General features: G+C 32.3%; 2 protein-coding genes across 2 annotated transcripts; both read right to left on the bottom strand.

The window, feature by feature from the left end:
• Window positions 1–1,819: 1,819 nt before the first annotated feature.
• On the bottom strand, window positions 1,820–20,089 carry LOC143080737 (uncharacterized). The gene is made up of 15 exons (XM_076256735.1): window positions 18,196–20,089; window positions 17,583–17,691; window positions 16,375–16,607; window positions 15,801–15,920; window positions 15,049–15,216; window positions 13,164–13,300; window positions 12,627–12,741; window positions 10,532–10,615; window positions 9,786–9,966; window positions 8,878–8,967; window positions 7,708–7,785; window positions 7,115–7,172; window positions 6,657–6,704; window positions 5,803–5,990; window positions 1,820–5,321 (listed from the first exon to the last, which is right to left on the bottom strand). The coding sequence occupies exons 1-15, from the start codon at window positions 18,367–18,369 to the stop codon at window positions 4,585–4,587; spliced, it is 2,520 nt and encodes an 839-aa protein (XP_076112850.1). The 5' UTR covers window positions 18,370–20,089; the 3' UTR covers window positions 1,820–4,584.
• Window positions 20,090–51,625: 31,536 nt separating this feature from the next.
• Window positions 51,626–63,062, bottom strand: LOC143080734 (alpha-protein kinase vwkA-like). Its single transcript, XM_076256733.1, has 4 exons — window positions 62,742–63,062; window positions 61,126–61,222; window positions 57,710–57,744; window positions 51,626–53,367 (listed from the first exon to the last, which is right to left on the bottom strand). The coding sequence occupies exons 1-4, from the start codon at window positions 62,776–62,778 to the stop codon at window positions 52,448–52,450; spliced, it is 1,089 nt and encodes a 362-aa protein (XP_076112848.1). The 5' UTR covers window positions 62,779–63,062; the 3' UTR covers window positions 51,626–52,447.
• Between the last annotated feature and the right edge of the window lie 9,027 nt (window positions 63,063–72,089).

Raw genomic sequence — 72,089 nt, 5'->3', positions numbered from 1 at the left:
GATCGCGGATTTCATTAATTATATGTTATCTAGCCTTCAACAATGAATAATACTTACAATAAGATAACTCTATTTCATCAATTATATATCATTTTGCCTTCAACAATAAATAAAACTAACAAGAAGACAACTTTCCACCAGAGATCGTAGATTTCATCAATTTTACGTTATCTGGCCTTCAACAATGAATAATCATTACAGTAAGATAACTTTCAACAAGAGATCGCGGATTTCATTAATTATATGTTATCTAGCCTTCAATAATGAATAAAACTAATAAGACAACTCTCCACCAGAGATGATGGATTTCATTAACTATACGTTATCTGGCCTTTAAACAATGAGTAATACTAACAAGAAGACCACTTTCCACCAGAGATCGTAGATTACATCAATTATGTTATCTGGCCTTCAACAATGAATAATCATTACAATAAGATACCTCTCCACCAGAGATTATGGATTTCATTAATTATACGTTATCTGGCCTTCAGCACTGAATGATCCTTACAATAAGACAACTCTCCACAAGATGATGGATTTCATCAATTATATATTATCTGGCCTTCAACAATGAATAATCCATACAATAAGACAACTCTGCAGAGATCATAGATTTCATCAATTATACGTTATCTGGCCTTCAACAATGAATAACACTAACAATAAGACAACTCTCAAGACATCGTGAATTTCATCAAATATATGTTATCTGGCCTCATTGGTGCATGAACGATATATTCGGCATATATATCCACCAAATAACTTTGTCTCATTGATGTATGAACGTCATATAGGCCCTATATGTATTGAATAACTCGTTGGTTCGTGCTTGCTATATAGAGCCTTTAGCCATATACCCATTGAATAATAGTCTTATTGGAGTATGAATGTTATAATTATAGGCTTTTACCAACCGAATATGTCTGTCTTATTGTTGTATGAACGTTATAAAGTTCCTTTACCCATCGAATAGCTGCGCCTTATTGGTGCATGCACGATATATACGGCATATACCAATCAAATAGCTTTCTCATTGGTGTATGAACGTTTAGAGAGCCTATAACCACTGAATAACCTCTATCTCATGGGTGTATGCATGTTATATAGACCCACTGAATATCTCGGTCTCATTTGTGTTTGAACGTTATGTAGGGCCTATACTCATCTAATATCTCTAATGGGTTTATAGTCTCATCGAAATCTTGTCAGTCAGTGGTGTAAAAAGTGCTTAACCCTATAGCTATAGTCTCGCTTGTTTATGAATGTTTTATAGGGCCTATACACATTAATTATCTCTGCCTTATTAATGATTGGGTATTATATATGGCCTATACCCAAGGAATATCTGTCTCATTGATGTATGCACGTTATATAGTTATACCTATTGAATAATTGCGTCTCATTCAATTTGATGTACGCATGTTATATAGAGCCTATACCCACCGAATATCTCTGCCTCATTGATGTATGCATGTTATATAGAGTTATACCTATTGAATAATTGCGTCTCATTCAATTTGATGTATGCATGTTATATAGAGCCTTGACCCACCAAATATCTCTGCCTCATTGATGTATGCATGTTATATAGGGCCTTTACTCATCTCTTCTACACTAGTATCATAATTTTGACCATTGAAAAACTTTAAAGTCAAATAAATCAAAACAAATACACAACGAACATTTATGATATATGTTATCAGTTATCAAATGACATATATATTCATATAAAAATATCATAACAAGGTTTGATTTGCAGCAGGTCAAGTTTACGAGCTTATTCCATCTACGCCAGTGACTTACAACCTTACGACATTTCACAGTAGTCAGAGGGTTGCATCCTGTTCTGCAGATCACATTTTGTATGTATAAAGATTTCATTTCACCAAAAGTTAAATATTTTATTTCAAGAGCTACAGAAGTGTTTCTTTTAAAAGTTTCCTAAAATATATGTCATTTGAAAACAGATTATTTTATTAAATATTGCTTCAAAATTTATATAAACAGTCTGACAGATCAGATTTCAAAAATCACAATAAATAACTTTATTTACATAACAATGCTTCAATAAACAGAAATACATAATTTCTATATACTGCACAATTAATAAAAAGATCCTATACATCTTATTTTAAAATTTGTAAAAATATCATAAACAAGGTTTGATTTGCAGCAGGTCAAGTTTACGAGCTTATTCCATCTACGCCAGTGACTTACAACCTTACGACTTTTCACAGTACGCCAGAGGGTTGCATCCTGTTCTGCAGATCACATTTTGTATGTATAAAGATTTCATTTCACCAAAAGTTAAATATTTTATTTCAAGAGCTACAGAAGTGTTTCTTTTAAAAGTTTCCTAAAATATATGTCATTTGAAAACAGATTATTTTATTAAATATTGCTTCAAAATTTATATGAACAGTCTGACAGATCAAATTTCAAAAATCACAATAAATAACTTTATTTACATAACAATGCTTCAATAAACAGAAATACATAATTTCTATATACTGCACAATTAACAAAAGGATCCTATACAACTTTTTTTTAAATTTGTAAATTGCTTGTAAAATTTACATTTTTTTTTTAGGCATTAATCATGAATTTGATTGTCGTGAAATGAGTTAATTGGAGACCTATTGGTTTCTTATTATGAACAAAACACACCAATAAATTAGAGTAAAAAATATTGGTAGTTCAAGTTCAATAGTTTAACAATGACCTGCTTATGCCTGGAAGTCGATTAATTTTTAGCATTTTCTAATTTTTAATTATTATTGGCCTTCAATAGAAAAAAAAAGACTCTTTCACAATGCAAGCTCTTTTACTGGACTACCTTGTACTATTTAAAGGATTTTTTATTAGTCATTTGGTTTCAATTCTCTATATAAAATTTCATCAAATTATTTATAATTTATGTGTTATTATAAAATTATAGTCAATATGATTTTCATTCCGAAGAGAACCCAAATTTCTGACCATTGCTATGTTCACCCATTTCAAAAAAAAAAATTACAAGTGTTTATTTCACAGTCAAGGTATAATTTGTAACTCTTTTATAAATAAGAAAACTTTTAATTTAAAGACCATCACAGTGCACCAGAGGGTTTCATTCTGTTTGGCAAGTCATTTTTTGACAATCATTATAATTTCCTTTAACCAAAAGTTAAAGATACTAAAATAGCAAACTCTCAAATTTCTATTGCTAATTTCACCCATTTCTATCCATTCAAAGAAAACGAAAGTTTTGATTGAACTGTCAAGTTATAATTTGCAACACTTTTCTAAATTTGGCTGCTTTGTTTCAATGTAAAGACCTTCTTTGACAATGCATGCTCTTTTACCATCTCTTGTATGATTAAATGCATATTAAGATTGAATGTTGCATAAAATGCCAGTCAAGAGTAGACTTCATCTCCAGCCTTACAGACTTTTATCCTCTTTTGATTAGTAATTTTGCATTGACATCTTGTTCTTTAATTTCAGTAGGAATTTCAACACTGTTTTGAAGATTAATCATCCCCAAACAATAACCTTATCATAATTTTTAACCATGAAAAACTACAAAAAATCATGACTTTGATGTAGGAAATTTATTTTTGTTAGCACTATCAATTAAGGATTTTATTGCCTTCCATTGAATACCCCTAATATGAGTTTTGATTTCCCTGTCCTGTCAAGGTAAAATTTGCAACACTTTTCTAAATTTGGCTACTTTGTTTCAATGTAAAGACCTTCTTTGACAATGCATGCTCTTTTACCATCTCTTGTATGATTGAATGCATCTAATAGGATTGAATGTTGCATAAAATGCCAGTCAAGAGTAGACTTCATCTCCAGCCTTAAAAGACTTTTCTCCTCTTTTGATCGTTCAATCAGTGATTTTGCATTGACAGCTCTTTGTTTAATTTCAGCAGGAATTTCCCCCGAATCTTGAAGATCAATTGTCTTCCAAGTATCCCCATTGCGATCTTTTATATCATTGAATAGTATATTCAATGGCAGGGTTGTTGTTGGACCTCCTATGTTATTGTATTCCTTAATTGTATGGTGTATTTTGTTGCCAGTCTTCTTTAATTGATCCCTTAGCAATAGCCTTATCATAAATTTTAACAAAAAAAAAATTCAAAAGTAGAAAAATCAGGACTTTGATATAGGCATATGATTTTTTCACACATAAAACATTTATGATGTACCTTATCAAATGACATATGATTTAATAACAACCAAAATACCATTGGCAAGATTTGATTGTAACAAGTCAAGTTCAAGATTTTTCTATTTACGCCAGTGACTTGCAACCTAATGACTTTTCAGTACGCCAGAGGGTTTCATACTGTTCTGGAAATCACATTTTGAATGCATAAGGATTTCATTTCACCAAAAGTTAAAGACAACAAAATATATTTTTTTCAGAGGTACATAAATGTTGATTTGAAAAATTTCCTAAAACATATGCCATTTTAAAAGATACAATTTCTTCAAATATTGTTTCATGATACACATGTACAAATAGTCATTGAATCAATTAATTAAAGTGTCTCTGCCAACTCCCTCTGATTCATCAACATCATCTTTGTCCTAGTAATCATCGTAATTCTCATCCTCATCATCATTGTCATCATCCTCAACATCATCATCATTGTCATCCTCAACATCATCATCATTGTCATCATCCTCAACATCATCCTCAACATCATCATCATTGTCATCATCTTCAACATCATCATCATTGTCATCATCCTCAACATCATCATCTTCACAAAAATTGAAATTGTCCATATTATTTCGATCTCTAAGCAAACTCTCAAATTCCTGACCATTGCTATTTTCACCCATTTCTATCATTTCAAAGAAAACATTAGGAGTTTTGATTTCACTGTCTAGGTATAATCTGAAACAATTTTCTAAATGTGACAACTTTGTTTCAATGTAAAGACCTTCTTTGACAATGCATGCTCTTTTACCATCTCTTGTATGATTGAATGCATCTAATAGGATTGAATGTTGCATAAAATGCCAGTCAAGAGTAGACTTCATCTCCAGCCTTAAAAGACTTTTCTCCTCTTTTGATCGTTCAATCAGTGATTTTGCATTGACAGCTCTTTGTTTAATTTCAGCAGGAATTTCCCCCGAATCTTGAAGATCAATTGTCTTCCAAATATCCCCATTGCGATCTTTTATATCATTGAATAGTATATTCAATGGCAGGGTTGTTGTTGGACCTCCTATGTTATTGTATTCCTTAATTGTATGGTGTATTTTGTTGCCAGTCTTCTTTAATTGTCTGCACAGTCTGATGGCAATGCTTTGTCCCCCTGAAATAACGTCAACAAGAACGTAAGATTTTTAAAATCAATAAGTTTTTAAATTTTAAATACACTTGTATAAAAAAAAGAGAAGCATGATAGTATTAGTATAATAGTATTATCAATAACTGGGTGGATATTTTTTCTCTTGAGTGTGTGTTTCCATGAATTATCAATGATATTGTCCTTATTTAAATTTACTGTTTAAAAACCATTTTAGCACAACTATGTTTCTTTTTTTATAAGAAACAATCAATTATATTTGATGTTCCATTTAGTCATACTGAAAATGCACTTAAACCAAAACCTCCAAGTCTTCTGAGTGCGAAATTAAGATTAATTTAACTGTGTTATACAGTGTTAATTTCCCTATCCATGTATAAAGAATACAATGGAACATACAGATAAGCAAACGTTAATCAAAATGCACACTCATTGAAAATAATTAAAATATACTGAATCTAAAGAGAATTAAAAAAATTATACAAACTGGCATATTTCTTCACTAACTCCAGCAGAAAATGTCTCTCTGAAACTAAGCCTCCCAATTTAACCAAGACAACATTCCTGCTTTTCTCCTTGGCTGCAGCCAAATTTGTTTCATATACATCATGATCAGCAGTAATGTCCCATTTTTCTTTCAATTTCCGCTGCAACTTTTGTATAGTTGAAGTCAACCTGAAAAAAAGCATCATCATTTACTGTTATTCAACACAAATTAATAATAACAGTTCTATATAAACTGCCTGCCTATAAACACTTTTCTTTATTTGTACATTAATAAGGCCGTTAGTTTTATCGCTTGAATTGTTTTACAATTGTCATTTCTGGGCATTTTATAGCTGACTATGCGGTATGGGGTTGGCTCATTGTTGAAGGCCATACAGTGACCTATAGTTGTTAATTTCTGTGTCATTTGGTCTCTTGTGAAGAGTTGTCTCATTGGCAAATCTTCTTTTTTATAGTTATAGTTTGACAATTTATTATGTTTTCAAGCCAAAAACAGCATTTATCCCCTTTGTTCTATCTTTAACAATGGTGGACATGTTTACCATAGACTCAATTAGGAACATTCAATTAAAGTTTAGAAGCTTTTGGTACAGTTGTTCAACAGTATGAATATTTTCTTGTTTCACAAATTAGATTTTTTTTAATAGTTTACATATTCAGTTTTTTTTTAATAGTTTACATATTCAGTTATACAATGACAGGAAAATGGATTAATTACTGAAAACTTGCACTTTCAACAAGACATTATACTATATGTGACTACTTGAGATAAAAGTATAATATGAACTTAAAGACCCAAACTTTATATATGAGTGATAATAAATAATAACTTACTTCTTATATGTTTGATCTTCTTCCAGTTTGGCAGGGGGAACTCTTTTTCTGAAATTAAAGTCAACTTTTTTTATTTCACTATAAAGCATTATTCAAGCATACAAATTAACATGGCAATATCAAACATTCTACTTACGAAAAACATGCAATGTCAAACAGTCTAAAGTACACTTTTTCCCATTATATAGGTATGTGATCGAGTTACATTAAAATTTTAAGGTGCAGCTCATTTTGTTTACATACAAATTCATTAACAAAAGACAGAAAAACCTTATTCACATATTGTTTAACTACAGAATAATATGCTATACATGTTTATGCCTTTATAATTTTTTCCCTTTTTTAATTTACCTAACAAAACTTAAATTCATTGACAGATCTATAAACCAAAAAATTAAAATTCCACGCCCTTTGTAATAATATCAGTTTTTGTCCTAAATTACAATAACAAAATATACCTCAAATCATCCATCTTTTCTAGTTCCAAAGAGTACTGTTCCTGGGTTGTTAAGGTTACTGGAATAAATAAACAGATTGTTATAATATTAAGTAATTGATTGAACAAATTATTTATTGTGATCAACTATAAAAAATCTAATTGGAAAATATTCACCAGTACTGGTTTAAGGGCTGTTCCAGCAAATACGATGCCCCCCCCCCCCAGGAAGGCCCTTTTTTTTAATCCCCACCACCCACAGAAATAAAAATAAATTAGAACAACACTTCCTTTGCATTTTGGTATTTCAAAAACAAGCACCCACATAAAATTAAAAAAAATGCCTTCCCTGGGGGTGACATAGTATTTTCTGGAACAGCCCTTATTTCTATAATCATCACATCACTGAAATAAATGACTGTAAGATTCTACTAATCTTTTTCTAGAATGTTACAGTGATATTTATGGATAACTAATGAACTTGCATTCAGATATCATTAATTTACTTATTTCAGTTCATATGTGACATATATGATTATCATGTTAAAATATTATGATATTAAGATGGCAATACAGCAAGCCCACTTATTTAAAAATTAAATACAATACACTTACATGTTGGTTCGTTCTGAGATGAGGTAACCATAACTTTTTCATCTTCAATCCAACTCAAGACCACCTCCTCTGTAATACCTACAAATCAATTCTCTTCATGAAATTTTGATGATTTTAATAGATGCTCAATATACATTTATAATTAAAAAGGCAATCATTTCAGCAATTAACTATCATTAAGCATATGAATATCTACCTTTCAGTTATTAAATTTAGACATTTATCAGCATTCATGGAAATAAATCATCATTAAACCAAACTAAAACTAACAGTTTTATTTATAGGTTAAATTGCCAAAAATACTAGCACCAATCTGAAGAGTTGAGCCCTTTTTAGCTGATTTTAGGATGAGGGTTGGCATGCCCTTAAACACATTTTACCCATTACGTCATGTATGTGCCTTTTCCAAATCAGGAGTTTGCAATTTAGTGTTTTTTATGTTGATTTAGATTTTTTTTTCTTTCTTTTTTTTAATTTGAAGCAAAAGAGAATCATATTTCTCTAATTTTGATGCAATTTTCATGTTTCTAGACCAGTGTGAGAAATATATTTCTTGTCTCTAGTGAAAAATTTGTTCTTGGCAAATGATTGGTTATACAAAAATCGTAACCCGTCTTAAAAAACGTCTTAGTTTGGTGTAGTACAAAAACAATTTTGTTTGGTCTAGAAAATGTCATTTAAAGAAACAAAATGTCTTTAAAAGTCTGCAAAAAAAGGTGTTTCTTCTAATATGAATCAATTATAAACACGTTTGGATTAAATTGGATTGGAAAACATGTTATCAAAAGGTCATGATCAGACATGGGCTGTTATTTTTGGCCAAGTGATGTACATTTCAGCATGCATTTTTAAACTATCGCACGACGTAGTAAAAGCATAGTTGGGAGAATTTACTCTCTATTGAAATTAAATTAGGGTTTTTTGGACATTAGAGAAACAGATTCTTACATTGTTGGCAGTGGATTATCGTGTATCTTCTATCTTGATAAACTAATTATGGAATTTGAAATCTTCGCCAAGACTCGACTTTAAAATTCCATAATTTAACAATCTCGATTGGAAAAACAGGATAATCCACTGCTCACGATGTAAGAATCTATATGTCTCCACTATTTTAACAAACTAGAACATATCATAAATGAATAATGTGATAAATGTACTAGTAGTTACTTGTAAATGGCTTTAGAAGTTCTTCCAATTCCTCAATGCTTGATTTTTCTAATCTGATGGCTTTCTCTATCTTTGCAACAAGACTATGGCCTGAATAACATGTAAAATTAGAAAGTTAATTATGTTCACTTATAAACCTTTTATGGTAATAAAAGTTGTACTACTAAGATATAAATTTTCAATTTTATGGTAATATTATGCTCACATACAACTACTAGCTGAGCAGAGCATAACAACCATTGGCAACTGAGGAGATCATGTGAAGATGGTGCTCTTTATAGCTTGCTGTTCAGTATGAGCTAATGCTCCATGTTGAAGGCCCTACTTAAACCTATAATTGTTAACTTTACATTGTGACTTGGATGATGAGTTGTTTCATTGGCACTCATACCACACATATTATAAAATTTGAATCTGGAAATCAGAAGAATGTAAATTGTATCTAATACTGTTTTTGTAAATACCTTTTATAATTTTATGTGAGGGCTATTCCATTTAAACATACATCAACCCCCAGGAAGGCACTATGACAATAGGGCAGCCACCCAGAGAAGCATTTTTACAAATTTTGAAGGATTGTCCTCATCAAAACTTTGAAAAGGGCACCCACCACTAGAAGTGGTTTCAAAATGCCTTCCTGGGGGTTGATCTATGTTTAAATGGAATAGCCCTGATATTGTATAGATATAACATAATTTTAAAAACATTTTTCATGTTATCAATTATGAGGCACTCAGATTCAACTAAATTGGAATGATTTCTTATTTATGTTTTTTTTAATGTATATTGATATTTTTGTTCTTCTTTCAGATTAGCAAACATAAGGTCAACTTGTCCAATAAATGCACCACAACTGTGTTTCAATGTGATTGATACTCAATGCAGTAATCACTATAATGGTTACTTACCTAATTTTTCTCTGATTTTCTGTCCATAATGAATTAAACCATCAGTAAGCAGATCAATACGGTTTTCCGGGGTCATCTCTTTGGTAATTTTAGAGAACTTCCCTAAATATGACCAAAGTCTTTCAAGGCTTTCACCATCTGTCAGTCCTATGCCATTTTTTTTCCTTGGGTTATACAGAACCTGAAAGTATTTGTAAATTTTAAATTTCTCCATCTTTATAAGAAGATGTGGTATGAGTGCCAATGAGAAAACTCTCCATCCAAGTCACAATGTATAAAAAGTTAAAAATTATAGGTCAAAGTACAGCCTTCAACTAAGCTATAAAGGGCCCAAAATAACTAGTGTTACACAATTCTTACATTTTCCAACAAGACAATTTTGTGAGAAGAGTTGCTGAGTGATTTTATAAGGTTGCAATGTCTGAATTTGAAAAAAAGGTAAATAACAATCCAAATTGTTTTGTTTTTTTATCAATTAAGAAAAAAAAATCAAAATCATAATCATTATATAATACCAAAACCCTTACTTCATGTAAATACAACTTATTTGATATAGTTTATAGCTTAAAAGATGCAGAATAAAACTGGAAAGTTTACTCTTGTGATGGACAGACAAGGTAACCAACAGTATGTCAATATCATGAGACAAAATAAAATCCAATTAGTGACCATATAAAGTTATGTTAAAAGAAACAGTCAAGCAAAATAATGATGAACATTAAGAAATATAGTGTAGGATATTTTACCTGACATGCCATTTTATGGCCATAACAATGGAATATGGGAATTGCAAACTGTACTTTATCTAGTATGGACTGATCATTTTGTTTCTGAAAAAAAAGAAAGAATATCAAATCAAATTATTTACTTATTCAAATTAAAGACAAGGATGAAAGTTGCTTATTCATATCAGTTTAAAATGATTGATGACATTTTGATAAGGTTGTATTTTATTGTGGCTTTTAAGGTGTAATATATCACCAAAACCATGGACCCCACTTCCAGGAAATTCATGTAATCAAGAGGCTAGAAAATAATCCCCTAGGTTTGACAATTGTGAGGAGTTAAACCCTGCATTTCACTGCAGATCTTTTTTTCTGAGGCAGTAATGTTTATATTAGGATCATAATGGCAGCAGGTTTTTTTAATTGATGATTCTGTAAAATATCTGTGCAATATTAGGTGACGTCATGGTTTATGATTGTAAACATGAAAATTAAAGTAAACAAATGGAAATGTGACATCCAGTGAATTTTTTTTTCTTATATGCAATGAAAGCTTGTGTGATTTTTTCACAGTTGCATTGGACAGGAATAAACTTGATTCAGGACAAATATGAATTTTTTTGAAACAAAGATCAATCCTGCACAAATTTTTGAAAACCTTTAATTTAACAAAGACTGTTAGGGAAAATACTCAGGTGGTATGACACTGCAATGTCTTCTTAATAAGTGGTATGCAGTCAATTTGAATAAAAAAATGTCAGGGCTAAACTTAATAAATAAACCTTGTTTAAGAAACTTAAAATTTAATGTGCCAAAATTCACTACATATTGCATAATTCTGTAAGGGCTATTTCATTAAAATGTGTGTGGGAGGGTAGGTCAATAGAAGTTGAACTATTGAATGTGGGTGATGCGAGCGTGACCAGAGAAATAGTTCGACTCATTTACCAGAAGATTGGCAGATCAAGGAACACAACTCTTACTTGGCTTTGTAAGGCTAAAATAAGTCTCAATAGATATTGGATGGAGATTGAAATAGTCTATTTGCCAATTAACGACTTCGATTCCGTGCTTTAAAATTTCCACTCTAAGTGAAGTAATTCAATCAAAAATTAGATAACGTGACAACGGATAAGACGTCTGATTTACTGAACAAACCCTTATAAAATCGGCATCTTGTAATGTAAAATCTATTTATATTTTAAACAAAACAAATTTAAAGATAAAATGTCCCTATTATTTCAACCAGTTACACCAAAGATGAAGTTTTGAAACCGTACAGGTCAAGAGAAAATGATTTTTACATTTGGTTAGTTAACGTTGGAAATCGCCGAGCTTGTCCGGGGCTAGAGTAACTCCCCTTTGCATGAAGTGTAAAATTCAAAGTCAAATTCGGGAATTCCGTGCTAATTGGCAAGTGGGCTATTGAGGATTAAGATGGATGTATCATAATCTATTCTTTTATCATATTAATTAAGTTATATGCTTTTTGTATCTTGGTTATTTTTTAGTATAGTTTAATACAATTGTTTTTTGGTTTAAACTTAGTTGTCAGTCCACATCATAATTTTTTAACTTGTTTCAAGTATAAATGTTGTACAATGTATGTGTTTCCACACTTTTATTCCTGATGTTGTGACCTTTTTAATTTGAACTCCTTCATTGAGATCTTAGCGTGATTTAAAGTTGAAAGGGTTGACATATACAAGTGCATGATCACAGCTAATAGATAAAAAAATAATTTTAATAAATTCCATATAATCTATAACAATGAATTGCTAATTAATTATATGAAGGTGAATAAAGAGAATCTTCTATAAAACATATAAGGGAAAAGAATGTCAAAAATCAATACAGTGGTCAATGATCAGAAATTAAATTACATTTGTCAGATTAACTGGGCAAGCCATTTAAATCCTGAGATCATGATTGACGTGTGTATTTAATAAAGATAAAAAACGCGATTTCAATGTGTTTTTTGAACTGGGGACTATAATTTTAGTTTGAGTAACATGATGTTTCGACTCATGAAATACATATATTTATATGGAGCAAAGTTTGGTAGTATGAAAACTTTCGACTTGAGCGAGTTCAAGACAACGAGTGTAAACTGTACCTTGAGATGACTTTCTAGACTGCAAGCAATGTCATACATTATATACAAGGGATCCTTGTCATCACTATTTTCTTCTTCCAATAACTTTCGCAATAAGTAAACTGCATATCCAAGTCTAAAAGGTTAAAAGTACAAATCAATTTTGTATTGGTATAATAAAGCCACAATTCAATTCAAATTTCATATATGCTTCAATTAAAAAAATTTCAACGAGGGTTCTACAGTGATCAAAAATGCTTTCATTTGGTTCTAAAATAACCGAACTACTTTATTCATTGACAAAGCTACAGCAGTGTAGCAATTATGAACTATTTTTTAAAATATGTACCACTTATTGTATGTTCTCTCATTGAATAGAACAGAAATAAATAAAAACTGCTGTCTTTTTGGTTTATATATGTATGGTGATTTGTCTGGTGAACTGCTATTATTTTACCAAAAATAGACACAATATCCAAGCTTGATACAGGTCTGAATTTGGATTGTGATTAATATATTTTTTTGCAGTTGTATAAAACTGAAATAATTGTTAATTACCTTTCACCATGTTTCAGACTGAAGAAATACTTTGGGAATTCATGTCTACATGTAGACCCAAATACAGCTGTTTCTGCTAGCTTCTTATTCTTATTCTTAGACCGGAGATGGTTTCCGGCTTGAAAGTCATTACACTCCTATGAAATAAAAATTAATAATCCTTAAATTCTGTAAAACAAGAATGTGTCCATAGTACACAAATGCCCCCCTCGCACTATCATTTTCTATGTTCAGTGGACCGTGAAATTAGGATTGGACTTTATAAAAAACTACCTTGACCAAAAACTTTAACCTGTGAGATGGACGAACAGACCAGAAAACATAATGCCCCTCTACTATCCTATTTAAGATTATTTCTCCAATATTGTCTAACTTTATTGATGATTCCAAAAGTCAGTTTTATGAGATTTAGATTTATCTTTTTCAAAGTTACCCATACTATTTGATTTTAACGCAGGGCTCGACATTAACGCTTGTCCGATTGTCCGGGACAAGTGGACACAGGTGTCGGGCAAGTAGATTCACCATACTACTTGTCCGATGGGACAAGTGAAAAATCAAGGTCAGATAAAAATAGATCAAATTCAAGATTTATACATTCCCAAAAATATGAATGATTGTTTTATTGATCGTACTTAATGAAATAATTATTCATTGATTGAACCAGAGACATATAAAACTTGTATAATATGTCTCTGATTTGGAGTATTGAACATGCTGGCAGCCATTGACCAGGGGGATATAAGTAAGGGGAAAGAAACCAATGTTAATGTATCTTCTTAGTATAAGCTGCCTTGAATTAGGAGCACCTCCATATGGAGTTTTACCTAAACTTTAAAATATTAAATTAAAGTATGTTTCATTTGATTTTGCTTTTATGCATAACAATACAATAAAAGAGGTTTTATTTGATAAGATCTATGACATGTGATATAAAAGTTTAAGATGAAAAAAAAAAAATCTAAAAAGGCAGATTTTTTAGTGAAATGTGTATGTACTCCATGATCATATATCAATGTATATACAAATCAAAATAAATTGTAAAAGCTTGTTTTGACATCATCAATAAATTAAAAAGGTTTACTCATATACATGTTCAAGGTGGCCAGGTGTATTTACATCCTTGGTTTAACCCATACCACTACTAAAAAATGAATAGGTCCATAGGGGAACGTAGTGGTTTGGGAAGAAATGATGATTTAATGATTGACAAATGATAGTAAAATTGAGTCAGAGAACACAGTCTTGCAAAAAAACTTTCATTCTGAAATATTAAATGAAATGTATTTTGATGCGGTATTCATATAACATTACAAAATGATCCTTTTATTAGGCACAAGCAAAGCCCAAGTGTTATTATTGCATAAATCATCAATATGTTAGATTTTCAATTATGAATTCGGACAAGTGAGTTAAGAGTTCGGACAAGCTGATTTTCTTGCCACTTGTCCGAAGGGACAAGTTAGAAAAAATGTTAATGTAGAGGCCTGTAACGCTTAATCCACAGTAACAAATAAATCAATTTACTTGTGGGTTTTAAAAAAATGTTATAAATATAGATTCTACCAATGCATCAAGTGTGATACGATATTTATCCACTCGAGACAGTTTAATTTTCAAATTTAAAACTTGAGGCTTGCCGAGTGTTTAAAATATTTAAAATTTAGACGAAATTTAGTCAAAATTGTGACGTCATCAGGCATGGTCGCCTTTTTTCATGACGTCACAATAGAAAAATTCTAGAGAAAGCAAGAAAATGTGACGTCATAATGGAAATTCGACCAATGAAGTATTGAGATCAAATGAACCACACGTTGATTAAATTTTGATAATCAATGGGTTGAGAAAGGGATAAATTGCCGAAGAATTAGAGAAAACTATTTACCACATCAGGCTTTCCCCTGTCTTCGTAATAATTGCCCATAAAGGCATCTACTGAAGCCTGGTCCAAGAAAAATTTATTGCTGTGTTTTGGTTCTGCCCACTGCTTGCCAGATGATGCCTTCCTAACTAGCTGGAAATCAGCATCAAAACTGTATATCTTTGGCAATGTCTGAAATATATTCAATTCATCATCATAATGTTTAGCTGAATTTGAATTCATCAATACATATATGCACAAAAAAAAACATTCATTACACAAACAAGGTTAACCTATTTTTAAATAAAAATCTGATATTTTCCCAGGTGTTTTCATACTATTATTCCTATATTATGGATATTACTTAGTTGCTGACACTTGTAAATGAAAAAGTATAAGATGTACCAAGTCCCTAGCCATTATGTGGGAATTTCAGTCTTAAAAGAGAACTGGTCACCACTGGTTCACCAAAGCACATTGTGTATGATTTGGAAAATTGGCTTGATCTTCTGATTGTATTAAATTCCATTGTGATAATTGATTTTCAACTCCAGTTCGAATATTCCAAACACAAACTATATCGTTTTTGTTGCTTTTTGGTTAATCCAAAAAATATATAGAATGTTTTTGTTCAGCACTGAAAATTAGTTTTTCTTTATACATATACCTTTCTTTTTTTTCTACAAGGATGCAAAAGACAAGTAAAATCATTTAATCATATATAATAAATCATAAATCTAAATAATGTAGTGAAATAAAAATTAAAAGAAACTTACTGAAAAACAAGCTGGACATTCAGTTCCATTATCTAACTTGTCTGGAAATTCAGTTCTTTGGAAGAAGTTCCTGAATTCTGCAAAAGTCTCTGTCATAAGAGACTTGTAGATGTCTAACACCTAAAAATTACACCAGATTAAAGTTCTTATCTTCTTCTCGCAATCGTCAATATTAAAAAAAGTTCATATAACTAAACAAGCCTGTTTTTATTAATTTGTTTAACATACAAGATTTGTGTTTTTTTACTTTTAACTTCTGACATATTAAGACAAGGATCATTTGACATCATACTTACCAAGGATAAATTTTATCTTAAATATTTATTCATGGCTTTCTTTTGGTGTTGTACCCTTTATTCTTGCAATAGCATATATGTATATTGATAATTATTGGTTTTTATAATCTAAATTTTAATCCATAATTGTTCAATATATATAAATGGCACCAAATCACATGGTATTCAAAACTGTACAGAAAAAAAATCTATTTGTCAGGAAATAGAACATTGTTTAGAATCAGTTCATTCACAGTATCATAGAGTAACAAACAATGTGAATATGTTCATAAACAAACCTGAAAGTTGACATAATTTCTCTGGTATTTAGAACTTCTAAATTTCAACGCCTCACAAAATCCTTTGCAGGAGACATGACACTCTATGAGTAGTCCATATAACCACTTGAGTAGTTCCATGTCAAATGCTAGTTTAGGAAACTTAGTGGTTGAAGGCCACAGTCTGTATTTCACCAATGTAACAGCTTCTGGTTCACATTTGCAAAACTGAATGTTGCGTTTATGCTGTCTTCCTAAAAAGGTAAACAAATATTTTTCACTATTTCAAAAACATAAATAAGTTGATAAAACTTGTATAAATGCTAAATTTTGCTGCTGCTAAATTATTTTATATAAATATACATATTAACCAAGACAATGTGTCCCCAGTACATATTCTGGAACCCATTCATCATTTGTTCTTCATGTGAACACTATTTTATATTGTTTATGTAAAGGAACTATGAACATTTAACCGTTAAATACAATACTAAGTCACACTTTCTTTTTCAATGTAAACTCGTGTTCAGAACAATAAAAATGTTTTTATTAGAAACATTATACTTTCGGTTTTTCTTTGTTTCAAAGTGAAGAGTGATTTCCTTTTTTTTTTAACTTAGTATACATTAGGATCTTGGGGCCTGCTCAAGACCTCCTCTGGGTGTGTGATTTCCCACATGTTGAAGACCCATTGGTGGCCTTAAGTTGTATATACATTTTGTTGTACCTTTGACATATTCCAAGTTTCCTCAATGCTCATAAACTTTGTTATTTGGCCTTTCAATTATTTTGATTCAAATGTCACTGATAAGTCTTTTATAGACAAATCATCATCATCATCATGTCTGTTGTAATATAAATTGTAAGCCTGGCACCTTTGATATGTATTTCCATTATTATTCAATATGTGCCGGTCCCTAGTCAGTGGTTGTCGTTTGTTGCTGTGTTACATATTTGTTTTTCCTTCATTGTTTTGTACATTTATTAGGCTGTTAGTTTTCTCGTTTGAGTTGTTTTACATTTGTCATTTTGGGGCCTTTTATAGCTGACAATATGGTATGGGCTTTGCTCATTGTTGAAGGCTTTATGGTGACCTATATTTGTTAATTTCTGTGTAATTTGGTCTCCTGTGGAGAGTTGTCTCATTGGCAATCACGCCACATCTTCTTTTTTACACATACATGTGTACTATACTGTAACTTGATAAGCAATACATTAATTTAACATACCTTTCACATCTATAATTACAATACTCTTAAAATAATTGGAATCACAATCACTGTGTGATGACAAGATCCATGAAGGTGTTTTTAAGACAGCCCCAACAAATGCTTCATTCTGTAATAATCATAAAAAAACAATGTATTCAAAAAAATACATGAAAACAAGAAAATATTAAAAATTAAAAAAATGTTTTTTTTTCAAAAAGTTAAGCTATAAATGCTGCTTAAGTGCATGAAGGGTAGAATCTTCATATATATAAAAACTAACCTTTTTTGATACTATAATTTTAAATATGAAAAACAGTCAATTAGATTATGTGTTTATATATAATCAAATGTGCTCTTTTCTTAACTGACAATACTAAAATATTCACCAGACCAACAAAAAATCAGGCTAGTGGATCCATTCACCAATAATAAGAATAAATATGTTAATCAATGTTTTTACATTTGGCAATGTTACATGACCATGACAATAATACACTCATTTCAAGTTTAAGAATAATAAATAAAAATGGGGACATCTTCATGTCCAATAAAACAATATGTTCCATATTTCTTTGAATTGTACAAACATGATTTCATAAAAAAAAAAATTCAAACAGTAAGTATTGCTAACCCTCCATGCTTCAAACATATGCAAATGTGGATACTGGTGTCTCCTGTATAAGCAGTCTTCACAGACCATTTCCCATGGTGTGCAATCAATGCACTTGAAAAGTTGGGCCTCTTTGTTGCACTCATGGCAGGAAACAGTTGATGGTGCTTCTGTACTGATAAAGGCCTCATACATATCATCCCTAATGGTACTCCAATCATGCAAGCGTTGTTCCTTTAGAGATAAATATGTACGCTTCCCTGTAGAAAAAAATAAACATATAAACACCAGAACCAAGTGTTAATACCATTGGTAATGCATACGATACATTTTACACATACAAGTAGGTGGTTCAATGGCCTTTATCTACAAAAATAGTCTACAAAACTACAAAGCCATAATTTTCAAAAATCAAATCAACAAAGCTAGCAGAAAGGAATATAAACTTAAATTTGTACTGCAAGCATTATTTCATTCCACCATGTTTTTACACTAGAGAATAATGTTTGTAAATAGTGTGAAAACGTCATTCTTGATATATGTCGTTGTTTTGTTTATGTTAGACTGGTTAATTATGTACATAACTCAATGTTATGGATTTGAATAGTCCCGTTATTTCACGCTTCATACAAAATGTAGTTCAGTCAACGCTTTTAAACCCCAATAAATTTACAAAATGAAGCATTCAATTCTTAAATAACATAACTCCTTGTAGACAACTCACAATACCAAAATTCAGCTCAATATCTAAAAGCACTTATAAAAGTAAATGAAAAACATTATTTTCACCAAATTTTCAGATTAAAAGCATTTTAATTTTTAATGGCATAATTTCAGCATAATCAGTGGAACAGAAAGGATGAGGGGGGTCAAACACATCAAGTTCATTAATAAATAAAAAAAAGATGCAATTCTAACCATACAGTACAATACAGCAAAGCCAATACAGTAACAATACAACTTATCTTCTATTCCACAGGGGACAATGACAATGATACAATCATAATTAAGTCATTTAACAATATTTCACAAACAATACAATTTGATGAAAAAAACAGTGAATCATACTAGCATATATATATCAAAATTAAACAGACACCTTTAAAATAAGCGGGTTTTGTGCAGCACGATACTCAGGGGAAGTGAAAAAAAAGGGGGGTACAAAATGTTGGTTTTATTGATTGATTTCCCTGCTAGGGGAGACACCTAGGGACAGTGCTAAAGATTAAAACAAGTAAAAATCTTCCCGTTACCAAATATCTCACTACAAATAATTTAAAGCATTTAATGATCAAACCAAAAAAGAAAAAAGGGGTCAAATCTCCGCAATTAAATCATGATTACGAATCCTTTTTACATAACTGTTTCAGCATCAGGTTGAATTTCATTCATCATTTCTTCTATTGCTGAAGAACCTGGCATGGCTACAGAGAGTACAGATGATAAAGATGTGGAAGTTTCACCAAATGACTTTGCATGATGCTGTAGGTCAGAAACTTCTCCCTCATCAGCTTTCACACCACGAAAGTGTTTAGAGAAAACGACCTTTTTTGAACTTTTCCCAGAATGAAATCTTGCAGACAAGAACGCTTTTCTTTTCCGAATCACAACCATCTTAGAAGAAGTAGTAGTGAAAGTAGTAGATAGCGTGTAAAAAGTTGAAACGGCGGCTGAAAATGGCGGTTCAGGGCTTCCAACGTTAAACCACGGGCGTTGAACCACGTGTGTGCGTAAGTTTTGACCCGGTAGACGGAGGGTTTCATCTCCGGATATGGTATCCTGTCTTTTGTTAGCGCTAACAGCAGTTATATCTGTACTGTACAGTATGAAAGTCGGCCGTTGTTAGTGGTACTACCACACTAACATCACTAATAGATTCCTGATAGTAGCAGCTAATATAATAGAATTGGGTGCAATATTTCATAACAGGTAAAAGTCCAGTGAAAAATATATCTTGGTAATAAGTCATCAACGTGGAAATGTTGGGATCGAGACTTAGATTTATGAAACATGTTAAGAGGTATAATATTAAAACAAAACGTGATGTAGGTCATATATGCTCGTTTCAGATAACATAAAATAATTCAGTAGAAAGACAAGAGTTTCGAATAAACAATAAAATTGAGAATGGAAATGGGGAATGTGTCAAAGAGACAACAACCCGCCCAAATAAAAAACAACAGCAGAGGGTCACCAACAGGTCTTCAATGTAGCGAGAAATTCCCGCACCCGGAGGCGTCCTTCAGCTGGCCCCTAAACAAATATATACTAGTCCAGTGATAATGAACGCCATACTAATTTCCAAATTGTACACAAGAAACTAAAATTAAAATAATACAAGACTAACAAAGGCCAGAGGCTCCTGACTTGGGACAGGCGCAAAAATGCGGCGGGGTTAAACATGTTTGTGAGATCTCAACCCTCCCCCTATACCTCTAACCAATGTAGTAAAGTAAACGCATAACAATACGCATTAAAATTCAGTTCAAGAGAAATCTGATGTCAGAAGATGTAACCAAAGAAAATAAACAAAATGACAATAATACATAAATAACAACAGACTACTAGCAGTTAACTGACATGCCAGCTCCAGACTTCAACTAAACTGACTGAAAGATTATGATTTCATCATATGAACATCAGGCACAATCCTTCCCGTTAGGGGTTTAGTATCATACCATCATAACATATATGAGAAGAACATAACCCGTGTCATGCCAACAACTGTTTTTAGAATAAATGTGTTTAGTTCCGATGCAAAGACCTTATCAGTGACTCAATATTATAAGACTATCAATGTCGCTAGAATAATCAAGACGGTTAGCATGACAAATCAAATAAAGGATTATGTACATTTTAGGATAGAAAAAGCATCATGCTAAGAATGATTCTGAAATTTAAATATAAAGATAACGGCAGTAGCTTTTGATTAATAGTATATCGCTTCCCTATTGTTCAAACTTGTATTGCTACACAAGAGGATGTCAGAGTGACAGCAAACCTGATTTTCTTTCATGGAAATGATATTTGCAAACCTAGACCCCCTATAAACAAGATCAGGTAAAAAACATAAATGAATGTTTATAGGGTTCAGAATTGAAAAAGCCAAAATATTTTCCCTACATAAAGATGTACAACAAAACAACAATAAAATTTAAAGCTAAAATCGGCGAATTTAGTCACAGGAAACAGCATATCTAAATTTGACCAGATTTTGTTAAACGTTTTCATGTTAATGAAAGGACACTATATTTGCACTATTTACATTTTTGTCAATGTGCTTCGTCTTTATGTCTTTTCATGATTCTTTGAGGCATATATGACGTGGCTTTGTACTATACATTCCTTCATTGTGTTATTGTTCTATGGTAAATTTGTGTAATCTTTTCTTTAATGTTTACTAATATGCTTGGTCTTTATGTCATTTAATGCTTCTTTGTTACATATTTGTTTGTTTTATAGTGATTAAGATTATAACACAAAGTTGACTGCTGTATCCCTATTATTGACATGTTTACCAAGTATGTCTGTTTGTTTTGTTCATACATCGTTGTCAATATTTGAAATTTGATGCGACTGTTATACAAGTGAGAGGTTTAGCTAGCTATAAAACCAGGTTTAATCCACCATTTTCTACATAAAAAATGCCTGTTCCAAGTCAGGAATATGACAAGTGTTATCCATTCGTTTGATTTGTTTGAGCTTTTGATTTTGCCATTTGATTACAGCCTTTCCTATTTGAATTTTCCTTGTAGTTCAGTATTTTTGTGATTTTACTTTTTACATTCACGATAACAGACATAGCAATATATAATTACAGAATTTTGTTAGCGCAGAGATATGTGTTGGGTATATTTGTTAAAGTGAAGGAAAATTTACTTCTCGTTGATATATTAACATAAAAAATATGTTTGTTTACTTTTCCTATAAATTAGCATGGAAAATGTTGTATTTATTAGGCTTTAAAATATATTTTCACAATTTTGTTAGTTTTCATATTCGAGGCTGTTATACAATTATCTTTTTTTTTTAAATTTAGGACCATATAATCTAAATGCTTTTAACGACTTTTAAACATTGGTGAACTACTGGTTTTTAACATTCAACAACTGCGTTTTTTAACAAATATTTTGCTTTTGTGGTCAAATATCCGTTTATTTTCCCAGGGTTCATTCCGATGTAGCAATTTGTCTTGTCTTCTGCTGTACACCATTTCAGTCAATTTATCCCAGTCTTTCACCTCTAATGCATGGTAACAGCGAAGGATCAATAACATTTCATCTTTTGTTACTTTCTTTATTAGGGTCCCGCCAAAGGCGGTCCCCTATAGTTATCAGTCTGTCCGTCCGTCCGTCCGTCCGTCTGTCCGTCCGTCCGTAACACTTTGTGTCCGCTCCATATCTAGAGAACCATTATGATTTCATACTTTATACTTTACGTTTATTAAACACCACCAGAGGGCGTGTCATGATGTATGTACAACTTCCTAGGTCAAGGTCAAGGTCAAAAAACTTTGGTTTCAGTTGACAACCCTGTGTCCTGTGGTGAAGATCGTGTCCGCTTTATATCTTGAGAACAGTTAGGATTTCAAAGTTTATACTTGACATGTATATGAACCAACACCAGAGGGTGTGTCATAATTTATGAACGACTGCCTAGGGCATAGTTCAAGGTCAAAAACTTTGGTTTCAGTTGACAACCCCATGTCCTATGGTAAAGATTGTGTCCGCTCTATATCTTGAGAACCGTTATCATTTCAAAGTTTATACTTGACATGTATATAAACCAACACCAAAGGGTGTGTCATAATTTATGTGCAACTTCCTAGTTCAAAGGTCAAGGCCAAAAACTTTGGTTTCAGTTGACAACCCCATGTCCTATGGTAAAGATCGTGTCCGCTCTATATCTTGAGAACCTTTATCATTTCAAAGTTTATACTTGACATGTTTATAAACCAACACCAAAGGGTGTGTCATAATTTATTTACAACTTCATAGGTCAAAGGTCAAGGTCAAAAACTTTGATTTCAGTTGACAAACCCATGTCCTATGGTAAAGATACAATTTTTTAATGCACATTATTCACAGCGGGGCCCACAGAGATGGCTCCCATCTCAATGATATCTAGTTTGGTTTTTTTTACTTGTTTTTGTGTTTGTTTTAGGTGGAGTTCCTTCAGTTGATGGTCCCGCTTTTAGAATCTTCACTGGTGTAGATGATTCAATAATTTTGGCTCAAAACGGGGCAGATTTGTCAAAGTCCTTATCTGGTTTTACATCCCCACCAAATGACACATCCACCTTCCTTCTTTATTTACAAATGCATCTTCGAATTCAAATTCATACAAATTTCCACATAATAAATTAAAAGTACAAATTGAACTTCATATGAGGGATCGGATGGGGTCCTTCACTTCTGTATATTTATTTTTTTTATACCAATTTTCTCAATTCTTTATATTTATAACCCATTATTCTCTATTTTTGTTATGTTTTAACAACCCATTATTCTCTATTATTATTTTGGACCATTTTTGTTTATTCTTTATATTGTTTGCTCATTATTCTCTATTTTGTAAAACTCCATTCAGAAGACCCTCTCATATGTGTATACACATCGCATGGTTTTTTTTTTTGTTTAGTTTCAACACGATGCAAACTTAAACTATTTAGATATGTGCACAAAACTGAAATGACATGCATACTATTGTAAAAGTTTGGAATTTTTCAGGTTTAAAACGTTGCTGTTTTATGTGTTTGTGTTTCTTTCTTGTGTTTTTTTTTTTTTTTTTTTAGGGGGGGTAAGTTTTAATTGTAATGTAACACCCAACGCCTTCATTAGATTCAATGTATATAAAGAAAATAATTGTCATTTCATCATCTTGCTTAGAATTTATTGTATTCTGTTTGCCAATAAAAAAAAACCAGCAAAATTTATCGAAATCGAAATGATAAAATCAAACCAAATAATTGCATTAAATGTATGTTTCATTATAATACGTTATTCTGATTGGCTAACTGCAATCTCTCGTTATTCCTTAATCAACTTCATTTTAAAATGAATTGTAACATTCATGTTGACACGTCAGTGCTTCTACAATAAAGTGCACAGGTAAATAAAAGAAAATAAACTTCATAGTAAAGATTATAGCAAAAAAATGTTGTTATAAACATTGAATGCTTCTTTTAGTAATTTCGTAAGGTTGTAAAAGCGTTGACAGTGCGCACATTTTAAGAATGAAGCGCAGAACAAAATGTACTTCGGTCAACGCTTTTACTCCCCAATGAATTTACAAAAAGAAGCATTTAATTCTTAAATGAATGATAACAATAATACTTACTTTGACATGCACTCTGTTTGTCCTTACTGACAGGCGAAGAACCCAGGCCTCTTTCAAGACTTGTGTAATAACTTTTCCTTTCCAAGTAATAAAGGAGTCCCGGATGCCAAGTTATTAATTGACTTTTTTAATAATTTCTTTGTCAAAGGAAAGTGAATATATGACTATTTTCTTTTTTAACAGCATTGTCATTTTTGCACAACAGCATCTCCAATGTGTTCTGCGATCTTCTTAATAAAAATGTTCCATTCTTCATTTGTAAAATATGCATCATAAATTTGATTCTGGAATACTAGACAATGTATAACAAGTTACAATGGTTATAACGATATTATTATATAAGATTATTATTTATTTAACAACAATAAAAACAAAATAAATGTTCATTTCACCAAGTAGGTCAAATTTTCGTAATTTTCCATTCAGGTAGAACATTTGACCGTTGCAGACGATTCAATTTTTTCCATTGCAGTTACCACCACCCCCACCACCCCCCCCCCCCTAAATTTAAGAACCGACTAAGTTCGATGGAGTATTTATACTTAATCATTATATCTCCATCTGGGAATTTATATTAAAAAACATGATTTAAAAAATAAGGTTTCTCTCCACTTCCGTGAATATATCATTTGATTTAATATTATATGACATTTGTACTTTTCTGAATACCCCTTTACCATCGATTCGCCGAGTCTGCATATTATATATTCTGGCCGACTGAAAGTGTTAGAGGTCACACTGTGTAAAAAGTAAAATCAGAAAAATACTGAACTCAGAGGAAAATCAAATCAGAAAGTCCCTAATCACATGGCAAAATCAAATGACAAAACACATCAAAAACGAATGGACAAGAACATATTCCTGACTTGGTACAGGCATTTTCAAATGTAGAAAATGGTGGATTAAACCTGGTTTTATAGCGCTAAACCTCTCACTTTGTTGACAGTCTCATCAAATTCCGTTATATTTACAATGATGCGTCAACTAAAGAGATATAAAAAATAAAATAGTCAAAATATGGGCACAGCAGTCATCATCGTGTAACAATTTTAAAAGGAACAATTTAACAGAACACAAAAACATCTATCTACAAACACATTCATTGATTCGCGTGTCTGACGTCAGAAATTTTTTAAACGTCACATATTTTTGTCGTTCAATGTTTATACAAACAATTTTAAAATTTCAAATGGGCAATGTTAGCATACAGGGTTAAAAAATCAAAAATATGTAAGAAATAATTTCAGAAATAGACCGAGATTTATAAATAGAATTTATAAGAATCCACAAATAGTTCATTCCACTTAGTGAATAATTTTGACGTTTGTGGTTCAACGTATTTTCTAATTCATAATAGAAATATACCATAATTACATATTATAGAACAATAACATACTGACAGGATCTTTTAAAGTACAGAGTCACGTTATAAGAACCAAAGAAACACAAAAAGTCGCATATACAAAACACACCAGCAAAAATGAAAGATAATACTTTGAACACATTGAAGGGATGTTTAAGTACCGAGCCACGGTAAATGGAAATAACATAAAACAATCCAACAGTAAAAGGAATATTAATAATAGAACAAAGACAAATGAAAAACAATATAACACGTTGTTAAGATGATAAACAACATCAGTACGCAGAATCTATACATCAAGACCATCATGTATTATTTGTGAAGTTGATACGGAATATTTATCAACAAGGTCTTTGTACCTTCCGATGAACTTTTTTAGAAAAAGGACTAGACGGTCTTTGACATACCCCTGGCTCATGAACTTTCTGCTCAGACACTGATTACGTTTTACAACGTCTGAGTAGGAGCTGCAAGCAAGCTCTTGAATATCGAATAAGTTGGGAAATGTATATCTCATATGCAGGTGCTGTTGGTATATTGCTACTAAGGTGGGGGAAATTTATGATTTCAAAATTAAAATCGTCTCGTTTGTCATAGATTCTGGTACTGAGATGACTGTGTAAGTCAAATTCGAGATACATTTATAAGTAAAAAAAAAATGGGTCGGAGGAAGCCGTTTCTGTTCTTTTATTTCTAGTTCTGGGGGATATATTAATTGAACCCAATCAGAGAAGTTCGGATTGTTTATGGAAAGAACATCATCAATATATCTGAAAGTGAAATTAAACAATCTGGGTTCATAAATAAAGCAATACGAAATGCATATGCCAATGGGACAGGATACTCGCTGAACAAGGTGGGTTTACATACATAATCCTTTCTTTTTTATATTTTTTACCATTTATGTTCATTAGTCTACACAACTGTTACTGTTAGCTGTGATAGTGGTTATCATTAAATTATGGTCATCATACGGCTTGTTATTGAGAAAAATATTTTTTTGGCGATTCTTATAATTTAAAAGTTGTGTATTTATGTCTCTGATTTGATACAGTTAGGATACAGACATTTCCACATATATATTTAGCATACCAGTCAATTTCTAACTCGGTTAACATCCGGGTGCCCTAGTGTCAGCTCCATTTTGGATACCACACTGCTAGCTGATTTGCTCTGACACGGAAAGGACCTTCCAGGATAGAAAAATTTATAAATTCATATTACTATGCATACTGTTTTGGTTTGTAATATGTAAATATATAAAAAAAAAATATATATATTTGTAAACCTAATATCAGTCACAATTGCATTATGTTTTATAAAAAGCTTGAGCTGCTTCAAAATATTTCCTGAAGAAAGTTCATATTACTAGGTTTTATTGAATGATGATTGCTATCCGTTTTTCTCAATAGTCATGTCTAATGCTTATGCCTCGGGGTCTTAGTTGGAAGAATATTCTTCTTCTATAGTGGGACGGTTGTATCTTGCTGAAATTGAAAAAAAAGTTTAAGGTTTCAAAAATGTATCTTTAATGTTTTCACATATATAAGCGGAATTGATAAGATGGTCAGGGGTAGACTCTAACATTTGTTAGTAACAAGGAACTGTGGCAGACTTCCGCATAATTTATTTCAAAGTTGTTTTAAAATCAAAATGAGATGATAGCTAGTTAATTTAAAATCCATACAGTTTAATTGTTATTCGACAATACTTCGTTTCAAAAGGCAACTTTAACACAAGTTTGTAAAATGTACATGCTTTTGTCAAATTAAACGTCTAAGAACACACGTAAGCAAACTGTATACATTTTATTGAAATATTGAAAGACCGTGTGTTCGGACATAACCATATAGATTAAATAAAATCCTAGTGAAACCACGCCCATTTTTTATTATAGCTATATTTTTATTTTTTTGTCGTTTTTTTTTTATATATATATATATATATAACCTCCCTTTATAAAGATGGGAGTATGCTCTGCTCAGCCCTTTAGTTTCGACCTATATTGTTTTATTGTATTATAATTATATTATTATTACCCAAAAAATGTCTTAATTAAGCATTACTAACTTAGTCACATAATATTTCCCTAGTTCAGTCAGACGTCGTCCGTCCAGTCTTCAACAAGCATGCGCATCCTCTACTGTCGCGTTACAATGCAGTCGACGTCAGCGTGCAGCAACAGCGAGCATTTCGGGATCGCGCAAAGCTTGTTACATGAGATTTACGACGTGAACACTGAAGCATAAACAATGGGAGTTACTTGTGGAAAGAAATGTCATTCAGACAGGAAGCAACACAGAAAAGAAATTGCTTTGATAAGGTTTGTTCAGAGACTTAGAAACATATTTAATAAGAACAGAGTCGCACCTTTTAACAAGCCAGAATCACGTTCTGTATCAAGTGTTATAAGTAACACGACAGTAATATTCCAAAAGAATAAGAATAAGAGCAGACGTCTCTCCACGGAAGAAAGAAAGTGTCAAACGGCATTGAACAAGCCCTATATAGATCTAAATCCAACACCGCTTCTTGATAATGTTGAGTTCAACAACGATGACCTACCTTCCCCTAGAGATCAATCGAATAGTTTACGTGACATTCGGAGAAAAGGAGAAGAAAAAACGAGGCCAACGAAATGCAGTCAATCAGCGGTATAAATACATGTTATGCAAAATTGGAAAAAGACGTTGATGAACTGTTGTCTCGTACAAATGATACACTGAACAGAAGTCGGAGACCTAAAGCAGCGAAGGGTGTGAGAACAAGTATGACTATAATGTTGGCAGCCAACTCAAACATGGATGTTAGGTTACCGGGAGAAGTTATACCTTCCTCAAACACATCAAATGTCTGTTGCAGGATAAATGAAAGTGTGTTTTATTTCTAAAACAATTCATGAAGCAGAGGTATTTCCATTAAAATATACTGTGATAGCTAGGCGGATACAAATATTGTTAATGGTGTACTTCTGACTGACCATGCCACTACATTTGTTTGTTTTATTCATCGGTAATGCATGGCTTACAAAAGCAATGCCTGCATTCTACTTGGTACGAGTCTTTTCTATATTCATTTTTTCATTAGCAAAGTACATTTCCTTATAAAGTATACTCTTTGTGTTTGTCTATTAGGTTTTTTTCTACAGTTCCTTGTGAAGTTGTGTCTTTGTTTTATCGTTCATTTCAAATGTACTCGAGACATACTTTAATCTTATGATTCAACGCGAGATGTCAATATTTTATTTGATGGCAGTCTTAATCATTCTATTTTCATCAATAAACTCCATTTATTTTTGTTAATTTTTGGGGAACCCCTGTTTCCATTTCCTACTTAGTTCCAGTTATTACGTCAGTCTTTTTAAAGACATCATTATCTTGTTTTACATAACTCAGTACCTAGGGGTAACCGAAAACCTTCATCTTATACTACTTATTTCTTTTTTATTAAAGAAATAATTTACAGCCAACCTCATCTTCAATAATTTATTTTCATCATCTCAGCAATACAATACATATATAATTACACATTACAAGGGAAGCCCTATTCACAAGAAGTACAGAAATACAAATATCATAGTAATTCTCACATTGTATACGTAGTCGCTTTGGCAGGATTGGACAAATATTTAATATCATAAATATACCTATATAATTAACATCACAGAGACCATATTGTGCATCTGGAACTTGTTAAATTGCTTCAGTGAATAAGGGAAGCCCTGTTCACTTCCGAAAAAAACCATGACATTAATACAACAAAATACCCAAATATCGCAGCATATTGATGAAACTCAAGATGGGGAAACAGCAGAATCCAAACAACTCCAAGCAAATAAAAACTAAGGATAAAAGATGTTGTGAACTAAACATTAAGAAGTCATTAGAAAAAAAACTCAGTGCTGCAAAAAGAGTGAAAAACCTGAAATATAAATATACAGGAGGAGGTATTGTTGCAGAAGCTTATGCAGCAACCTATGTACTTCTGAAAATAGCTGCAATTCCATACTATAAAGACTATTCAAAACTAAATGAAATAGCCCATATAACTGATGTTACAGATAACTCTGGTAAATCCATTGTACACAATACCATCCGTGTTTGTGAGCAGTCGGGGAAGAAATCTTATACTATATTTTTTCTCATACTACATCTAGAATGCTTGTAAATGGCAAACACATTCAGAAATTTATCAATGAAGACCTAATTTTTATTCATAAAACTATCAATGAATCATTACACAATCACAAGAATAGTGACATTAAAACCTTAAATGAACTGCTGTCAGCACAAATAGAAAATTTACTAGAAAAACTGAGAAGTGAGTCTGATGCAAATAAAACAAAAGTAGAAATGCCAAGTATAGACAAAGTAGGTATCAACTGCATACAATGCAATAGACCATGCAGAAAGAGAGCATCATTTTGTAATACAGGATCACATTGGATACACTACAAATGTGAAAAACTTAATCCCTCAGAAAATGAAAGGATATTGAAAATGACACAAGCTCCGATTACCAGTGCAAAATTTGCTTTAAAGAACAAGACACTATCAGAGATTATACATTTATATCAACTGACAATATTAATTTAGCTATAGCTTTAATAGACGAAGAATTAAAAAGCCACCTCCAATCGTGGAAATACTCTAGATGCCTGCAGTCTGTGTGGTATTGTTATTGACCAACAAAATTTAGAATATAAAATGATGTGCCAACCTGTTTTAGTTGTATAGGGATTGAAGATCAGGAAAAAGAACAAAGTTAACAAATCAAAGTATGAAGTATTACAAGTACAGTTACTCAACTACCAGATTAAGCCGTAATTAGACAAAATTTGCCGGATGGATTAGTTAAAGAAAGCATTCCTACTCCAGTAACTGTAGCAGATGAGTATCAGTCAATCCAATACAAACAAGGATATTATAACAACAACTGTTATAATATTACAGACTGAAAAGAAGCAACAAACAACCCCCACAGAGACTATACCAATAACCAACATCAAAATGGGTGAACTTCGTCAAAAAGAAATTAAGATGAGAAAATGGGAAGATTTGAAAAAACGAGAAGAAAGCTTGCTCGATAGTAATGAGAGATACATACGTCTGGAAACATATATAAAAAAGACTAGAAAGTGTGAAGGAAGAATACGAAAACACAATCAGAACACTGAAAAGAAAGATTTTATATATGGAAAACACACACTCTTATCCCATAAGCAACAATAATGTACAAGACCAGGGCAGATCAACCAACGTTCCAGAATACTGTAGCGGGCAAGAGCTATATGGCAAATAAAGTTGTCAGCAAACTCCCAAACAATGAACGTACACAAGACCTTGACCAAAGACTAAATCTCAAAATCAGAACCAACTGAGGTGACACAATAAACCAGATATAATGACTGGAAAAGCAAACTCTTATGTCTCGCTAGATTTGTTAAAATCTAAAGTAAAGGGAAATACGTTTTCAAGTTCAATACTTTATTATTGGCATGATGTTATGGTCACTTTCAATATATATAATAGACTATTAAAGGACTACAGTTAACCAATAAAAATATGAATAACAATAGTGTGTTTATTATTTGAATAGGGTTTTCTTCAGATACACTGACACTGGTATATAACAATGAGACCAGTAGCAAATATTACATATAACAAAGAGACAAGTGTACTAGAGACTTTACTAGTAGCGTATGTCTAATATTAACAAGGTATATCTGAGGTATATATATATCACTTAAAGGTTTAACTGAGTACCTAACTTCTGAGTTTAAATTGGTAACGTTACATAGACAATAAGAATATTCAACAGTTTAATACACAAGAAAGTGTGCTGGCTGACCCTGTGCTAGAGCGTTATCAAGTGTACAAAATTTAGAGGCAAGTGTGCTAGCTGACCCTGTGCTAGAGCGTATGCCTATGTTCTAAAAGGTTTTTAATGTATTAAATTCTTTATTATAAACGTTATAACTTTACTACACAAGAAAGTGTGCTAGCTGATCCTGTGCTAGAGCGTTATCAGGTGTACAAAATTTAGAGGCAAGTGTGCTAGCTGATCCTGTGCTAGAGCGTATGCCTTAGATCTAAAGGTTTTTTAGTATTTACTTGTAAATGAATGTACAAATAGATTTATGAAGAGAAAATCAATTAATCTCAGTTTATACAAATTTAAGCTATTATGACAATTGTGCTAGAGACTTTACTAGCAGCATATGCCATCTAATTTATCTCAAAGTTTACTCAAAATAGTGTTTATCTGTAACTTGGTTTTCTTATTTACTTCAAGACAATTGCTAGAGACTTTACTATCAGTGTAGTCCTGAGACCCTTATCCTTATCTTAATTACTTTAACAGGACAAATATACTAGAGACTTTACTAGTAGTGTATGTCTTTTGACTAATCTCCCTATTTATACAGTAACTGTTATTTAAACAGGACAAATGTACTAGAAACTTTACTAGTAGCGTAAGCCCTTTATCCTTATTCCAATTATTTTAATCAAGACAAAATACTAGAGACTTTACTAGCTAGTAGAGTATGTCTTTTAACTAATCTCCCTATTTATAGTTATTTAAACAAAACAAGTGTACTAGAGACTTTACTAATAGCGTATGTTTTGTGTCCCTATTACCTTATCTAATATATTTAATTTGCGTAAATGTAGACAAGTGTACTAGAGACTTTACTAGTAGCGTATGTCTTGTAAAATAGAGGACAATAAAAGTGTAACAAAGAACTCTCAGATATACCTTTAAAATCCTATAACACAGTCTATAATTTAAACGCAAAAATAGTTTAATTGGATTTGGAATCTTAAATAGAAAAATCTAACTTTCCGGTAAAATGTACTTAAACAAAAAAAAATGTACTTAAACAAAACTTTACAATTCCAAAACAATGAAATTTTGAACCATAAATTCGTAAAACAGCCTTTAAAAGTTACTTTTGAAATGAAAATAAACTTCTAGAAATTATCATTAAAATCTCTGTAAAATTACGTTTTTCAAATAAGAAAATTTAGTTAAATAAATAAGTTTCTAAACGTAAAAATTGGCCTTACTTTCTAATAAAATTTTGGCAGCGGTTCAATCCCTAATAAAATGGCGTGAAAGTGACGTCAGTGCAGCGTTTTCGAAAGGTTATATAATACCCGCCACTGCACGACAGTGCAAATGTACCGCACAAGGGCATGCACGATACCCTTAAGTGCCCCATCTTGCACAGTGCACAGTAACCAATAGCCAATCAAAAAGCTCCATTCTTTAACAAGTTGAATCGACAAAGAATACAGAGTTATTAAAATATAAACTTTTCCATTTTCTAACATTAATCGTAAAATAAAACATTTCTATAACAATTTCTACAAAAATTAAGGTAAAATACTTTATTCTTTTAATCAACCAATGAAATCGCTAGCCGTTCATCTGAAGTAATGGCGGATAGCGATACATGCTGTCTGTAACAGAAACGAAGATCGACAAGTTTAAGCAAAATGCATAACCTTCAGTGGGGAAAAGTAAATTCTCAAACTCAATTCGACTTTAGAAAAGAGTATATATAAGTAAGTTTGGCTGTCATTGTCCAAAATTGACAGAAAGTATGTCTAAAGTGGGGTCGATCCCGAAAAAGTTACAGATGAAAAAGTACGGGAACTTTCTTAAAATAACAAGTCTCAAAAATCTAAATATCACAATATTTCTCATGTTCTATCCATTTGTTGATACAAGTCAATACACAACACAATTATTAAAGCATTTACCATGACTAGGTAAACATAAAAATATATGGAAAGTCATTTTAACAAAAATCTTGATGTTTACAATTTATGCAAAAATGAAAACATTCCTGACTTGGATTATTTTATGAAAATATCTCTTCAATGAACAATAAACAAACATTTTAGTTCTATTATCATAGGAACTTAGCACTCATATAGAATAAATAACATTATTAACAATTCAAAACATATATCTTATCTATAACAAGGAAATAACATATTTACAGCATAATATAAAAATTAAAAAAATATATGCCCTGGGGGTTACTTGTCACATTTTACCCCCCTGTTAAAATTTGTGTCCCCACAAATTGGACGGACTAGAAAACATCTTCTCCCTGTATCGTGTCACCTTTGAAAAGCTTTCCACATTTTCCAAAATTTATTACATCCAAATATTTATCTTGCAAATATCAAAAATTTATATTTATTGTCACCAAAATATTTCTTCAACAAATTATGACTAGTGTTTAGTCATAAATAAATTAAAGCAGAGACGTTTTTCAAAGTAAAGGTACGTATCTTTAAGAAACTCATGAGTTAAGTAATAATTTCTTTACTTTACTATAGTAATTTAACAGTAAAAATAATTTCTAAAATTTCTTTTCTAATAATGTATCACCATTTAACTACATTTTAGGTACATCCACAACCATTATCCAATACAATATTAACTATATCATATTACTTTACTTAAATACATACAGTTTAAAATACACAACAATGAATGATCGACCCTTTACCATGCTATAAGTAACACATAGCTAAATCTAAAATTATATTTTTCAGTATGACAGGAAATGCTATTGATCTAATGAATTTAAAAGAAAATGATTGAACAGAAAGGTATGTTTTATTTTTAAAAGTGTAACAATTTGAATTAAACAATTATAAACTTGATTTCTGAAAATTTTTCAATACTTATAAAATCTCTTGAATAAAACCATTATTTAGCTGGATAACATTTAAAAAAAATTTAATTTACTCTCCCTTACATAATTTCAAATTGATTTCATGATTTTCTACCATTTTACCCTAAATATTTACCCAAAATTTATAATACCCTAAATATAACAAGTTTATCTTCTTCTTTTTGCAGGTGGAAGTGGATGGCCAAATCTCTGTCTGCTGGGTGTCGTCGTCCGGCGCCTTTGCTGAATTCTGGATCTGTTTACGATGGTAGTTGTGTTCGGTCGATCCTTCTTTAATCTCCTGATTTCATCCCCTTGCTCCCTTACCACTGATCTCAAACCCTGTACCTGCGACACCAGACTTTCAATAACCGTGCCCAACTGGCCAATACTTTCTCTGGTCTTTGAATGCTCTGCCGCAGTGTTCTCTAGTAAAGTGGATATTGACTGTTTCACCTCTCCCAGAGCAGAGCAATCAGATGAAGATGATGATGAAGATGAAGAGGAGGATGAGGATGAATGAAGTTCTGGACCTTGGCTAAGAGGAACACCATTCCATTCCGTGGCTGGATGGTTTGTTGAGGGTGATACAGGTGGGTTGCTATCACCTAACAGCTGGGGCAACACATTTTCCTCTTCCCCTATTTCTCTGTCTCTCATAATGATGTTCCTCACTGGAGAGGCCAGTTCTGGTGTGGATACCAATGGCGATTCTGGTAAATCAAAAAAATCTATGGTGTTTGTGTACTGGAGGTCAATCCCAAGGGCAGCCTGGTTCTCCTGTATTATTTCCTGAACAAGTTGGTTTCTGTTGGCAAGGGTGGTGAAGCTTGGATGGAGGGTGATGACCAGTGTCCTGGGTTGAAGTCGAAAGGAGGTGGAGGTAGAGATGAGGAAATATCAGATGGAGAAGTGTAATTTACAAACTGGACTGGTTCTGGTTCTGGTGGTGGCATAAAAGATGGTATGTAAACAGTGGCCCTTCCTACTGGCCGTTCTGGTATCACACATGTTGGTACAGTGGGAGGCGATACTCCACCAGTACTGCTTCCTGAACTCAATTCTACTGGGTCTATTGTAGTGCCCAAACCGGGTCTCTGCCTAGGCAACAGTTTAAAATCTCTTTCTGCCTGCGGGAAGTAAGGTGAATCTGAGATAAGAAAGTAGTCCTTGTCTGGCAAGGCTGAAAAGCTATCCTTCAATGTCTGATGAGGCCTATGAAAGTTCACATGCTGTTTCAGAGTATCCATGTTGGTGCATCTAAACTGGCAAAGTGTGCAGAAGTAAGGTGTTCTCGAAACTGACACATGGTTCACCAAAATGTGTGTTACAACTCTATGCTTCTGGCCCATATAAGCAGGAGAATCAGTACATAGAAGACAGATGGTTGCCCTTCTCTTGGCCTTGGCGGCATCATACTGGAAACTCATCTAAAAAGAGTATAGGACCTTTAAAACTCTTGTCCAGTTTAATAGGTCTGGTCCCAGAAATAACCTGGCAGTGTATCTGAAGTTTATTTTAGCTTTATACAGGGGAGATAATTATACCCTTAAGCCAAAAGAAGGTACGTTTATATTACATACTTATTAAACGGTATATAAAAATTTCATACACCAAGTTTATATTATTTAAAATTAAATTAAATACTTAACAATTTTGGTAAGCAAAATATAGATTTGATCCCTAACTTGTCAAGTTAGATTTCTTTGGAAGAATTCATAAAAATAATGAATTCATATTTGATATCTCTACTGATATTTACAAAAATTTATTTTTATATTTTCAGTTCATCACTCAAGTATAGTACAGACAAAGGATAATGGAGTTTATCCGGCCATTAACAACAGTTAAGAAATTTGTTTTTCAACTATTTTCATCCACTTGGGTATGTTTTCACCAATGTAAGGTTTCAACTTGTTATGATTAATAACCTTTCTGGTTCCCTTAGCATCTAGTTGTATTTCAAAATTAATTTCATTCAACTTTTTGGTAATAAGGCAAGGTCCCAAGTATAAGGGTTTTGGACTTATGCCTTCCTTCCTTGTCTCGTTTAAGTACCAAACCTTATCAAAAATATTATAAATGACAAAGTTTACTTTCTGGTCATAGTAATCTTTACGCCTTTTAGCATTTGCTGATAAATGTTTTCTGGCAACACTATGAGCCTTTTGTAACCTCTCTCTTAATTCACAGACAAAATCGCCTGGATTTACTTGGACTTCACCTTGAACCAAAACTTTTGCTTGTGTCACCTCAACTGGAAACCTGATTTCCCTTCCTAACATCAACAAGGTAGGAGTAAGACTTGTAGATTCATTCGGAGTAGACCGGTAAGCACCTGCAAGACAACCAAGATTTATATCCCAGTCTGTCTGTTCACCTTGTAAATAAGATTTAATCATAGACAGTAAACTACGATTAAATCGCTCTGTTTGACCATTACCCTTTGGATTTCTTACACTGGTTCTTGTTTTTCTAATGTCTAACATAGAACACAGCTCTTGAAAAATATCACTTTCATAGTTGCGACCTTGATCAGAGTGTAAGGCAAGTGGACAACCATAACGACATATAACATCATTTAAAATCAAGTAAGCACAGGTAACAGCAGTGGAGTCCGGTACAGGAAAAACCTCGACCCACTTTGTAAAATGGTCTGTTACCGTTAAAACATATTTATTATGTCTTGGTGTGACAGGAAGAGGGCCTAAAATATCAGTAGCCAATCTATCCCATGGTCCACCAGTAGGCATACTTCCTAAAGGGGCCCTGTATCCTTTTACTGGAGGTTTATTTGCCTGGTAAATATCACACTTTGCTAACCATATGGTGATGTCCTCTCTCATCTCATACCAATAAAATCTCTGGGAAAGCTTTGCCTTTGTCTTTTTCCTTCCCAAATGCCCAGATGTAATGGAATTATGCATTTGAACTAAAATTTCAGGTTTCAATTTCTGTGGGGTTAAAAACTGTATTTGGTCAGCAGTTTCATCTCGCTTAGAGAATTCTTTAAAGAGTAAATTCTCTTTAAAAAATAAGGATTCCCAAAGGTGCCAATAATGTCGGTTAGCTGGACTCAAACTTTCCACATCTCTCCATGGCGGTCTCTTCCCATCTGTTTTCCATTTAAAAATATGGCCAATGGCTCCATCTTCCTCTTGTAATTTCTTTAGCTCTGGTATAGTATGTCCTGTTTTCCAAATGGTCCAAGTATTAGCTTCCTCTGTCTGTTTCCTTGTCTTTACTACATTAAGACTTTTAAAAACTTTCTTTTCTTCTATAAAAGGGGGGGGGGAAGTCATGGAAGTCACCATGTCACGAGCTCTTCTTGTGCATTTCGCACAAGGACCATATTTCAACTATTCCATATGGTCTGTTTGGGGACAATCACACTCACGGGGGTTTATGCATCGTGACATAACATCTGCATTTCCATGTTTGGGGCCTGGTCTATATTCTACAGTAAAATCAAAAGCGGATAGTACTTCAATCCACCGGGCAATCCTGTCCTTAGGCTCTTTAAGGCTAAATAACCATATCAAGGCCTGATGGTCAGTCCTGACCATAAAACTTCTACCCAATAAATACTGCCTATAATATTCTATAAAATACCGGACTGCCAGCAATTCCTTGTCTGTAATGCAATAATTGCACTCAGCTTTATTTAAGGTACGACTGCCATAAGCGATCACTCTGGGTCTTCCATCTTGAATTTGGCTCAAAACTGCTCCAATGGCAAAATCACTTGCATCCGTATCTAATATAAAATCTCCCTTGTCTAAAGGATATCCCATTATTTCTGGACTCATAAATACTTCTTTAAGTTGTTCAAAAGATTTTTGGCACTCATTCGACCAGATAAATGCATTTGACTTCTTAGTGAGCTCTGTTAGAGGCTTCACAAGAGAAGAAAAATCTTTAATAAAACGACGATAATAGCTACCCATCCCAATTAATTGACGGACTTCAGTTACATTTGTTGGCACTGACCAAGCTAAAATTTTGGCAAAGTTATCTGGATTTGGTTGAACCCCTTTTCCTGATACAACATGACCAAGAAATGCAACTTCTGACTTTAACATAGTGCATTTTTCTGGTTTCAGCTTTAACCCTGCCTCCAAAATTCTAAGGAGCACCTCTTCTAGTCTTTCAATATGCTGGTCAAAACTAGGGGAGAAGACTATAATGTCGTTCAGGTAAATTAGGCAAGTTTGCCACTGTAAACCGTTTAAAACTAATTCCATTAGTCTTTGACAGGTGGACGGCCCATTACAAAGACCAAAAGGGAGAGTTTTGTATTCAAATAGACCATACTTAGTCACGAATGCAGTCTTAGGGATGTCTTCTTTCTTTACAGGGATCTGATTGAAACCACTGATCAAATCAAAAGTACTGAAAATGGTAGAACCACTCAAAGTATTCAGGCAGTCCTGTATGCGTGGAATAGGAAAACTATCGAGCCGACTTAGCTTGTTTAGCCTGCGAAAATCGCAGCATGGTCTCAGCTTACCAGACTTCTTCACAACAAAAACCAGTGGAAATGCCCATGGACTGTGCGATTTCTGGATAATCCCTTGTTGTAACATCTGGTCTACCAACTTCTTTTCCTCATTAGCATAGGCCAAAGGTACTCTTCTTGGTGGCTGCTTCATTGGTCTGGCATCCCCTGTCTCTATACAGTGTTCTGTTAAATTAGTTAAACCAAGGTCCATGTCATTTTTAGAAAAAGCATTTGAAATTTTTTTTAATAAATTACAAATAATATCACATTCTTCTGCTGAACGTTCTTTAGTAGATTCTAAAAATAAATCCTGTAAGTGATCAGGAACAATACCACTTTTCCCACCATCTGCAGTCCCTTTCTTTGAAATGTTCCTAATAATTCCCGTGTTGGTTTCCCACTGAACTGCTTTATGGTCACCTAATTTAATACGTCTAACTACTGAAAAATTACTGACTTCAGCTTTATCTTCGCATGAAACTAAAATTTCTGGTTTCTTTATCAAGCTTTCAGCTTCTCCAATAACTGTATCTTGATATAAAGTAAACTCTGTATCAAAAGGGTTTAATATTCTAACTAAACTGGTTACATCTTTTTCAATGTTAACTATAGTAGGGGCCATAACAACGGGGTATCTCTGTAATATATCTTCAGTGGGGTCTAAAACAAAATCAAAGGATCCTAAAATTTGGTCATCTTCATATCTATCTATAAAAACATCTATAAGCATTTCACTTCTGGGCGGTATAGAAAAATTATCAGCTACTCTAATTTTTCTTACTCTTTCAGGTAAGCCAATTTGTTGACAGGGAATGGAAGTATCACCTAGCAGCATAATCCCGTCGCTTAATCTTAAATTAGCTGGTCCACAATCTGCCTTCATAAGTACATCAAGACCCAACAAGGCTTCGTCCTCAATCTCTGCAACTACAACTTCAATCTCAAAAGGTAAATCTCCTAATTTGATGTCAAAAATGGCTTTCCCTAACTCATGTAGTGGTTTGCCATCGGCACTAGCCAGCATATTTGACTTCTTTAAGAGGGGTCTTTTAGCAAATGGTATTTGTTGAAAAGCCCTTCTCGATAACACTGTTCGAGAGGCCCCTGTATCAACTGTAAAATTCACTTCAGTGCCTTGCACATGACCCTCAATATAAACTCCTTCGCTGCGGAGTACTTGACGTCCAATAAATTGTGGACTAATCAAGTTTTGTTCACTGCTGTCGTCACAGCTTGAACATAAATTTTCATTCTCACCCTGTGAGAAATCAATAACCTCATTAAAACTACTTTTATTTCTGCTCAAAACCTCTACTGAACTACTGCTGCTATGTGACACTTCTTTATTCTCCTCTCTCAAAATTTGACCTTTCTCCTGAAAACCCTGGGTCAGCTCCTGGTCATTGGAGTTGACCCTCTCTAGTTTAAAGCTATTTCAGGGAAAGACTCAGTTTTCCCTGACCTAAAATCTAGAGTTGGTGGAGTAACCTCCCTTGTTCTTCCTTCATTCCATGGTTGGCTTCTTTTAAAGTCGGGTTGTCTTTTTGGGTTACTAAAGCAGTTCCTGGCAATATGTCCTGGCTGGCCACAATAATAACAAGCAAAATTTTTCTTTGTATCTTGACTACCATACCCCTGTTGACTTGGTGGATTTGCAGTATTTATGTTTTCTCTTCTATTGTAACTGTTAGAATCTGGTACATAATTTGGTGAAGAGCTAAAATGGGAGTTCCCCTGGTACCCATTTGGTTTCTGTATGTTTTCATCTCTCCTTTGCTCCTGGTTTACTCGCTTTATTATATCTTTAATTTGTTCAATATCTACAGTGGTGAATCCTGGTTTAGGAGGGTTAGGTTGGTCACTGTCTTCACTAAGTGATTGGTCATCTTGTTTCTTTCCTTTGTCTTGGCCCTTTTTACTGTAAGTTTTCTGTTTTCCCTTAACCTGCCTAACTTGCTTCTTAAATTTGCTTACTGTATGGTCTTCTTGTGGACTTATAGCTTCAGTAAAAGTGATAACTTCTTGCACTGCTTCTTCAATGGTGTTTGGTTCTTTATATAGCTCCACATGGACCCTACTGTCATGGTCAGAAAGTCCCATCAGAAATCTTTGTAACAGGTCCTCTTGCCTAATTTTCATATCTCTGTTTTTGTAAGCTTTGTCATAAATCCGTTTCAGCTCTGCTGCATAAGCCTCTGGTTTCTCGTCAGATTTCTGGTTTCGTCTATTAAACAATGTTTTGTAGTTTTTCTTGGTCTCGAAAGTTCCAAATCTGTTGTGTATCTCTTTGGTTAATCTAGTATAGCTTGATAATGTTCTTTGGGCAAGTTGATCAAAGGCAAAGTCACCTGCTTCTCCTTGTAGACGAGGAAGTAGCTCTGCTAATTTGGTGTTGTCGTCCCAATGACTCAGTTTAGAAACAGCTTCAAATCTATTGTAGTACACCTCCCATTTTTCTTTGCCTGTATAAGCAGGTAATTTAACATTACTAGACATAGCAGGTTTTCTTTTGGGTTCTGTTATGTAACATGTATCTATACTGCCTTCTATAGAATCTTCATAGCTGCTTTCATCTGAACTATCATCACTGTCTGACTGGATGGCAAAGTTGGACATCACAGGATGTAATCTGCCTGGGTCACTTTTGGACTTTGTTGGTCTTTTCTTTGCTTTTCTAGTCTCCCCCTTTTCAGTTAACTTGGTATCACTGTGGAAACCCTTGAATGCTGATTGGATTGCTGTCACCAATTGACCGGTCATTTCTTGAAATGCCCCTTTAATTATACCATAAACACCAGCTGTGTCACCATGACTTTGCATTTCAGGTTCTTCTCTCTCACTCTCTGTGTGGACTTCTCTCTTCCTGGACAGTCTCAAACTTCTTCTTGGTCTGATATCTGAACTAATTGGTATAGAGCTAGTGCTGGGCAAGTTTATCACGCTTACTTTTGGTATTACTGTAACATCTCTGTCGTCAGTTTCTGGCTCTGAAAAGTCTGTGTACATATTACAATCTGTGTCAGTCTCGATGGCATCCGTCTCTGTGTCTATTTCGCTCCTTTCACCTGGTCTGGGTAGTGCTGGATTCTTCCTTTTTACCATAATTAAAAGATATTCGTATCACTGGATCCGCAAATGACAAGCAGATCCCACCGAGGATGCCAAAAATGTAGCGCGCAAGAGCTATATGGCAAATAAAGTTGTCAGCAAACTCCCAAACAATGAACTTTTGTACACAAGACCTTGACCAAAGACTAAATCTCAAAATCAGAACCAACTGAGGTGACACAATAAACCAGATATAATGACTGGAAAAGCAAACTCTATGTCTCGCTAGATTTGTTAAAATCTAAAGTAAAGGGAGATACGTTTTCAAGTTCAATACTTTATTATTGGCATGATGTTATGGTCACTTTCAATATATATAATGGACTATTAAAGGACTACAGTTAACCAATAAAAATATGAATAACAATAGTGTGTTTATTATTTGACTAGGGTTTTCTTCAGATACACTGACACTGGTATATAACAATGAGACCAGTAGCAAATATTACATATAACAAAGAGACAAGTGTACTAGAGAATTTACTAGTAGCGTATGTCTAATATTAACAAGGTATATCTGAGGTATATATATATCACTTAAAGGTTTAACTGAGTACCTAACTTCTGAGTTTAAATTGGTAACGTTACATAGACAATAAGAATATTCAACAGTTTAATACACAAGAAAGTGTGCTAGCTGACCCTGTGCTAGAGCGTTATCAAGTGTACAAAATTTAGAGGCAAGTGTGCTAGCTGACCCTGTGCTAGAGCGTATGCCTAAGTTCTAAAAGGTTTTTAATGTATTAAATTCTTTATTATAAACGTTATAACTTTAGTACACAAGAAAGTGTGCTAGCTGACCCTGTGCTAGAGCGTTATCAGGTGTACAAAATTTAGAGGCAAGTGTGCTAGCTGACCCTGTGCTAGAGCGTATGCCTTAGATCTAAAGGTTTTTTAGTATTTACTTGTAAATGAATGTACAAATAGATTTATGAAGAGAAAATCAATTAATCTCAGTTTATACAAATTTAAGCTATTATGACAATGGTGCTAAAGACTTTACTAGCAGCATATGCCATCTAATTTATCTCAAAGTTTACTCAAAATAGTGTTTATCTGTAACTTGGTTTTCTTATTTACTTCAAGACAATTCCTAGAGACTTTACTATCAGTGTAGTCCTGAGACCCTTATCCTTATCTTAATTACTTTAACAGGACAAATATACTAGAGACTTTACTAGTAGTGTATGTCTTTTGACTAATCTCCCTATTTATACAGTAACTGTTATTTAAACAGGACAAATGTACTAGAAACTTTACTAGTAGCGTAAGCCCTTTATCCTTATTCCAATTATTTTAATCAAGACAAAATACTAGAGACTTTACTAGTAGAGTATGTCTTTTAACTAATCTCCCTATTTATAGTTATTTAAACAAAACAAGTGTACTAGAGACTTTACTAGTAGCGTATGTTTTGTGTCCCTATTACCTTATCTAATATATTTAATTTGCGTAAATGTAGACAAGTGTACTAGAGACTTTACTAGTAGCGTATGTCTTGTAAAATAGAGGACAATAAAAGTGTAACAAAGAACTCTCAGATATACCTTTAAAATCCTATAACACAGTCTATAATTTAAACGCAAAAATAGTTTGATTGGCTTTGGGCTCTTAAATAGAAAAATCTAACTTTCCGGTAAAATGTACTTAAACAAAAAAAAATGTACTTAAACAAAACTTTACAATTCCAAAACAATGAAATTTTGAACCATAAATTCGTAAAACAGCCTTTAAAAGTTACTTTTGAAATGAAAATAAATTTCTAGAAATTATCATTAAAATCTCTGTAAAATTACGTTTTTCCAATAAGAAAATTTAGTTAAATAAATAAGTTTCTAAACGTAAAAATTGGCCTTACTTTCTAATAAAATTTTGGCAGCGGTTCAATCCCTAATAAAATGGCGTGAAAGTGACGTCAGTGCAGCGTTTTCGAAAGGTTATATAATACCCGCCACTGCACGACAGTGCAAATGTACCGCACAAGGGCATGCACGATACCCTTAAGTGCCCCATCTTGCACAGTGCACAGTAACCAATAGCCAATCAAAAAGCTCCATTCTTTAACAAGTTGAATCGACAAAGAATACAGAGTTATTAAAATATAAACTTTTCCATTTTCTAACATTAATCGTAAAATAAAACATTTCTATAACAATTTCTACAAAAATTAAGGTAAAATACTTTATTCTTTTAATCAACCAATGAAATCGCTAGCCGTTCATCTGAAGTAATGGCGGATAGCGATACATGCTGTCTGTAACAGAAACGAAGATCGACAAGTTTAAGCAAAATGCATAACCTTCAGTGGGGAAAAGTAAATTCTCAAACTCAATTCGACTTTAGAAAAGAGTGTATATAAGTAAGTTTGGCTGTCATTGTCCAAAATTGACAGAAAGTATGTCTAAAGTGGGGTCGATCCCGAAAAAGTTACAGATGAAAAAGTACGGGAACTTTCTCAAAATAACAACAAGTCTCAAAAATCTAAATATTACAATATTTCTCATGTTCTATCCATTTGTTGATACAAGTCAATACACAACACAATTATTAAAGCATTTACCATGACTAGGTAAACATAAAAATATATGGAAAGTCATTTTAACAAAAATCTTGATGTTTACAATTTATGCAAAAATGAAAACATTCCTGACTTGGATTATTTTATAAAAATATCTCTTCAATGAACAATAAACAAACATTTTAGTTCTATTATCATAGGAACTTAACACTCATATAGAATAAATAACATTATTAACAATTCAAAACATATATCTTATCTATAACAAGGAAATAACATATTTACAGCATAATATAAAAATTAAAAAAATATATGCCCTGGGGGTTACTTGTCACAATACACTGAATTGCTTGAAAATATCCACAAGAAAGTCACAAATTATATCTTGCGCCAAGTTGACATACAGTTCCAAAAAATCGAACATGTTCATCTTGAGCCGAATGACAGCAAAAATAGAATTAACCAACATGAACAGCCCAACCAAATCAACCCAATGACAACTTCATCATGTGCAATGGAGGATAATAACACTGTAACTTGAGACAGTAATAAACCCAATTTAAAAACTGAAAGAGCAAAATCTCATTGTGATACTGACAGTTCAACAAGACCAAACGGTCTTCAAAACATCAGAGATCAAACATCAAGACCCAGCTGTACAACACCTGAGAAACAATATATTGCTGTTCCACAACAGACTATGCCTTGCCATTTATCAGGTCAAATTATAGTGCATATTCCAATAAACAATAGAAATGCAGGATACTATCGTTCAAATTTGCCACCAACAATATCCCAAAGAACAAACTCAAACTATGAAAGAGCATTCACTCCACTAATTAATTAAAGTCCAAACTGGAATGGTGGTAGTAATATAAAAGGAAATATGTCCAGTAAAACACAACATATAGAACAACAAATTTAATACCCATGAGGTATCCAACTAAATCCAAAATAGATAACGCTACTACTCTAAAAATAGTAGCATTTAACTGCAAGAACATCAAAACCAGCACTACTGCAGTTAATAAATTATTGGAGAATAATGACATAATTCTCATTCAAGAACATTGGTTGTTTCAAATACATTTAATTAATGAAATAGACACCAATCTAAATTTTGAATTTTGAAGGTAACGCAGTTGATACGTACAATAACATACATCCAGCCCAAGTACCCAGTGGATATGGGGGAGTTGCAGTTATTTTGTTAGACTAATCAAAATGTGTGAAATAAGACATATTACAAAATTGTCAGTTGTTTGTAAAGTTTGCTTCAAAACTGTTGTATGAAATCTTGAAAACCGTTGTAGAATGGCTTTGGCAAAAAAATGATTGTACATTTCTTTATTTCTGTGAAAATAATGTTCTTGGATAATCCAGAAATGTCACAATTTTTATTTTACTGCTATTTACTAAAATGTAGAAGTTCACATACAACATTTTGGAAGCATGCATTTTGCCAAAATTTTCAAAGCCTGTTTGTGAGATATTTTGTTCTTGAAAAATTTGTAATTTACAACATTTTAGAAGCCCAGCGACGTTATAGATTCTATACATCAAATTCTAGTTTACATTTTCAAAAAGGATTAATTCCAGATCTACTTAAAACAGGACTTCTCTCCCCAGTATTTAAGAACAAGGGATCAATTTTGGAAATAAAGAATTATCGTGGCATAACAGTTTTCCAAGTATTTTGTAAGATCATCGAATCTATCCTGAAATTAAGAATTCGTCCAATAGCTTTACCAATTCAATTTACTTTACAAAGAGATTTCACACAGAACTCGGCTCCATTAAATGCGTCATTCATTTTAGAAGAGGTAAATAGAGAATCGTTAGATTTGGGAAAACTCCTGATAATAGTTTTATTAGATGCAAAGTCAGCCTTTGATGTTGTGGTTCATCAAAATCTAATGCTAATTTATATCATCTTGTAATACAAGACAGACATTGGAATCTCATCAACAATCTCCATAAACATGCTTCATTTGTAATAAAACTTAATGGAAAAATGTCAAATGAATTTATCATATCACAAGGAGTGCGTCAGGGCGGTTTTCTCAGTGCGGATTTTTACAAGATGTATATATAGACCCACTGCTATACCATTTACAACACTCTAAGGTAGGAAACAAGATCGGTCATATACCATGTTGTGCAACAGCCTGTGTGGATGACGTTACTTTAAACCCGACAGATCCAAACGAAGCGCAAATACTACTAAACATGGCTTATGAATACAGTTGTTATGAACACTACAAATGAGGGACGAAAGATACCAAAGGGACAGTCAAACTCATAAATCTAAAACAAACTGACAACGCAATGGCTAAAAATGAAAAAGACAAACAATCAACAGCACACAACATAGGAAACTAAAAAACACAATTACAACCACAAAAAAGTGTTGTTATTGAGATAGAGAACCAAAAAAAAGACATAATTGTAAAGATCTGATGTTGAAAGACAAGATGCTACCAGTTGTAAAACAAGCAACACATCTTGGAATACAAAGATCAAAGTCTAAAAAGAAAACGTTAAATAATACCATCAATGAGAACATAAAAAAGCAAAGAGAACAGTTTCATGGCTGCAGGTTTTCATGGAAACAATGGTTTAGATCCAAGCAACTGTATTCATATTATGAAAGCCTATGTCTTACTAACATTACTTTATGGTCTAGAGATACTGATACCAACTAAATTAAACATTAATAAATGGGTTTTTTTTTTTAAAACTGCTTAAACAGATTTGGTCTCTACCGCAAAATGCTCCTGATGTTGTACCTTACATTACATCTGGAATGAAACAAAGTGAGGAACAAATACATATACTTTTACAGTATATGTTTACTATCAGAGGAATCAACTGAAAAACAAATTGCCAAAAGACAGTTAGCAGTCAAAGATCAAAATAGACACAGTTGCTTTATTGAAGTAAAGAAAATTATTTGGAAATATGATCTTCCAGAAATTTATCTTCTTTTAGACACTCCACATACCAAAATTCAGTGGAAAAATTTAATGTATAATAATATAAATAAGTATTGGAAAAAGTACTATACAGATATCTCCAAGCTAAATAGCTCTATTTAGAAATATAAGTTATTTAAATGTTGATGCATACCACCCTGGAAAACAACACCCGTTAATTTATATCAAAACATCATCTTCAAGAGACATAAACCGTCTACCTATTAAGTTAAAACTAGTTTCTGGTACATACATTCTCCACGAAAACAGATCGAAATTTAATCAGAACAATATTGAAGCCACCTGCCTTCTGTGCGGACAAGAAATTGAAGATTTACCTCACTTTTTACTGTAATGTACATTGTCAAAATAAATTGATTGATTGATTGTTGGTTGCTTAACGTCCAGTGGCAAATATTTCATGCAAATTTAGGACGAGAACAAGTTCATAATAAATACAATAGGTAGGTCTTGTCATAATAGAGGCCATTTGGGATGATGGTCGGGAAAATTTAGACTGCCACTGGAAAATAAGGGTGTATTGGATAGAGACAGAAATTTTGCCTTGCAACAGGCCACCTACGGGCCCTCAAAATAGTTGTTGCAAGGGTTCTTAACGTGCAAAGAGCATGGCACTCTCTTTACACGAGACATCGGATTTAACGTCCCCATTCTGACCGGACGTGACTGCGAACTTGATACATCCCGCACAGCCAAACGGACGCCCCACTTCGGCAAGCGTTTTACTGCCGGTCGGGAGAAGACCAAGCGACCATATTTCTATTCCCAAGTCACCCTTGGGTTCAACCAGAAAAGCGTCTTTAGAATATCTTCAGAAGGAATATCATAATCTGACAAGTAGAGAAATGGAATACCTTACAGAAAATGATAAAATCAAAATTATACTGGACTGCTCTTATCTCCTTACGGAAAACGTTGGACATAGCAACAGAAAAATAAACATCAAGATGTTACCTGCATTGCAATTTCAGTGTCGCAGATATCTATTTAACATTCATAGAGCCAGATATAGGATGCTGTCTGATATGAAAAACAGGAAACGATGGGGTCCTTTGAGAAAAAAAAGAATTAAAACCTCTCAAGTTAGCATTACCCCTTAAATATACTATTTAAAACTTAATGTATTTAACAATGAAATAACTAGCATGGAGAGACACTTTTATTGACTGTATATAGAAAAAGTGTTTTTAGCCAAATGTACATGATGATATATAACTGGTGATGGATTCCTCTTAACATCGATAAATGTATTCATACTTTAGTGAGAAATCACTGATCTCCTATAAAGAAGGTGAAGATAATATACAGATACAGATACTACTTCCGCTGTTATTAACATCTCTGAAACAGCCGTAATCTGTTTACATAAACTTTTTAACTTATTTGGATTCGAGCGTCACTGATGAATAAAGGCAACAGTAGTATACCGCTGTTCAAAACTCATAAATCTATGGACAAAAAACAAAATCGGGCTAACAAACTAAAACTGAGGAAAACGCATTAAATATTAGAGGAGAACAACGACACAACATTAAAATGTAACACACACAGCAACGGACTAAGCATTAGACAAAATCCGATGAGAATAACCCATATACTAAGTAACATCAAAACCAAATACATAAATTTGGGATAGAAAAGTACCGTGACACGTCTTATAGTAATTTGAATTCACACACAAAAATAGGAGAAAACAAACGACACAACGGAAACACAACGTAAAAATGTAACACACAGAAACGAACTATGATATAACAATGGCCATTTTCCTGACTTGGTACAGGATATTTTTAAAGAAAAAAATGGTGGGTTGAACCTGGTTTTGTGGCTTGTCAAACCTCGCACTTTGATGGCATTGTTTAATATAACATTAAAATGACAACATAATAATACAGGACTACAATACAAATAAATAGCAGAACGTATTTGGCAAAGAAACACATGAATAATAGATAACAAAAGGCATCAGGTTTAAAATTCATTACGTCAAAAATGAGTCTTTTGTAGACGAAACGAGCGTCTGTCGTAAAAACAAAACTTAATCCTGGTATATATGATGAGTTTATTTACAACCACTGGGTCGATCACCGCTGGTGGAGTTTTATTTCCTCGAGGGTATCAACAGCCCAGTAGTCTGTGCTGATATGGTCATATTTATAAATTAACTGTTTAAAAAAATAGATGATTCTTTTGTAGACGAAACACGCGTCTGACGTAATTACAAAATTTAATCCTGGTATCTATGATGAGTTTGTTTAGTTGAATGGTCATTAAGTTCCTCAAATAATATGTGTGTCCCCCGCGTAACGTGTTGAGAGGGAGAAATACCGCGCATCACTTCGTCTGGTCTTGAACGCTCTCACAGGTACAATTATTGCCAGACATTTATTAAACTTATACTATAGATTAACATGGTGACCGAGAGAGTTTTTATGCCCCATTTATGGGCATTATGTTTTTCGGTCTATTCGTCCGTTCGTTCGTCTGTCCAGCTTCAGGTTAAAGTTTTTGGTTAAAGCTATAGATCAAGGTAGTGTTTGATGAATTTGAAGTCTAATCAACTTGAAACTTAGTACACATGTTTCCTATGGTATGATTTTTCTAATTTTAATTCCAAATTAGACTTTTGGCCCCAATGTCATGGTCCACTGAACATAGAAAATAATAGTGCGAGTGAGGCTTCCATGTACCATAGACACATTTTTGTTTTAAAAGAGTTATGCCCATTTGGAAATTTATGAGAAATAGCCTCGTTAGCGCCAGACGTGTACATTTTTTTTATATAAAACTTGTAGTATACTATAAGTAATGTCATCGAAGGTATGTTTCAAAAATTTAGTAAACAATAAAAAAAAAAGTTTGTTTCCCGCACACACTTTTAATTCATAAATTGTTTTTCTCATTTATTGCCCCTGAACAGATAAAAAAAAATGCAACGCGGGGGACATTGCAAATCTGTCCTTTTATGTGTTTTGTTTTTGTTTCAGTCAACTAATATTATATTGCAGGTGATAAAACGAGAACAATTGTCTAATATCAGGAAGACCATGCCTACATAATACATAAACACATCTTCCAAGTAAATGAGGCAAAAGAAATGCACAGAATCTAATCTATGTGTTGTCTTTCTCTACGAACAAAAAATGTACACAGCAAAAATGATCCGCAAAAAAATATAAGAAAGTCGTGATTCCATTAAAAAAATGACTCTAGCGGTTTAACTCTGAAATGACTACTGTAAATTAAGATATTATTGCGTGCATTTTTGAAGAATGGACAACAATGCGTGGTTAAATTATTGCGATATCAAGGAAAACTGCATTCAGATATATTTATAAGATATCACTGTAACCATATATGATGGCCATTTTTGTTCGCGTATGATACTGAGAAAAGTGAACGCTCGTCAGCAATGTCGTACAAAATCTCAGCTGGTTTAAAAGCATAAACCACAGGCGCAGACCTTGGTGATCTCCAAAAATGATGACGTTAATTAACTCACATTATTACTTTCCCATGTAAACTAAAAACGAAAACCATGCACTAACAAATAATTCACACTTGGGTATCGTCGTTCAAAACTTAAACCCCATTCAACTTCGAAGTTTGGAAACTTAGATTTACTATATGTATCTAATTATAAGCAGATACCATGCCAAGAAATTGCCTCCGTTGAAATTCTGCATACATCCCATAAAGCAAATTACATGGATGATTGATATTGACCATTTGGTATATGGCCGTGTTCTAAGCGATACGTACATGCAGGTCATAAATTAATTTGTTGAATGAAATCAAATAAGTTAAACTACTAATGGGTGCCGTGTGAAAGTCCACTCGAATTTTTAGTGAGGATTTCTTGGCATGAACTGCACTAGTAACTATAACCACAAATATTCGAAGGCAATTGACAAAGCATATTTAGAACTAAAGATGACATGTTTTATTTTTATCATATTTTTTTTTCATCACTACACATTGAAATACAATAATGATATCACTCATACAATATAAATAAACTTTACGAATAAATTATGATAAATAATAAACTTTATGAATAAATTATGATAAATAATAAGCTTTATGAATAAATTATGATAAATAATAAACTTTATGAAACTCAACTAAAACAAGACTAGATGTATTGACAACGCCACAATGTATAAATAAACACTATGATAAATAATGTAATAATGATTAACACAAATAATTAATTAATTGTATAAATTCTATTGCACATGCGTATTTCACATCAATATGTATATTGAATATATCACAGAATTTTAATGATAGATGATGCAAAAGAGTATAAAAGTATGATTTGTCATTTTTAAAATACTGATCTCTTATTTCTGAAGCTGCCATTTACATCACATTATAAATATAAACACAAAACATTGAAAACAAATTATATAAACAGAGATTTCATTATTTGTCAGAGAAAAAATATAAAGATGACTTAACATTAAGCCGCCATTTAAAATTTGCGAGATTCTACAGTGAAAATGAGATTCGATAGATCTTTAAATACACACAAAAAACGTAGAAATTATTAACATACATGTACAAAGCACTATTTACGTAAAATAAAGTGGTAGGATGAGAAACAAATGAGACTGATAAGCATTTACTTTGCACATTTCGCTATCTTTAACATAATTAGTATGTAAAATTAACTATGCAAAATATAAAATAAAATACATCAAAATTTCATTATCTAGTAAAAATGTCAAAAATGTAAAGTGTTTGGTCATACTTTTTGGATACACTGTCCATGAACCATTGGTCTGTCTTCGATCTTACGGATATCGGCATTCGTCAAATTTTCGTACGGCGGAGGACTAACCAAATCGGTTTTACTTGAAAACAACACTGCCGCATCACTTTTGAGAATGTCCATGATGTCAATTTTAGTTTCGGATCCTACGGGTGCACTTGGAACAAGACCAAATGCTGGTGTTGGCCAGTTCTTACAAATGTCATTACATCTGTGGTTCTTAAAAACGTTTAGAATACCTTGTTCGCCATGGTCACAAGGTCCAAATGACCTATTTCGAGAATGGATAGTGACTCCGGATAGTTTGATGTCCTTATCTCTTTCTACACCTTCCAGTTTGCATATAACAAAGTCGCCGTTGCTTTCTACATAAGAATAATGTAGAAATGTGTCGAGAAGTTCGGATTCTTGACGTCGGATGCCATCACTGTCGATAAATAATTGGTAATCGCCGTCTATGAATTCTTCAATAAGAACATGTTCATGTTCGGCGAGTTGTTTTTCGTATCCTTTTATATATCGAAAAGGTGTATTAAATACGGAAACAGAATCCATTTCTGAAAGACATGGCTGGGCAAACTTCAAATGTTTGGTGTTTGGAAATTCATCCTTAAAAGTATCAGCTAAGGAACGGGATTTTTCTGAGCAAGTTATCGCAAACTGGAGGTTGTTTTCGGATCCAATTTCATCGTTCAAAGATTTGACAACAGCTTTTGATTGGCTCCAATATCCATGTTGGTTGTACATACGTCCTTCAAAGACGGTATGACGCTCGCCGACAGCAAATGGATAAAACTCGAAGCTGACCCACCAATTGTGACCATCCTCACATTTGGTTTTGGAAAAGAATGTTGAGTTGTTTGTTTTTATTTTTGAAAATACTCCCATTATTTCTGAAATAGAACAAATCATGTTACCAAGCATTGCACTTCAGTTATAATACGGATAACTACCTTGGACGCTTATATACTAGTATAGTATTTGTTATTTTGACCATAAATGAATATAATACACTACCTTTTATATCACCTGCCAATATGCAAGTTAAAACTTGGCTATGCAGTCGGAGTACTTGGAATTGTAAAAATCGCAATACGCGGAAATGTGTTATTTTGACATGCATAGTCTCAAGAATTTTCAATGATTGAGGTATATAATCTATCACTTTCAAGTCTGGATAATAAACATGAGTGTCCCATTTGGTCCAAAAAAATAATTCGAAATCAAAATAAAACATAATTTATAGCCGGTATAAATAGATAAAGTATGCGTCCTAGTTTATAGAAAATAATATAGGTTGATTGGTGTATGATAAAGTGAATCGTTTTGATAATCTCTAAATTTCTGAGTAATATAAGTTATAGGTAAGGTTCTATATATACCAGTATGATTTCTTCGAAGTCTCTTGTAAGACACGAAACCAATATCTTCGTGTACCATATTGTATAAACCCTTCGATAATATGCCCTAAATTTATATTTACTAAAATAAAACTCGAAGTCAAGCATGCATCAAATAATTTATAATGGCCATTCGTATGTTTTCTGCAAACATAAATGTTATTGCTCATTGAAGACTTATATAAAATTAGGTTCGCATGATGCATCTTTTTGCGTATAGAAGTTGTGAAGTAAATATTTATCAAAGGTACCAGGATTATAATTTACTACGCCAGACGCGCGTTTCGTCTACATAAGCTAGACTCACCAGTGACGCTCATATAAAAATAGTTATAAACCAAACAAATACAAAGTTGAAGAGCATTGAGTAATCTGATCTGAGAATACTAGAGCTAGTGTGTGAAGTATGAAGAAAATAACCTTAACACTGCATCTTTAAAATGGGGGGGGGGGGGAAACAGAAAATTTTGAAAATCAAAAACTACTTCACTTAAACCGAAAACATTAGATAATAAATCCTTGCTGTATCCAATTCCAACAATTGTGTAAAGTTTTAAGTAAATTTATCCAAACACACTTAAGGCAAATTGTCTAAAACATGCAGCTAAGTTTCATTACTCTGGAACGACAATTTAAAAAAAAATCAAATTACTGAAGAAAGGAGCTTTCCTTTATCAAATCCAACAACAGCAGTGAAGGTACGGGTTTAATTAGTAAATTGATCTAAGCAAACTTGCATACTTGATTCTGTGAAAGAAATATTTATGACAGGCGAGAGAATTGAAGAACGACCATATAGATAGACGGCTGGACAACAGTGTATTGTATAAATCCGTCATTTACGTCACATGACATTGTTTAGTTCAAAACTGTGAATTGGACAAGAAAATGAAATGCTTCCATTACTGTTCATTCGTGATAGAGGTAATATGTAAATGATATACGATTGACTATTGAATTGAATGAATTATATAGGCAATAACTGTTTAGTGTCTTTAAATACCAGCTGTATTTGTACGAGGCTAGAAAACAAGGTGTATTCGAGCTTTTAGCGAGCTATTACACCTGTTTCGAGCCGAGTACAAATACAGCTGATATTTAAAGACACTAAACAGTTATTGTCTTTATCCTGCAAGTAATCCTGTATATTATTTGTGTTTTGAAAGACACAAAATCACATGTTTTGCATTTATTTTCGATTTGAAACCCCTTGAGGCCCGTGTAGTAATACGATACAGTAATTACACATTCAGATGAAGACGGGTTCGCAAAAAAAAGAATCGCGAATGGTCAACAATAATACATCGCTAAAGGTGAATAATTATCTATTTTAACATAACAACTAATTTCAACAATAAAAACAAATAACAAAACATTGTCCAATTTGAAACAGGAGTGTACAAGTTGTCCTACACTTCAGACTCGACATTCACTAAAAGAGGGACGAAAGATACCAAAGGGACAGTCACTAAACATACATGCTGAAATTGACATGGTTGTTTTTGTTACACAATCATACACATTTAAGTTTTGAAATCGATAGTTGTCATCGTAGAAAAGACTGCTGTTCATCAGAAAATTGGTGTGATTCTTATTGCTCTACAGAAATGTTTGAAAACAAACAGAACGTATAAAAGTAACCGCTAATTCGCAATTAATACGTCATTGAAATGCGACTGCAATACACATTCTGAGGTCACGCAGGTTCATACAATACTCAGTCTGGCAGTGGATGGAGATTTAAAGCGATATCTGTATAGTATACAGATACAGCATAGCGATATCTGTGGGGCTGTATATGTATAGTAGAACACCCAATTGCAAGATAAATAGAGGTAATATGTGAATGATATAAGATTGACTTTTGAATTAAATGAATTATACAGCAACCCAATGAAGAAAATAACCAAACCAATCTACAGATCATATGATATTCGACGTTGTTTACCATATCGCTCGGTGTTATTTACTTTTACCATTATAAGTCGACTATTAGTCCGAATAAATGGTCTTCCAACGTATGAAAAACCAGCATGTGCTAAACTTTTTGAAACAGGAATCATGAAGAATAAACTGATCGCTAGTTGATTGGTATTTGTATCATTTGTCGTCTTTTTTTTTAACCCCAATATTACAATTATAGAGGTCAAATTATCCGTTGTATAAATTACACGGTACATGAACCGTTCTACATTGTATATATATCAATACAGAAATAACATGTATATAAAATTAATGTGATCGGTCCATGACAAGTTATTAAAAGTTATAATTTTTACCGTAGAATATTTTAACCTTACATAAGACTCTATATTTAAATGTTTTATATATACATGTAAGAAGCACGCGTCATATGTAATATATATATAAAGATAGAACTGATGTAAATAACGTATACTATCAATATCATTTACTACCAGGTAAGTTTGTATTTTATCAGCGGACAAAACGTACTTGAAACGAAAATTAAATTGGAAATGTACCCGGCAAATATTCAGGTAGTCAGGCTATCAAGTATATGTTCTGGTTCTTCTTGGAAATTTTAGTTTTTTGAAAAACAAAATATCGATTAAACTGTAGTGGGATGATTTATGATTACAGATTATCACAACCTTGAACTGGTTTATAAAGCGCAATATCATTCTGTATCGTTCGTGTTCGGTGGTGGGCTGGAGCTTCATGATTGTCTAACGACTCAACTCCCCGCCCCATCCCCGTCTATTTCAATATATACAATAACAGTTAAATAGAACCAAAATTGACACTGAAATGTTCACAGTAACTGCAATATAACTATAATGAAAGTGTGTCTTAACATTCTAATATCGGCCGCTGCACTCAATCATATATAGACTATGGTATAGTATGCCTTTTTTTGTGGCTAGGTTTCTGACTTAGTTTCCGATACTCTACCTTGTTCCTGACTGAGACTGTCACAAAATAACTTAAGAAAGGTATTTTATACTAAACACGTAATTTTACACCGGGTTCTTAATATAGCTTCACACCAGAACCTTTACTTTGAAAATTACTACAATCCTTCTGTACCTTTATCTGTCGATTACATGTAGTATCTGGCCGATGCAGATGTATATATATAAATATAAATAAATCCTTTTTATTTTTTTTATTTTTTTTTGGGGGGGGACATTCTTTTTCGCCAAAAAATATAATGTGTTTGAATGACATTATAAATACATATGATATCCTTTAATGTGGATTGACCTTTCTACTTTTTAATATGCTTCACATGCTTGCTTATTTATAAAGTTTACATCCGTATATCAAAGCGTATAACACTTCTTTTATAAGTCTTAATACTGTTAAGTGAACTTATACTTTAATAAATAGAATTGTTGTATCTCCTTCTATATACTTACTCGTTTATTCTATAAATTTCACTATGCAGTGAGATAAAATAAATAGTGAAATTATCGAGGCATTTCTCCGATTGTGAAAAAAAAACTAATGATTCTTTTTTAAATTTCTTGACACTTAAGAATAGCAAATGTTGGTGAAAACAAAATCGAACACCCATGTTTTAGTACACAACGATTATTTACTAAACAAATAAGAAACAATCGTCTATAGTACACACCATAGATTATGGTAGTAATCACCATTGTTAATTTATCTTTACCATTAGACATTTCAAATGTGATGGTGGTGCAGTAAATAGGGAAAAGCCCAAAAAGGCATCTTTCCTGCTTTTTACGAAAGGCATGCAAGAGAGGAAGGATAACAGATTTGTTGTCGAAAAGAGGTGTTTAATGTATTACATAGGCCAAGAAAAAAGATTCACAGTTGTGACAAACAAAATCATCTACTTTGTTACCTGATGTTTTTGTTCTTTTCTGCTCAATTCTTGTACTGCAATTAAATATTAAAAAAGAATTACAAATCAATCATGTTGAATGAATCATGTTGAAGTATATTTGTCTTTATTTTGTTAAAAAAAAAGATTGGCAAGATATCAGATATATTTTAAGAAAACGGTGTTTACCAATCTTTAAATTGTACATGATGTAACATTTATTACTTATATCACCTGAGCATATATATTTTTACCTAAAGGTAAGTGAATTCATTAATCTATTTATGTATATATTGATGATTGACTTTTATTTAAATTTTCTGCTTTATTCGTGATTTGATTGGTCTCATGTTTTATGTTTGGATTTTTTCTCGACTCCGAAAAAGAAAAGATAATATTGCGTACTATTTACTGCATATAAATAACTCTTTTGTAATGTATACGTTAACTATCATGACTTGGTGAAAGATGTTCATATTCCCATTACAGGAATCTCACAATATACTAGTATGAACTTATTACTATACCAACTGCTTCTTTATTTCACGTTCTACTGTGTGAACATGGCTATAGGGCACGGGTATGAAACATTTTTACTTCTCCCCTTTTCGTACACAAACCAAAACGTTGTGAGGTAGCAAAAGGTTTCGTTTTTCTTTACACTTTATTGTTAATCGAAAATGACTACTCATTGCGTCTAATAGACGACATATTAAAAATATAGTATACAATTTTACATTTTGTATGAGGTCGATACAAGGATATAGTGACCTGAAAGAAGAATGTTGACTGAGGACGAAGTCCGAGGTCAATATACTTATTTGGGTCGATATATCCTGTGTTGACCTCATAAAAAGGCTATAATTGTTATATTATTAATTTCCGACCATATTTGTATCCATTGACTGTTCGAATTGTATAGATATCTTATTGTCTCCTAGACATTTACAACATATAAGTTGTTATTTCATTTACTATCTCATGTATTTGAAGATTTTTTTCTTAAAATAATCGATCATAGATATTTTTTATAAAACTTTAAACAATATCACGAAATTCATTACATGACGGTAACAAAGTATGTCGGTTTTTATATATTCTAAAAATAACCGAGCAATATGCATATTGCTGTGCAAGGTTGTTGTAACATTTTTAGAAAAACAAAATGTTTGATTGTACCCGCCGCATTTTTGTGCATATCCCTAACTAGGAACCTCTAGCCTTTGATAGTATTGTGTGTGTTCGTATTTTATTTTGGTTCATTTGTATGTTTTGGAGTTTAATGTTGCGTCCATCTCACTAAACTACGATACATTATTGTTTAATAGGGGCCAACTGAAGGCTGCCTTCAGGTCACAGAATTTTCACGCTGCGTTAAAGATCCATGACCGTGGGCTGTTTTCCTCGGAGATCAGTATTTTTGTGATTTTACTTTTTTTACTCTTCGGTCGAGTTGTTGTCGCTATAACATATTCCCCGTTTTCGTTCCCTATTTTATCTATTCGCCTATACGTAATATCTGGCAACTACATGTTCTAGTAAATCAAACAGAGTGAAATTCATAAATCGAAACATAACGATAATACTACCATACCTTATAATACATGTAATATAAGCATATTTTAAAACATTTGAGGCTCTCGTGGTCTATAAATGCTTGAGACGAAAGAATTCGAAACGTGCTTCGCTAGGCGTAGCATTTTTCACGTTTACTAAAACAATGCATTATCAAAAGTATGCATCACATTAAATAGATAAAACTATAATAGCGAGTGTTCTAATGATTTAAAACGTTTGGAATCTTGATATGTATCGCACGTGCCGCTGATACGTGAATGTTATCGGCATGTGCAGTTAATAGTTATTGTATAACTTGAACAGATGTTGGTAGAAGATATATATAAATCAATAGTACATTGTAAGGCAATACACAAAAAGGTAAGTATAAATCAATACGTATACAGACCTCAGCAGTATCGACAGGATTTAGACAGTGTGCATGTTGATGATCAGTTTAGCCTTAGTGAATTTATAATCAGTTTAGATTCATCTTATTTATATTTCCGTTTTCTTTATTTTAAGTGTTAAAAAAAGATTATAAAACGTTAAAAAAAATGTATTTAATTCCCTGTCTTAGAATGAGGCCATAAAACAATCAATAACACATCCTTCCTTGTATTCATATCTAATACACATTTTATTATTTCAGTAAATTACAATTTCCTGAATTGTTGTCTTTTTTCGCAGAATCTATACCCGCAGATCCGAAGTTAATCTTTGAAATTTTTTAAAGTAAAATTACAACCTTCGAATTTCAATTACTAGTTTAACTTATATAAGAACTAATATCAATCATGTAATTAGACTTTTTACTAAGTTTGAAACCTGTGCATCTTATGTTACTGCTATTGAAGCAAAAAAAAATGTTTTAAAAAGGTATATTTCTATGGCCACTATCAGGTTATCGTCACTTTGGTCTCTCCCATTGCGACTAGGGGTATAAATCGACATACAGATGTTGGCTTTGTCAGCCTGCTAAACTGAGGGGTAAACGGATACACTCCTTTTGTTTTTTGTAACTGATTTATAACGAGAGGTTTTTTTATGTAATTATTTGAATTATCGGTTTGCTGCTTCTCTGACATATATTCCATTTCATCGTAAATTCACAATGTTCTTTACAAATACAAATGACAAGCTTAAAATTGGCTAGAAATTTAGTTTGGAACTTAACTTCAAAAGTCGTTTTCCACACATAACGAAGTGTTAAAGTGTTTAGGTTATCTCATAATTAAGGTAACTAATAGTTCGTCTTACCTGCAGTTTTTCTAAGCTTTGGTGTTTCGACTGTTACAACATCTTATAATCTATATAATGAGTAAAACATAAACAGATGTAGTCACGAAACTACTTGGTATGTAGTGATGATTGCTGTGTACTATGAAGTTAAACAGCACACTTTTGTTTTAATATACTGTTAACGTAATGCAGCTCTATTTTGTTTAAAGTAATGTAATTTATCATATTCTTATCTCATTCACGGAATTTTTCCAGTGTACTTTCCATCTATAAGAACTTTCGTTTTCATGAAAAGCAATAAACATTACAACAATAAAACATTTTATAAGGTATGTATCTACAAAATCAAAAAGTAAAAACTATCTATAACTTTAGCAGTGTAATGTCTTTTTCATGAAACAATTTAACAAAAATGTGTTAGAATATAATTTCACGTTGGATCTTTCGAGTAATGGGAAATTCGAGTAATTTCAATATCTTGTAGAATGTTGGAAAACAAACCCCTCGCGTAATTATTGACATTATCATGCAATACTTATATATGATGAATACACATGAAGTTTATGAGGAAATACTTTATTCAATAAATTCAAAAAATTTATGTGTTTAGAAACATTCAAATCTGAACTAAGTCTTACCAAGATTGATCCCAACTGTATTTGTTCTCTCTCTGTTCTTCTGTGATGATCTCTGATCTTTTTATCTTCCTGTATGTATTTTCTCTCCTCCTTTGATCTATGGAAACAAATCATTAACATTTATCAGTACGAGGCTGAAGTATCAATCAATACACATAACGGTGAAACAGACTTCGATTTGTGTATTGGAAATGAGGAGATTGACATAACAGATCTCACGCTGAATTATATTATTGATATTGATTGGATAAACATGAAATATGAATGAATAATCATTAGTTATCAGGTTTCTTGAGTATATCAATGAATGACCTGTTAATTAGCACCTTGCCTTCTGGTTTGGGAGTGTATTGAAATTTGATGCAGGATCAATTGTAGATATTATTACGAATTATATCGATGATTGATCGTTGCTGTGGTCCAGAGTAATCCTAATAGATTTAAACAAGTGCCGAATTAGTTAAGATATCAGACGGTTTAATTCGTATTAATGAATTTTAGCATATGGTAATTTAATCATACTTCATCATAGAAAAGTGAGAACACTATAATATCAAGTTTGTATTGTACAGTAGAAAAAAATCAAGGAAATGTATATTAAACCAATCATTTTATTAAACAATTATTTATTTAGTTTATAGTGCAAAGTCTTGGTATATGAATCCTCCATTTCATGATGTTTTTAATAGGGTGATTTCATATCAGCGGATTAAATTAATGTAATAATAACTAGTGTGGCAGTAATACTCCCAGCGTTTAATTTTTTTTTTGTTTTTTTTACATTAAAAAAATACGACCCTGTCACATGCTCATGTGGCTGTCTCGAGATGGGAACCTCGTTGTCTTATTTCATATTTCTTATAATTTCAGATATTTGATGGATTTTTATAGTTTGGTTTTTAGTGTATACCTTTGACAGTTTCGCTTAATTTATTCATGACTATTTACACTAGTGCGATTAACAAACATACTTAAAATTTCCATAAATATCAAAATAAAAACGTATAGGGTTGACTTCTTCCAGTATAGATTGCCATGTCAAATACGAATATAATTATACATCTCTGTCCATTTCTCATTGAATTTCTGTACATTTGAAAATATAGCATTATACTAAATAGATTTGCCTTTTGAAATACCAGTAAAAGGAAAACGATCTATAGATATATATGATTTATATAACTTGACAAATTATTCCAAAAACGTTTTATTGATGAAACCCGTATGTTGACCTCTATATCAGTACTTTTTTTGTAATTGTTGTTTGGTTGCGGTCCTGTTGAAGTACACGATACAGTTCAATTTATCCAAATACATATACTAAATGTTAACATTGTATTATCGAATTGTATAGCTTGACATATGCCGAAACTAAAATGTCGTCAGTAACACTGTATGCAAACCTCTTTTTTCCTGGGTTATATATAGTTGTAGTTTGTGAGCTGTTTCGTTGAAGCATACCACACATATAAATCTTGCTTATATGTGACACCTCATATCAAATTGATAAGTTGTAATATTGGGGCACATATTTATATTCATTCGGATAATCGTGACATTTATTTTCTTAAACTTTTAACTAAGTAAATAGATACAAATGAATAAAACATATTTACCTTTCTGTCTTCTTTTCTGTTCTTCGTTTAAATCCATTTTCTTTCTTTCTATTCGAGTTTTTCTAACATTTTTTTCAAAATATTTGTCTAAAGTTGTGTCTATGAAAGGCAAAATGTAAAAGGGGACGGGACAATTTAGAAAAAACGCGAGTGCTTCTAATTTTCTTTTTTAAAATTTCAATTGATAAATTAAAAGAAATGCTAAAATTCAATGAATAAAAAAGTGCCGAAACTTAAAAGAAAAAAAATTACACACAATTAATAAAAAGGGAAGGGGAGGGGAAGGGACGACTTGCTCTTTGAGAACCAAAGTTTCAGATTGTATAACGGAAGTTGTCGTTGTCCGGCAGAACCTTGGCAACGTCATAGACGACAATAAGTAATAGCGTTTACTTAATAATTGATAAAGCATTCCAAATGTATATCAAAGACGATTGCGAAAAACATAATTCACCTTTTTCGTTGAGAAACCAACAATGAAAAAAGAGGATATAACAGGAAAACGAATGCCTACAAAGTATACTTTATATCTTTTAATAAAAAACATCGTTAATCTTATATATAAACAGCAACAAATATTATTTTATTAAATTTTGTAATTCAGTTTTACCTTGGATATACTATATTGACAATAGTCCCGGGTTTAACACGTGATACTCCGTATATCACGGCCGACACTCGGCTAACCGAGAGATTGGTCGGTTAATCTATATTGAGTATGCGGCTATATGGGAGATTGGTCTGTTAATCGGGTTGGTTATACGTCTGTTAAGAGTAAAACGCACAATTTAATGTTAAACTCTATTAAATATAAAGATTTTTGGCATATTATAAGAACCAAATCAAAAAAAGAAAACTGTCTGACAAAATGATATCTATCATAGAACATTTTCCACTTGTAAAAACATTTCATAGTCTACGCAGTTTTCAGTAAAATCAAAAGGCGTCGCGCAAGTATGTAGTATTTATGCTTATACGCATAGCATTTTTTTTAATAAAAGTCGGAACAAACAATTTTAGATATCATTTTAAGGACACAAAATAGTACTTTGGTTCTAAAACATAAATTTACATTGGTAAATATTTCATAATTGTAATAAAAAGTGAATATTACCACGTTTTAGTGAAAATTAAGGGAATAAAGTCTGTTAATGGGTTGGACAATTGAAATTATGTCAGTTAAGAGTAATTTAGCCACAGTTATTTTTGCTACCTTTATATTTTCCTATAGAAAAAGTTAAGAATGAGATGTTCCTGAGTAAAAAAAAATGATAATACGGTGCAACAGTATCCTACGGAAGCGAATTAGTGCAACACATTTGTTTTTAAATTTTTCGTCCTATATTTGCGTTACATCGCAAACCTTTTGGGTTATTATGCAAACCTTTGCGATAAAACGCAGACCTTTGCGTTGTAACGCAAACCTTTGCGTTATAACGCATACCTTTGCGAAATAACGCAAAGCTCAAATATCTTGATTTCAATTGTTCATTAAGTTTTGTAAAAAATGTCCGTCTGTCATTTCAATTATCCTCCTAAAAAATAAGCTTATTGTAGTACTATATCCGCCATGTTTGATTTTACCGGAAGTAGGGTTTTTGAAGACATCTTATCTATAGACGTTGCGCACGATATTGGTGTCACTTTGGAAATATGGGTTAGAAGGCGGGTTATTCAAATCCAAGCTCTTATCCTATACAATAAATATCCATGTTATGCATATCATTCGAAAGGAAATAAACCACAGAAATCAATAACATAGATGATTTTGTGCTTTGTCTATTTTTTAATGAAAAACTTTGCTCATTTCGATGCCTATAACGTCATTTCAAGGGTGTCCCGCTGTTACAATTTTGTTTTATGTGAGTCTTTAAAATCCCAGTGCGAATTCATTAGTAAGTAGAATGGTTAAAAATTTTGCAATTGTTTTGTATACATTTAACCTAAAATGAAGTAACAGACGTTTTTGATTTTAAGAGAAGGAAGGTCGTCAAAAGAGTTTAAATAGAAAAGAGAAAAAATGGCCCAATTAGCTGTTCAACCCGTAATTTTTTTTCTGTCTTCACTTTCATAAGATATTATGGACGAAAATGGATTTTAATAATATCAGAAAAATTATACATGTCCCGAAGAAGCTATCTGAAGTCATCATTAAGTAACTGCGGTCTTATTTTAAAAACATCGTCATTTTTCCCGTGTCCAATAAAATGTCCCGATGGACAAAATAACACAAAGAATAATTCAGAGGCTTTTTATCAAACGAAATTCTACTATATCTCAATTTTTTAACACCTGTTTATTGATATGAATGGAAAATACATTTAATTTCCTTTAAAATGATATGATATGTACTTTTGTTTGAGTTGCTGTTAGAAAATCCGAAACGATCTAAGATGTCCAATGAAATGTCCCCGTAACCGTAATTTGACGTTCGCGTTATAATAACGTTAAACTGTATACGAATTTTCTTGCATATTTGGCATAACATAATTTCATGATATTGTATGATCTATATAAAATAAAGTTCTCGTTTAATATGCATTAAAATATAGATCTGCATTGTTTCAAGGATATAAGATGTCGAAATATTTAACTCGGATACGTCATAAAGACAAGGCCTCGGAGCTATAACAAAGAGATAACTTACTAATGACCACACTCCCACTTTATAAAAGCAAGATATATTGAAAAAGAAAATGCGATCAAAAGTGAAATCTTCTTAATTATCCTCCTAAGCCAGATAGTATCTGTAATTCGAAGCTATACACATGAATGAAAATTCTCACAAAAATTGTATGAGAAAAAGTACACCTTAGTCGTGAACATTTCAGTAAAACGTGCAATCATTTTTTTTTTGTCGCATCGACTCATTTAACAAAACGTTTTATCAGAGAAATACTTGTATGTCATAAACATTTCAGTACAGCTAACGATAATTTTTTATCTACTGTGAGTAGAACAATTCCTAGTCATCTACCTAGCAATATGTGTTTGAAAAATAAGGTTATTACGCTTAGGAGTATTGTGGCAGAATGAAGATTATTTTCTCGAATCTCCAACAGAATTGCCTGGTACATAGGCATGTGATGAAACTAGTATATTGAAATTTGAAACTTTTCTTTTACCATAATTTGAGAAAGAACGAAAGAGAGAGAGAGAGAGAGAGAGTGAGAGAGTAGTTGTCCGACATATATGATGGATGGCACACAAACATGTAGCAGCTAGCTCCAAGGTATTAATTTACAGACACTCCCAACTCATTCTAGAAAAAAAAAAATCAACCAATCAATCTGCGGTGTAAAGTAGATCTTTTTTTTTTTTTTTTTATCTTCGCAGAACGCCACAAAACATAGCTTGAATTTTAATTTTTACATCGCGATGACCGTGAGGGCATTCCGATGTATTGTTGCCATAGAGATTTGACTTTAGTTTTTAACTGGTAACCGATCGTATAAATACGCGGATATCATCGAGTGCAAAATAACATTTCTTATCGCTTGTTATAAATTCACTTCTTCAATGAATACTCATAAGAACAGAAATTTATAATACCAAAATATTATGTCGTTACAAATATTTATATGCATTAAAAAATGCACATGTACAGAAAACGCATGCGGAAGAATATCAGAAGAAAGTTTTTTTGGGAAAATATGAATGTCTACTCAAATCCAATCTATTGGAAAAATCGAATTGTTATAGAAGAGTGTCCACCATGCACTTGTACTGCACTTTTATTAGAATCGTAGAATAGAACATTTGATATACAATTGGATGAACATTATACATACATGTAACTGCTATATACAATTATAAATATAATATATAACAACAAACCAGAGTATACGTATTTGTATCGCCACAATATAATAGATATTAAAGCAGTGAAGTTGAATTCCTTGTCATTTATTCATCATCCACGCACGAACTTGTCTCAGAAAAAATATATCTCTGTACATAAGCCTCCGTTTTCCGGTATAGAAATGTGACTTTTTTTCTGAGACAAGTGCTTGTGACCATCCACAAGAACTTGCGGTCATCCGAGGTTCAGTACTTCAGTACTTTGATTATACTTTTAAAACAATGTAAAAACGAAACCAAAAAGATTGAAACCGAAAACATAAAAATAATCAGATGAATGTCAAAGAAGATTTTGTGTAAACCGATACTCAGTTATATGTTGAAAATGGAAGCGCGAAACCAAAAATATTGTTGAGTATAAAAAATGCATGAAATGCATTCCTCACGGTCCATAGTTGTTCGCTTGAGAAAACACTGAACTATGTAAACATGCACATTAGGCAGTTACTTAAAGGGAAAATTCGCGATTTTTTACTTATGGTTTAAATATGTTCATTATGACAAAATATATATATTCACAAAGTTTTATCGCTATATGTCCAGTAATAAAGGAGAAATTCAACAATTAATGAAAAATTATTAACTACTTCCTGTAGGTCGTGACGTTTTCTCCTGGTTTTTGCATGCCGGGATTTAAAATACAATCAGTAAAAGTCTGGGTTTTTAATGATATTTAAACGTAATCGTAAGCGCGCTGATGACTTATGGTTTATCTAATAAACATCCGATAATAAGAAGTTAAGACGCACAGACGTGCAATTGTACACATTCATGAGATAAATTTTCTATGTTAAACGTATATATTCGAATTATTTTTGTAGACAACCAAAAAAGTTATAAATTTATTAATTAATGCATTTTCGGACTGATATATGAGGTGAACAAATTAAAGTACAATAATCTGTAAAGACAATATGTTGGTGTACTCTTATTGACCTTTTACTATCTCTGCTAAGACTAGATTTATACGATGTGTGTATTGACGGTTCTGTGGCAAATTGAATACTCGTAGATGGCTTGTTGAAAGGTAAATTGTTATTTGCACTTCGGTATTTAACCACGACTCTAGGGCACACCTTGCCAGGTGTGACTGTCTATTCGGATCAGTGGATTATAAAACAAGGGAGCATTCAATATACACATCTATTATACTAATTCAAGTTTGTGACAAATAAAAATAGATCGCCGTGGAATTATTTAATTATATTTGCTGTAAAATTTATTTCAATTCAAATTAATTAATTTACTAAGTAATAAACAATTTTCGGTTAAAGACGGGAAACTTAATTCATGTGTCAGAATGAAATGATAAACACCTCTTGTCCTTGATTTAAGTCTCATTAAAAAGGGGAAATTAGAAATAGCTTTACCAAAGCATTTTGATTTTCTTTATTAGGCAAAAAATGTGCGAGAACACTTACATTTAGACTTTTGAAAGCCATGTATTAATTGATATCTGAAACTATCTGAAGATAAGTAGATAACTCTACCGAAGCGGAGTATAATATGTACGAACAAAGAAAAAATACTTTTGTTTTTAAATCTTTGCACATTTATGATTAATTATTGTTATCTATTACTCATTCAATTACTTAATTGGTACCTAAAATATGTCTACCGCTTGGCATTAAAACTCGGTGTAGTAGGAAGGGGTTATGTCATATACTAGATTATATTATTTGGATGAGGATTTGAGCTATCCTATAAAACACATTTATTAGTTAACTACATTCGAGACCAAAGGATATTAACTTAAATGATTCAATTAACTTTACTCACATATTACTTATATGTCTATCTTATGATTTTTGCGTGCTTGTTTTTATAGAACAGTTTATATATGGTCCAAAAATTTATCATAAAATCATAACTAAAAATGTCTTGTTCGGAGAATGATAGTACTATAACAGTGGTTCCAGTCAGTCAAAAGAGTCGGATTTCGACGAGTATGGTCATTTTGGGTACGCACTAGAGCCAGAGTATACCGAAGAAGAGCTCCATGAAATGGAAGCTGCAGAAAGTTCCCGAAATCAAGATATCCTTAGCAACCATCGCTAGTTTTTAAAACACAGATTGGTGTTCGTGTACTAAATGCATACTTATGCCGTTATTAACAGAATGTCTTTGTTGCCACGAATTTACTCTCTTTGGTGGTAATATTGAATTGGGTGAATGCATTAGTAACAGCATCGATTTCAGAACAGTTTGTCTGAACCCGGTTGTTCTTGAAACTAACTATATAAGTTTTTTTAAGTACAATCGTATTCATATTATACATGTTAAATGAATGACAAATATTAAACCTATCTGTTTATTGTTTTCCGCCCATGTCTGCTCATCGCCCGGCAGAAATAAAGTTTGTCGCACGAAAAAATGGTGTTAATTCCAGAGTCAAAATTTAAAGAACTTATTTTCCATGTTTTCTGGTATTGTTCGAAAGAGAATTGACCTAACAGAAGAATTACTATCTTAGGCTGTCAGTAACACATGTAGAGCAGTGGGTCGTTGTTGGACATGTAAATCTTATAAAGTGTATCATCTGTTAAATTTGCAGGTCACTGAAAGGGGAAGTTCCATACGGAAGTAGGTTTTGAGATTGATTTTTTTTTATATCCAGTGACACATTTTACATGCGTATTCTTGAACGTTTGATACATCAATTACTCTCAAATTGCAAAAAACGAAAACTTCCACTTGTATTTATAGTATTTGTTGAAATAGTCCTCGTCTCACAACGTATAATATTATACTCTATCTATTTGACCAACGCTGTTCAAAAACAAAAGACAACGAATTTTATGTCATCTTTCCCTATTTTTGAATGTTACTTATAAGGCTGTTCAACTGACAAGAATACCGCTATTTAAAGCCGGGATAAGCAGTTTATTCTTTAAATTGCTATCATATCACGGCAAGAAAGAAAATAAATCCCGAAATTGATTTGAAACTTTAATACTCGATAGTTTTCCTAGAAAATACTCACACCCCTTTGGGATTATTAGTGTACGTCCAGTTGCATATATTTTACAACAACAACAACAATTTTTATTTGTCAATTAAGACGCTCCGAGGAGCAGTACAATTACAGTTTAAATTAAAGTGTACAAATAATTGTGTTGATTTTTTTCATTGAAATTACAATACATGACAATAAAATTAAAACAATATTATATAAGAGAAGGGAGACAACAAATACAGTATATATTCTCAAAGATAATGAGTGAGTGAACACAATCAGTACCGTTTTATAATTAGAAGAAGAGCTGGACTACTCATGTGTTTATGCTTAATTTAACTCTTCTAGATTTTATTAAACTATCTATTAATTTAATCATTATGTTATTAACAAATGGATCTTCATTTGACATCAACCATACAAATTTAGATTGGTCATTTAAAGTTTTAAAATTAGTAAATTTAGAGGATAAATCTGAAATAAAACTGGACCTTTTTCAACACTTTTACCCCTATTTATTCAAAATATATGTTTTTTTCTTATGTTCAATGTATACACGTATATATTTTAAATTGCGCTATAGTTCCGTAACTTTCTATCCAGTCGTATAAACGAATCGTCGGCAAGTGCGTACATTTTTTTAAATCAATATTTCTGTTCTGTTCCAATCTGTCCTTCACTATTGACAATGACTATATATTACATTTTCCCAAATTCACCCTTGGAAAAAATATTTAAATAGATTTTAATTTCATCAAATCTTATTTTTTGGGTATTATTTATATTTTTATGAATTATATTCTTTACACCAGAAATGTTATTTATAAACAAGCGTATGAGTTTAGTAATGACAAGTAAGACAGAGTTGTATATTATACATCTGATAGTTCAAAATGGAAAGTTATAAGTTATAAGTTATCAGCCGTGTACACTGATCAATACCTGCAGAAGTGAAACGATGCATGAACTTGCAAACCCGACAGGAAATCGCTTGAATACCTGGACGTGTCACCTCACACCCCTCACAATACCTTTGGAAGTAATACCTTTAGCCATGCTGGTGATCAGATGAGGGAAGATCAAAATATATTTGAAAAAAGTTTATTACTTTAAAGAATTATGAACAAATTTGATTTTCGAAAACAATTTTCACGGAACACTTAATTATGATTTCAAATTTGACTTTTCACCTAATTCCAATATCAACAGTTTAAAAACAACAGACCATGGTATTTTAAAAAAAAGTAAGAATATTTTCCGTATCAAGTTAGTTAGTCGGATTAAACAACCGTACGATTGACAAGATATCGACACGCAATTACGACTACATCGGTTACTGTAGTTTTGTTTCTTTGTGGTTTATAGACATATCGTTTTTATTCATCGGGAAAGAAGACAAGATGGCGGATCTCGGAGAATTGATACTCTAAATTTAAAATCGATGGTGATCGCTTATCTAGCGGAATAAAACTTTAATATCTATGAATTTGAGCATTTTTATACAGAATGAACATAATATCAATTTTTGATTTTTTTGCGAAGTTTCCCTTTAAAAAAATCACTACTAGTTAAAAAAAAATAATTGTATTATTCAAAATCGGATTTCGACCTGCTGGTAATCTGTGATGTAGGTGTTGGTCTGTGTAAAAGTTTTCCATACTTTGCCAAATTCTATAATTTCAAATATTAAAAAAAAAGTATTGATTGCCGACCCTTTTTTGAAGCTTGAGTTTGTGAAAAAATATCAGATGAAAGGATAGCTTGCTAAATATGTTTCCGAAAGCAAAAACAAAACAATACAGAATCACGGTTCTCATTTTCACAATTAGGTAGAAGATGCGGCCGTGTAAGACCAATTAATAATTTCTATATGCAAACAACAATGAGCAAAACCCTTACCTGATAGTCAGCTATGAAAAGCCCCGAAATGACAAATGTAAAACAATTCAAACGAGAAAACTAACGGCCTGATTTATCAGCAAAATGTGTAAATTCCTACATAACATGAATTTTCTTAATTATTTGCCTGGTAAAACAATCCTGATTTAAAAAAAAATTAATCAATGAAAACGTTTTCTTTTTAAAAAAAAATAATCTAGACCCCGACCAACTTTAAATCATTGAAAGTTGGCAACGGCAACATAAGAGCACGTATTTCTTTTTCAAACATGATGCACATTTTGTAAAGTTTTTTGTTAGAGATTTTTGAAATAATGATATAGTAAACATTTTCCATAAAATCGGGATTGATGTTAAGATTGTGGACTTACTTATACGTAAAAATAAATAATATGAATTGTAATGTAATTATAAGTCACTGTTTAAGAAAAATTAAATAAAACCAAATTCTTGGAATTTTATATTAACGTTAGTATAATAGTCTCAGTCTTAAAGTGTTGATAAAATAAGATTATGAAAAGAAAAATAGCTTGCGATATACTACCTACATCTTTCACATAATCAAAGACAAATCAAGAAGCATTTGAATATTTATTGAGGGAGCGAAAATTACCAAATTACAACAAACATAT

The sequence above is a fragment of the Mytilus galloprovincialis genome, chromosome 6 (genome assembly GCF_965363235.1).
Source record: "Mytilus galloprovincialis chromosome 6, xbMytGall1.hap1.1, whole genome shotgun sequence".
NCBI classification, from domain to species: Eukaryota; Metazoa; Mollusca; class Bivalvia; order Mytilida; family Mytilidae; genus Mytilus; species Mytilus galloprovincialis.
The sequence above is the reverse complement of the archived record's forward strand: the minus strand, read 5'-3'. Positions and strand labels throughout refer to the sequence as shown.

Bases quoted from the DNA above. Each gene is read 5' to 3' on its own strand.
- LOC143080737 (XM_076256735.1), bottom strand. From the start codon at position 18,369: ATGTATGAGGCCTTTATCAGTACAGAAGCACCATCAACTGTTTCCTGC. The intron at 15,921-16,374 runs GTTTGTTTATGA...TGTAATTTTTAG, and splicing joins GAAATTATGTCAACTTTCAG to GTGTTAGACATCTACAAGTC. The intron at 10,616-12,626 runs GTACAGTTTACA...CTTTTTTTTCAG, and splicing joins GTCTAGAAAGTCATCTCAAG to AAACAAAATGATCAGTCCAT.
- LOC143080734 (XM_076256733.1), bottom strand. From the start codon at position 62,778: ATGGATTTAAACGAAGAACAGAAAAGAAGACAGAAAG. The intron at 57,745-61,125 runs GTAAGACTTAGT...ATTTAATTGCAG, and splicing joins TACAGTTGGGATCAATCTTG to TACAAGAATTGAGCAGAAAA. The intron at 53,368-57,709 runs GTAACAAAGTAG...GTTCTATTTCAG, and splicing joins GAAAAGAACAAAAACATCAG to AAATAATGGGAGTATTTTCA.